The following is a 71,039-nucleotide window of genomic DNA, read 5'->3' as shown; positions in this document are numbered from 1 at the left end:
AGGCTCCTCACAGAACCCCAGGGGCTGGGCTGTGGGGGGCACCACAGAGCTCAGGCGTACAGGACAACATTTTTGCTCTCTCTGATTTGGGGCAAATGGGAAACTCATGTGAAACTGCTGTACTCCAAGATAAGCAAACACAAGAAACCCAGCATCTTAACCTATGAAAAAATATAAAATCAAAATATAGCAAGTAAGAAACCAGATGAAGAGAACACTTCAAAACACTTCCTGCCTCATATGCTCAGGCAAATGAAAGGAAACATGCAAAAATATATACATCTGAAAAAAAAAAGGTATATCTAGTGCCTTTTCTTGAGTTCCTATATATACATTTATATAGTCACTGGGCTAAGTAAATACTATACTTATCTTACTTAATCCTTAAGTATTATTTCCATTTTATAGATAAGGAAACTGAGGCCCCAAGAAGCTAACTGATAATTACAAAAACAATGAACTTAAATGGGATAAGTTTACTGTTCCTGTTTCTATTTGCTGTATAACAAATCACCTCAAAGCTTAGTCGTGTAAAAGCCATTTTATTATGCTCACAATTCTGTAGGTCAGGAATCAGGGCAGGCACCATGAGGAAAGCTCGTCTCTGCTCAACAACGTCTGCAGCCTCAGGCACTGTGGCTCAGATAGCAAGAGAGGCAGTGACAGCCCAACCAGTACCTTGTGTCTGGGCCTCAATTAGTCTAACTGTGGCCCCAGAAGGGGCTAGACTACCAAGATGACTTGGTTACCTATCTAGTACCTAGAATGAAATGGCTGAAACTGCTGGAAGCTAATTATGGACTATGTCCCATCCCAAAACTCATATGTTGAAATCCTAACCCCCAGTGTGGCTGTATTTGGAGATGGGGCATCTAAGGAAGTAATAAAAGGTTAAATGTGGTCATATGATGAGGCTCTGATACAATAGGATTAGTATCCTTAAAAAATGAGGTACCAGAGAGCTTGCTCAATCTCTCTCTCTCTCTCTCTCTCTCTCTCTCTCTCTCTCTCTCCCCCTCTCTTCCATGTGAGGACAGGGCAACTGTCTGCAAGTCAGGAAGAGAGTTGTCACCAGAAACTGACCATGTTGACACCATGACCTTAGACTTCCAGTCTCTAGAACAGTGAGAAAATACATCTCTGTCGTTTGGGCCATCCAGTCTATGGTATTTTGTTATGGCAGCCCACCCTGACTGATACAGGGCTGATCAGCACCTCTCTATTCAAGTGGCTTCTCCACATGGCTAGCTTGGACTTCCTTATAGTATGGTGGTCTCAGAGGAGTTGGACTGTTTACATAGTACCTATCAGATGGACCCCCACCCCCAAGCAAGCATTCCAAAATACCAAAGCAAAAGCAGAAGTTTCTTCCAATCTAACTTTAGACATAATGTAGCACCAATTCTCCCGTACTCTGTTAGCCAAAACAGTCACAGAGCCCATCCAGATGGAACAGAAGGGGAGGGAATTATAAGCCTCATCTCATGATATGAATGTCAAAGAATTTGTGGCTATCTTTAATCCACCGTGTTAACCTTTTAAAGCAAAAAAATAACTCAAAAATCAGGAAAGACTGCATGCTTTTGTTCAGCTAAAGAAAATAAACACATTCCCAAATTACCAATGTGTCCAAGAAGAAATCACAGGGAAATTAGTAAATACTTTGAGATGAATTAAAATGAGAACACAACATGCCAAAACTTACAGGATGCAGCTAAAGCAGCAGTTAGAGGGAAATTTATAGTTGTAAATGCCTAAATTAAGAAGAAAGAGCTTGGGTGGTGGTCATAGGTGGGGAGTGGGGGGTGGCTAAAATGGGTGAAGGTGGTCAAATGATATGAACTTCTAGTTATAAGATATGTAAGTCCTGGGGATGTAATGTACAGCATGAGGACTAGAGGTAATAATTCTGTAGCATTTCAGAAGTTGCTAAGAGAGTAGATCTTAAAAGTTCTCATCACAAGAAAAAATGTTTGTAAACATATGTGGTGAAAGATGTTAATTAAACTTGTGATCATTTTGCAAAATATATTAATTACATTGTACACCTAAAACTAATACAATGTTATATTTCAATTATATCTCAATTTAAATTAAAAAATCAATAAACTAACCTTCTACCTTAAGACACTGGAAAAACAAGAGCAAACTAAAACTGAAGCAAACAGAAGGAAAGAAATAATAAGATTAGAGCAGAAAATAGATTGAAAAGAGAAAAACAGAAATCAATGAAACAAAAGCTGATTCTTTGAAAAGAACAAGTTTGACAAACCTTTAGCTAAATTAATCAAAAAAAGAATATTCAAATTACTAGAATAACAAATGAAAAAGGAGACATTACTACTGACCCTACAGAAATAAAAAGTATTGTAAAGGAACTATTGTATGCCATGAATTAGGCATACAATATACACATATTATATAATATATAATGAATAACCACATACCAATAAACCATGTAACTTAGATGAATTAGACAAATTCCTAGAAAGACACAAACTACCAAAATTAACTCAAAAAGAAATATACAATCTGAATAGACCTCTAGCAAGTGAAGAGACTGAAAAAGTAATCAGAAAACGACCTACAAAGAAAAGCTCAGGCCCAGAGACTTCACCACTGAATTCTACTAACTATTTATAGATAAACACTAATTCTTCACATACTCTTCCAAAAAAATAAAAGAGAAGGGAAAATACTTCCCAACTTCCCAGGAATCAGATATTATCCTGATACTAACACTGTAAAATATCACAAAAAAAGAGAACTATAGACCAATATTTTATATGACTATGGACACAAAAATCATCAATAAAATACTAACAAGTCAAATCTAGCAACATATAAAAGAATTATACAACATAACCAAGTCAGATTTGTTGCAGGAATTCAAGGTTGTTAAAACATTTGAAAACCAATTGATATAATACATCAGTTCCATAGAATAAAAAAACAAAAATCACATTATCATCTGAATAGATGCAGAGAAAGCATTTGACAAATTCCAACACCTTTTTTGTGGTTTAAAAAAAAAAAGCACCCCAACAAACTAGAAACAAAAAGGAACTTCCACCATCTAATAAAATGAACCTACAAAAACCTCACAGCTAAATTCATATGTGATGATGAAAGACTGGATGTTTTCTCTGTAGAATTGGGAATCAGACAAGGGTTATTTGCTCTCACCATTTTTTTCAAGATTTTATTTATTTATTAGAGAGAGAGAATGCACAAGGGAGCAGAGGAAGGGTCAGAGGAAGAGGGAGAAGCAGGCTCTCTGCTGAGCAGGGAGCCCGACATGGGGCTCAATCCCAGGACCCTGGGATCACGACCCAAGCCAAAGGCAGAAGCTTAACCAACTGAGCCACTGTTCTTTTTCACCACCATTTCATTTCTCCACTGTACTAGAGGTTCTAGCCAGTACCACCTTGGCAGATTAAAGAGGGCCACAAATTCTTTGATATTCATTCTATCAAGTCATCTATAAACAGAGAGTTTTACCTCTTCCTCTCCAATCTGGATGCCTTTTATTTCTTGATCTCCTGGCTGGCTATCAGCCAGGGGCCTGCATTCCTCTTTACACTTCCTTTTGGTCCCCTCCAGCAATGGTGGGCCTAGTCCTTACAGTCCTCTGACTTCTTCTTGGAAGAACACAAGATCTACCAAGAAACAAAGACCTCAGTCCTATAACCACAGACACTGAAGTAGGACACCAACATGAATGGGAAGCAGATTGTTCCCAGCAGGCCAACATCTTAATTTTGGATGCTGAGCAGAGAACCCAATTACGCCAAGTCAGATCTCCAACGTAGAGAACTGTGAGCTCACAGCAGCCATGTGCCGTTAAGCTGAGGTGGTGATGATTTGTTATGACAGCAACAGAAAACTAACACACACTCTCCCCTTGTGACTACTGACAATCTCCTCCAAGACCCTGCCTAGTGCATCAATGTAGGAGAGAAGAAAAGTTCACGCGGGCCTCAGGTGTAAAATTCCTGCTTCTTTAGGAAACGCCTTTAATGAGCCTGTGTGTTCCCAGGACAAAGCGTGGAAGAGAAAAGTGAAGACAAAAGAGCAAGATGTTCATCTGCATGGTAAAGTAACAGAGCAGGGGGGGAGCTGGACCCCAGAGCATTCACTGGAGGGCATTTCCTCCCTATGCTTCTGTTGCTCTGTTCTGCCCAAACCTGGAACTTTGGGACACCCCTCTGTAAAGTGTTTTGAGGAGAGAAAGTAGAGGAATGGTGTCCATTAAAGGAAATAATAAACCAGTGAGCAAGCTACCCAAAGCCAACTGAGACAGGTGAAGACTCCCAGGCAGACTACCAGGGGAGTCAGAACCTCAAGCCAGTTTATTTGGGCTCCAAAGGAAAGAATGACCCCAGAAACTGAAGGATTTTGGAATATCCAGGAGGCAGATTATTCGGGTCATTTTTTCAACCCGTTCTTGCTTTAAATTTTTAACAACTTCCCATTCTACAGATGTAATGCCTTTTTCATTCTCTCTGAGAACACTAATATAATTCTTTTAATTTTAATTTTTAAATGTGATTTAACTTAATCTGAATTCTAACATCTAATTATAATTTAATTTATTTTTTTAAAGATTTTATTTATTTATTCATTGACACAGAGAGAGAGAGGCAGAGACACAGGCAGAGGGAGAAGCAGGCTCCATGCAGGGAGCCCGACGTGGGACTCAATCCCGGGTCTCCAGGATCATACCCCAGGCTGCAGGCGGCGCCAAACTGCTGCGCCACCAGGGCTGCCCTATAATTTAATGTAAACATTTTGACTTTCCCTGGGCTGTGTCTACCTTTCTCGGAGCCAGTTGTTCTGTCCGTGATCTTCACACTGGGCGCCCATGCTGTCGTCGGTCTCCCTCAATGTCAGCTGTCCTTGGTTTGGCCCTGGATGTACACACAGGGGACGAGGGCAGGGAAAGCCAAGTGGTTGGGGAGGCAGCCGCAGGCTTCAGCACCACGGAGAGCACCCCCAGGCCTCGCCGCGGGCTCCTGGGCACGGGCCAGGCCGACCGGGCACAGCTGCCTTCCTTCCTTCTGTCCCTTTGGTGTCCGGTGGGTGACTTGAGCCCCTCAAGCTGTGCTGTTTCTCCCTTGGTCCCAATTCCCACATGACGGCCCCCTCCTCAAAGACGGAATATGGGATCCCCGTGTCAGGCATTATCTCCTCTCCAGATCTGCCCACAATCAAGGTCCCTGCATCTGTGGCCCTGACGTAACGCCAACAGGAACCGGCACACAAATCGCACAGAATGGAAGAATCCTAAGCCTCTCTGCCAGGCCTCAGATGAAACAAGGCTGCATAGGATCCCGTGTGACCTCCTCTGGGATCCCATGGCCATGAGTCTTGGCCGAGGACTCCAGAGGTTCAGGGAGTGGTGGGGGAGGACGCCTGGCTCAGCAGCATGGCTGTAGGAAGCCCAGGTGGGCTGCGAGCTGTGGCCCATTGCCTGCTGCCGGACATCTCATCTGCAGCCACAGCCACGCCTTTTGAAACCAACACCACTGCAGAGGCACCAACCTGCCTGTAAATCGCTCAGATGCCCTGGAACCGGAATCCCCACTCCCTGCAGGTGCACACGCACACTCTTGCACGTATAGACACATGTGTGTGTGCAATTGCACACATATACATGCACACATACATTTACGCACATGCATACACAGTCCCACCACCACCAGCACAGCCACCATGTGGCCTCCACATAGCATCACTCTAGATTCCTCTCTTGCCTTTTGCATTAGTGTCCTGGGGCTGCCGTAACAAAGTACCATAAACTGGTGGCTTAAAACAATGGAAATGTATTCTCTCACGACTCTGGAAACCGGAAGTCTGAAATCAGGGTGTCAGCCGGGTCCCCCTAGAAGCCTTAGAGAAGGGTCCTTCCTGGTCTCTCCCCGCTCCTGGCAGTTGTTGGCATTCCTGGGCTGTGGCAGCGAATCTTCAATCTCTGGGACTGTCTTCGCATCACCATCTCCTCTGTGTGTTCGTGTCTCTTCTGCCCCTTATCAGGACATTTATCACTGAATTTAGGGCCACCCAGATGATCCCAGATGGAATCCAACATGATCCCATCTGAAGATCCTTAACTTAATTACATGTGCAGAGAGGCTCTTTCCAAACTGAGTCATGTTCTCATGTTCTGAGTATTAGGATGCCTGCGTGTGGGGCCACGATGCACAGCACGGCAGCACCTGCACAGCAGCTGGGCTTAGAGCAAAGGGTGGGGCATGGTCCCACAGTCCACTGCTCACCCACAACTACCCAAAGCAGCTGCCCACCCACTGCCTAGCGGAGGTGGGTGCCTGGGGCCCAACACCCAGATAGGGTGGTCACCGACCCGGACAATGGGACCCTCTCCAAGATGTAGTCATTAGGACACCCTGCCAGAGCTCTTGAGCCCAGCCTGCCCCTCCCTTGTTTCCCTGGACTGATGTTGCCAGAAATGCAATTGAAGCTGACTCCAGAGCCAGCCTAGGCTTCCTCCAAGCCCAAAGTGCCCAGGGATCAGGACTCACTCAGCTCCAATGGAGTATCACCCCCGAGCCACAGAGGAGGGTGCCCTTCACCCAGCCAAGCCCTCCAACTCCAGATGGAGGTGCATGCCTTGCACCCATAACCATCCATGCCACTGTCTGGGGTCTTGCTTCAGATTCAAAAGAGCTCAGAATCCACCCATGCCCCCAAATGACCACTTGACCCGCTCCCCAGGGTCTCCTGCTGTTGAAACAACAGCCACACTGGGTCGGCTCTCACCACTGCCCTGGACACCAGGACTGGGGGTCCTGGCCACTTCCCAAGAGGACCAGCCTGATACAGCAGTCCCTGATGGTGACCCACCCCCAGATCCCTGAGGGCCTGGCTCAGGTCAGAGAGAAGCCTTATGATGAGTGTGGAACTGACACACACACACACACACCCCACCGTGGGTATCCCACCCGCAGGGACGAGCAGTGGCTTGGCCCTCCTTCCAGCACTGCCCCTTCTAAACACCACACGGGGGTGGCTGGTCTTCCCACACTCTGAGCCTCAGCTTGGCCCCGGGCTGCCCGGATGCTTCCAGCAGAGCAAAGACCAGAAAAGAAACAGCGCTGAGTCCCACCTCACTCTTCAAGTGGCTTAGGCAAAAACTTGTAGGCTTGGGAAGGTGAGACCTGTCCGGATGGATCCGTGAGGTCCGGGAGTGATTGCCTCCCCCTGGAATTCAGGGGTCCTATTCTGTTCCCTGCTGTGCATGGCTGGACTTTAATATAACCTCCTTCCACACACCAGAGCATCCGTTCCCAACGCCTCAGGCTCAACGAGCCCTGGAGAAAATGCCTTAATAAACTATGAGTGTTAATACCCAGTGCAATAAATAAGACGCAGTTAAATTTTCCCCAGGGGAAAAGAAGTAGGTACCTCAGAATCGTAAAAACGTAGCTTTTCCACAAAACCGTCAGTATTAGACATAAATAGAGAACAAAAGGGCACTCGGGTTTGTTCAGACTGTTCCGTTTGTTTATACTAAGTGCACACAACATAAAAATCACCTACTCAATCTTTAAAATCAGTCTTGTCCATCGTGTACATGAAAGCTATGGTCGAGAGAGGGTTTTTTTTTTTTTTTAATAGCTCCAACCCATTTGGTGGTACCCAAACAGTGAGAAGATACAAATCTTATTAAAAAAAAAAAAAAAAAAGCATCTAGACTTCCCCTTAAAAATTCAATAAAGAGACACACAAAGGCAGGCAGGCAAGTGGGGGCAGCTTTCGGGATGCTCTGAGCTGGCCCCCGCAGGAGCGAGTGGCCAGGAGGGGCCTCAGGCCAGAGACCCCTGCCTAACTGGTCGAGGGGGTGCTCCCAGTCCACCCCGTCCCCCCAGAGCACACACCGAGCTCTGGCAGCTGGAGTTACTAAGAGGAAAGAATCCCAGCGCTCCAAACAGAGGCACCATGTCAGAGGCCAGGGTGTGGACTGGCCTCTGCCCACTTGCTGTGGGACCCAGGCTGCGACTGAAGCCACTAGCTCGCGGAGGCCACTCTTCTTAGCTAAAAACTAGAGACCCAGGCGCATCGCCCAGAGCGGCTGCGTGAAGCAAAGCCATCTGGAGCATGTGCCAATGCCCAGGACGGAGCCTGGCACCAAACGGCAGTTTTTATATGATGAGTGGCCACCGTTACTACTGTTTGGTGGAGACCCGCACTCGTCGGAAGGGGCAGATCACCTTAGAAATGAAATTGGGGTGCACTCCTGTCAGACGACAGAACAGAGCCCAGCACGGATGGCAGCAGATAATGGCCGAGGTCCCCACAGACAGAGAGAACCAGAAGAGGCCACAACAAGGACGAGGGACGGGCAAGTGAACTGACGTTACAGACCCAGGAAAGCCCAATGCGCGGCCAGGCCACCCGGGAAGGCCCAGAGGCTGCCACGAGCAGGTGCACGCCGCTCCAGAGGTGGGGAAGGGACCGCAGACGCCAGGAGTGGATGCTAGTCCTGAGAGAAGCACTGAGCTCTCCGTGTGCCCTCCTCCGCCCTCCTCCGCCCTCCTCCGCCCTAGCTGAGCAGATGTTTTATTCCTTGGAGAGGGCAAAACCGAGGGTCTCAGGCTCCAGGACAGAGGGCGCGGGCGGCAAGGAGCACCAGGGAGTGAACAAGCTCTCCATGGGGAGGGCTGCAGCCTTCCTCCCGGAGGGGTCGCCAGCGCTGGTGCCACACTTACCTCCAGGCTGCAGCCTGCAAAAGCCTGAAAGCAAAGACCTGCATCCGCCCACACAGCGCCACGGCCCAAACAGTGAGGAAGCACCTCCGGCCTCGGGCGGCAGATGAAACACAGGAGCCCAGTGAAACGTGGATTTCAGAAAGACAACGAAAAAATTTTTGGTTTCACCTGAAATCCACGTTTAACTGGGCTTTCTTGTATTTTTATTTGTTAAATCTGGCAACTTCACCCACCCTCCAAAATGCAAGCACATGTGTGCACACATGCACACACATGCACTCACACGCGCATGCATGCACACTCACATATGTGCATAAACGCATGTACATGTGCGCACACAGTTCATAAACATGTTTTCACTATCTCATCTTAGATCTGAGCTGTCAAAGATCACCACTTTTGGGGAAGCCCTATTCCCCAAAGTGGGGGGGGGGGTGCAGGGGCAGGGGGCAGGGGAGGGCAAAGCGATTAAGAAAGAGGAAGCAGGACAAGGGAGCTGAGGAAATCTGAGACTTGGGCATAAGCGTCTCCAGGAACGTGCGGCCCTGGCGTGAGAGGAGAACCATAAAGAGACACACCGTGTGACAGTTGAGAAGTTTCGGGGAGAGCACAGGAAGGTCTCCCAGGCAGGACCAAGTGTCACAATGGCACAGAGGCTCCCAGCGACAGTCCCAGAAGCTGGGGGAGCCCCAGCAGTGCCATGGGAACCCTGAGCACGATTTCCAACCCGGGACTCTAAGCCCAAACTGTGTCAAACAACGATGGTTTCAGAACTGCAAGCCCCTCCCACTTGGCCACCTCGGCCCCTTTCTCAAGAATTCCTCGAGCACGTGCTCCACCGAAGGCCCAGGAGCCAATTCAGCCAGAAGAGACCGAGGAGCGGGACAGAGGCCACCGGGCAAGGCCAGGCGGGGGGAGGTCAGCGGGTGTGGGGAGTCTCCGTGGCCGCCACCAGCACCCACCCCACACCGGACAGCGACCACGGTTCCAGGGGAGCCTGCGCCCAGAAAACTGACTTAGAAGTGGTGTGTGCACAGCGCGGGGAGAGTGTGGGCTTGCAGTCGTGCAAATGCACGGAAGCCAAAACAAATGATCAAACTGAGTCATCCTGGACCCCAGGCAACGCGAGGAGAACACAGCCTATTCCCCTCAGGGACATGATGACCACCGAGTGGAAGGGCGAGGGACAGGAAGTGCAGTGCATGTGTGCGTGGGTGCACGGGGTGGAGTGCACCTTCCTTCGTGGCAGGAAGGCGCAGACCTGAATACTGGGAAGAAGCCGTATCACCGTGCAGCTCCCCGACCTGTGTGGACGCCCAGGGGGCTGGCTGGTGGAGAGATCGGGGTTGCCGGCACAGGGGAGGCCCCGGGAGGGCTGCCGCGCTGCGCCGTGGCTCTCGATGGCCGCGGGTACAGCCAGTGGAAAGGACAACTGAACATTTTTAAAATAGAGTCGAGTTGAGTTTTGTTCTCTATGTAGGCAAGGGGCGAGCCAGAGCGGCGTCCCTGGCTGCGCAGTGACCGCCCGGCGAGCGGACGTGCAGGCCTGAGGCCGGGTCCTCGTGTCGCGCGCGCCCTGGGCTTGGAACTGCCGCCCGTCCTAAGACAAAGCAGGAGCGTTCAGCCCGGGCCGCTAGGGGCCGAGTCCCCTCGCCGCTCACCCTTTTTGCTAAGCTACCTCCCCTGAATTCTGGGGCCGCCCGTTGCTTTCCTACTTCTGCCCTAACAAATTAGCGCCACTTTAGGGCTTACAATAACACACGTAGGTTATCTTACAGTGTGGAGCTCGGAACGCCAAACTCAGTGTCTCTGCACTAAGATCGAGGGGTGGGCAGGGCCGTGCTCCTCCTGGAGGCCCCCGCGTTCAGGACGCTCACCCCAGCGTCATCTGCCAAGGCCCCCTCGCCGTAGGAGCCGACGAGCACGGGCTCTGGGGTCAAGGATGCAGACACTTGGAGGCCATTACTCAGCCCACCTCGGCCTGGTAAGATGGACACGACAGCAGAGGCGTCCGGGGGGATGCAAGCTGTCTCCAGAAGCTGGAAACATCAAAGAAACCCGTTCCCCCTTGGATGGAGCCCAAGAACGGCCTCGAGACCCGCGGGAGAACGACCTGCACCCTTGCTGCGAGCTGCCGGATTTGTGGCAGCTCGTGCACTGTGCCGGGTCTGCATTTATAAGGGAGGCTGAGTGATGACACGAAAAGGCTCAGGCCCTGGAAAGCAGGTTCAACCTCCCCAGCCCCCGGGAGACAGAACTGACCAGACATGAGGGGAGGGAAGCAGACGGAAGCACGGGGCTGCGGCTCTGTGGTCGCGGAGGCAGGAAGAGGCCCAGGAGGCATCCCCTGGGGGTCAGAGCTCAGCGGCCAGGACAACCACAGGCCCGCGACAGCTAGTCTGCCGCGAGGCCACCCGGTTGGGGTCTGCAGTCTGGCCCTGTGATTCAGCAGACGAATGGGGAGGTGGAGAGCCAATACGGGACGCGCAGCGGTGAGCACCTCCCCGGGCCTCTGTCGCAGCCGCCCTCGGAAACGGACGTGCCACTCCCGGGGAGCAGCCCTCCAACAGGTGCCACGGCCCCTGAGCAGAGGACTGGGAACAAAGACGTCAGGAGAGGGGCTGGGGGAAGCAGTAGCGCCCGCGGGTGGCTGTCTCCTGGGTCCAGGGAGACTGGAAGGCAGCCCAGTGGCCACTGGGTCCTGAGCCCACCAGGGGCCGTGCAGGCGTGTCGGGCACCTGACCCCATGCTCGAGGCTGGCTGCTCAGGAGCCACAGCCCCCTCAGTGTGGACGGGGCACCTTGCAGGAGGGCGGCAGCGAGGAGGAGCCTACGTGAGGGGGAAGGGGGTTGGCGAGCCACACCTCAGATGTGACACGGACTTCGGGCTCTTGGGGCCGGAGGAGAACCCCAGACAAGCAAACACCCAAACCGGGCTGCCCTGGAAAGTCTGCCCGAGGCTCGACCCCTCTGCGGAAAGCAGGGCCAATGGAGATGCAGGAGGTCGGGGGCCCCAGAACGTTCTGGAGGATTTCACACGTCTCAGCGGTGCTCGCGGAACTCGGCTGCAACGGGGAGAAAGAATTACGGCTTGTGGATCAGGAAAGCGAGAAGCAGCCGGGGCTCCCCCCGCCTCCCCGCGTGAGACGCCGGGGTGGGAAGTTCAGGATGAATTTCAACTGTGAAGACCAAGGTGATTTAGAAGGTAAAACATTTGCGTTTGTGTCAGATTTCCACACCTTCCCCCTCCAGGTCCCCGCGCCCCAGCTCCCCACACCGCATCGCTCAGCCCGCGCCCCCCTGATGACAGCAGGCTTCAGGGGCTCGCGTCTGCAGGTTAGAGCCCTCCGCGGCCCTCCCGCTCCCCCGGGGCCCACCCCGAGCCTTCCACGGCCCCGATCCCTCGGCCGGGCCACCCGGGGAGGAAACTCGCCCTCCTGCCTGTGGTCTCGCCGTGCGGGGCCAGAGCACACACTGCCCCCATTGTGCGCCAGCCCGGGCTGGCCGGGGGCCAGACTCACCCCCCGTTATTACATAGTTTTTAAATCCTACCATTTATGCATTTGGTTTGGTAGCTTTGGGTTGCTGATGTACTTAATTTCTCCATGATATTGAGTTTGAATGAACTGAAAGGAAAACACACAAATATAAAACAATGCCTGGCCAGTCTCAACACCAAGGGAACAGGTGTTTCCTATCTGTATCTCCCTCGCTCGCATTTGCCCTGCTGGCCATTTCCTCCCTAGGAGCTAGGTGTGCCCTGAGGCCGTTTCTTTAAAACAGCTTTGTGATAAACAGGCAGGTCCCGGGGCCCAGCTGGACCTCCCCTTGGGACAGCTCTCTCCTGGGTCTTTTAAATACAGCGGATTTGGCAGGAAGGCTCATCTGTCACGTCGGTGGACTGAGCCGGGGGTTAACTATTTGCAACCATCAGGTGTTTCTAACTCCCACTGCGGACGACAGGCAAGAAAAACATGACTATCCGTGGACAAAGTGAGAGATTTATACTGAACTTCACCGTCCCTTCCAGAATTGTAGGCTACAGTTTTGCAAAAGTGATTTAAAAAAACAATAACCAAAGGGCAGAGCAGCAGAATGAAAGGATCGGCAGGGAACCTCGCGTGTCTTGCTGTGGAGCGATGGCTTCTTCTCGGGGCCTCGCCTCAGGCCAGGGGCACAAGCTCGACTTGAGGGGCCTCAGTGATCCTCCCTTCAGGTCAGAGGCCTGATCCCAAACAGGGGTCAGCCTGATGGCCCGCGTTCCCCGGGGCGGAGGCCCTCCCGGCGAAGTCACACGGCACCCCGTGCTCAGGGGGGTCCTGCACCTGGTGGCGCTGCCTTGAGAGTCTTCACAGGTGTCTTTGTGTTTGCAAAATGAGGTCCCACGGGACAACGGAGCGTGCCACCTCCCAACCCAGTGACCGGTGCCCGAGGCTGGAGGCGGGCGCCGCGTGTCGGGGTGCCCGGGCTCCGTGAGAGCCTGCGCTTGCACAACAGCAAGCGGCAAATGAAAAACACTATGACAGGTCAAAAGAGAAACCACAGGAAAAGCTTTGTTCCTGCGTTTTGAACAAGGGGCCCTGTGTTTTCGTTTGACCCTGAAGCCTGCAAAGTATCCAGCCGCCCGAGAGTGAGTGCCCGGGGGCCCCCCCAGACAACAGGAAACGTGCCACTGTTGGGGTGCTGACATCGGGGGCCAGGAAAGGGGCCTGCTGCCTGCCGACACGCTGAGAAAGCTGAGAGAGCGAGGTGACAGGGGAGGGCTTCCCTAATATTAAAGATAAGGGAATGAGGCCAGAGAGGAGAGTAAGGTCCTCACAGTGATGCCCCCCACCCCACCCCTGGAGGGCCTGAGTCACAGAAGAGGGAGAGTATATGGGGTGACCCAGGGTCAGGACCCCTGCCCAGCGACATAGCAGTGAGGGTGGGGCCTGGCACTGGCCACAGGCAGCAGCTCCGGGGGCGGGGGAGCACCCCCATCCCACCCCGGGCGGCTCTGTGCGCCTCGATTGTATCTGAGCTCCACACAAGCAGAAGAGGTGACCTGATTTTTGTTAGGCCTCGGCCTGCCCGCCAGCCAGCGTGGAGTTGGGTTTACCGGGGAGAAAATGATCAATAACTTCCAATAGCCTCAACCTACTTGGGCGGCCGACACAGCACTCTTCAGAGTATTTTCAGTTCTCTTGGCCCCCTAAAAAGTCACTTATTACAAAACTATAAATGAGATCGATATAAAGATATTTTTAAAGCTCATTTGCTCTGACTGAGACCCCGGTGAATACATCTATCTGTTAAATACATAACAGCCCCAGCATGTTTCATTAAGCATCAGAGTCCTCTAAATTCCTCGTCAGGCCCAGCCCTGTGAAAAGAACAGAATTTAAGAGCCGCGAGAACGTCCACTTGGCGGGGCCGGCCCCACCGCCTGTCACAGGGCCCTTTGTAGGACTGAATATATTTTGGCTTGGGGCAGAGAAAATGCATTTGCCAAAAGGGTTATTATTACCTTAGCAGTGATTCATTTAAGTGGTTTCCCGGGAGTGGTGTTTTATTATGACTTCTCAGCTCTCAGCTCGGTTCTTTCCCCTGCCGGGGGGACCAGGCCGGTCAGAGCACAGACGGCCCATTCAGCGGACCCTCGGGGCCTCCACCGCAGCCTCTACCCGGCCGCCCGCCCCAGGTGGGCTGCCCCCCGAGGTCCCTGTGGGCCTGGGGGTGGGAGCGGCCCACATCCAGGAAGTGAGGCCACCCCTGTTTCTGGTGCCCCTGTGTCCCGGCTGTGCTGGCTGCCCCTTCGGGCAATGACCCTCTGTCCTTGTTCTGACCCTGACGATGCCAAAGGAAGACAGAGACGAAGCACCAAGAAAAGAGAGTGAACTTGCCAGTAAGGTTTGCAGGGGAGCCAGGCTTTGGAGTGCTGGCTCACCAACGCAAATGCAACCGGAATTCAGACAAAATGGGATGTTACCAAAGCCACCAAGTGTGCAGTGAGTCTATTCCTGGGTTTGCTTGGAAAGCAGCAACTTGTGACACAATTAGCATATATGAACGATCAAAGCAGATTCTAGGAAACGCACCCCCATGGCAGGAGGTGGTGGAGATGGGAGTCAGGGACTCCTGGGAAGTGTCCAGGTGTCCTCACTGCGGGGAGTAGACTCCCTGAGATGGGACATCCGCCCAATCCCACATTCCTAACCAACCTCTAACCAGCCTTCCTCTACTCCCTGCAGGAGAGAAGGGGCAGCCATTCTCTTCCCATGACCTGCTGCCCAGGACCCTCATTCAGGAGCCCCGGCCTGATGGGGAAGGGCTCCCCAGGTAGCCAGGGGCTCTGGGATCACTGAGGCGGATCCCTCGTGTTCTGCCCACCTCCCCAGAGAACGAGGGCATGCCTGGGGAAATGTGATTCTGTCCCTAAACAGCCCAGTGGGAGGTGGCTCCCAATCACACGCAGCTCCCCCAGCCCCACACTCATCTTCCTGCCCACAGACTCCTCTTTGACAGAGAAGACAATCTGCCCAAGGGAGACCCTCCCTCCCTTCATGGGGACCTGACCCTCCCACGGAGGCAGCCAAGCACCAAGCTCCCTGCTCATCCGCCTTTCACCTCCCAGACCTGTGCCACCCATGTGAGGTGGCCACTGGACATGTGAGGCCATGGAGATGTGCAGTTTAGTGTCAAATGTACACTGGTTTCCAAGACTCGGTACAAAACGAGGACACGCAGTATCTCAATGATAATGTTTATATGTTTATACAGGTTGAAATACTATTTTTAAAAAAGTACGTTCAAAAATATATTAAAATGACTGTCACCTGTGTCTTCTTCCTATTTTAATATGGCAGAGATATGATAATAAATTTAGCAGCCACATTTTAAAAAGGAAAAAGAAACAAGTCTTTCCATATCTCATGATCAGGAATTGACTATATCAGGAAGACTTGTCTCATTTGGGGGTCCTCCGTGGTAAGCTCTGACCGCCCCAGGAATGAGATATGAAAGGGGAGGCGGGTGTTTCCTGCAAGTAACCAACCAGTAAGAATACGCCTGAGCCATAGACTCTGACATCCCCCACCTTCCATGCAGAAGACAGTTCTGGCTCTGCGAATGCCCACTGCCTCCCTTTGGAGCAGTAGAAGGCAATTATTAAAACCTGTTTGAGGTGAACCTAAGTGATCCAAAGATACTCTATGCACAAAGAAAGGGTTCTCCTCACCTTTCCATCTGAGTTGTGATGAAAAGAACAAGATCTGGGCCGATGCCCAAAGCGAGCACCTTTGTGAGGGGTTGCCATAGGATCCAACCCTTCAGTTAACCACAATCTGGGAACTAAAGTTCAAGAAAGGTGGCTAGCTTTCCCCAAGTGGCATGGCTGGCTCATGGCAGAGTAGCAATTACAGCAGAGGCACGGGGTGACTCACCTTTTTCCATTAGTTTATTCGGTTTTTAAGTTCTGTAGGTGCAAAGAAGGGAGAAAGTGAGATGTAATAGCAATCTGCTTTTGTTCCTCTTGGAGAAGGAGACAGAGGGGAAGGGGAAGGAAGAGGACATCTTTCAATGCAAAATACAATCAAGCTCTTCGATGTATACAGATGTGGGGGGCGGGGGTGTACATCCGGGCACATAGCGTGCTGATTTTGAAAGAAGTGATATGGGAGATGAACTGGGTAAACTGGGAGATGAACACTCTGCACAGAGCCCCAGTGAAACCAGTGTTTGCCGGGATCACCCAGTCTGAGCAGGTGCTTGCCTGGCCTGTTTACATCAATGCATCTAGTCTCTACCTTCCTTTGGCCACCAAGCTAGAAAAAGCCCCACTGTGTGCACATCAAGTGGGAAATTATGTTTCCCCACCAAGATATCACCAGAGGATGCAATAAGACACAGAGTTTGTCTGAGAGTCAGCGCTCTGAGCACATTTGAGGAAGGAGGGAAAGAAGGAAGGAAGGAAGGAAGGAAGGAAGGAAGGAAGGAAGGAAGGAAGGAAGGAAGGGAGGGAGGGAGGGAGGGAGGGAGGGAGGGAGGGAGGGAGGAGGGGGAGGGAAGGAGGAGGGGGAGGGAGGGACAATATCCAAGGACCCAGACTCGATCATTGACTGCTAAGACCAAAATGGCACCAACTGTCCTTGTGACCACAGTAATGACAAGAAGAAAACAGAAATCCTTCTCTTCACCTGGGTCCATAAGGCACAGATGAGGTCTGAGGGACCGGGGGTGATGTCGCTAGAGCACAGAGGGTGGGGGCTTGGGTGGGGTAGGGGGGCACAGCAGGAGCTTGTTGCCTTCCCCTTCCATCCTCAGACCCACGGACACTTTCCCTCACTCATGTGCTGCCCAGAAAAGGACGTGCCAGAGAAAGGGCTACAGTCGTTCTCAGCCTCCTTTTGAATCTGGAAACCCCATCCCTGCTCTTTCTGAAGGAGGAAACGGTTTGGGTTAGTGGAGACCGCCCGCATGCTCCCCCTCTGTTGCTTTCCTGATCTGCTGGAATACTTAAGTAGACCTTTTGGGAAGGACTTCTGGTATAAAAAGTAATCACTGGTTCAGCTAAAAGCCAGAGAGAAATAACAGGGAAGCAAAAGTCCAATGTCTCAGTTATTAATTTTATGAACTACACAGGGTTGCCGTCTCTCCTTGCAGCAAACTTCCTTTGTCATGGATGAATGTAAACATACAAAATTTCATTGGCAATTCTGGTCAAAATATTTAAATAGAAAAATTTATGAGCAAAAGAGTGATTTTATTATTCAGTTCTGTTACAAGCAGCCCCCTGAGTGTTTGCTCAGATTTATTTCAGCTTGAAGGCAGTCTTCTGTTCATTCTCTAATCCCATCAACTGAATTAACATGTAACAGTTGATCAAACACTCTTGCATTTTATTTTTTCTGATTATAAAAAGAATTCATGTTCCTTCTGCTTCTGGGAAGATGAAGTGGACTTACTTTTTCCCTCTTTTCCCCACTAAGTATAGCTGAAAACTCTCCACATTATATGTAAAACAAATACAAAACACCCTGAAAGGTGGCAGACCGCTAAGGACCCAAGTGAGGGATGACACATTGCTGGGACAGGGGTTGGGCAGGGTGGTTCCTGGCTTTGCTGTTGCCTAGTGTATTCCAGACCTGGAGATGGATGAGGCTACAACCCAGAGAGGTCAATGGGCAAAGACCCAAAAGAGCCCCAACAAAGCTTGCTCCCTCTAGCCAGAGGATCAGAAAAGGCGGCCGCCTAGCTGGGCAGAAAACACTTAGACAATAACTTTCTACTCCAGCCAAACACCACAGAGAAAGCTGTGGCCCACCCCCCTCACGCATAAGAGCAAGGGCGAGTGGGGAGCCTTCCCCACTCCCACCCCTCCCCTGCCAGTGGAGTGTTGCAGGCTTCAGGCCAAAATCACTCATCACACCAAGAACCAGGCAGATCTCAAACTGGGTGAACAAAGACAACCAAGAGATGTTGACAGCGAGGTGGCAGGGGCGTTAGAATTTTCTGGCAGAGATTCTAAAGCAGCCGTAACAAAAACGCTTCAGCAAGCAATTACAAATATGACTACAACAAATGAAGAAATTGAAAGCCTCAGCAAAGAAACAGAATATATTCTTAATGGAAATATAAGGACTCTGAAGTCCAGGAGAAAGCTCGGTGGGTAAGCTCAACAGCAGAATGGACAGGACAGAGGAAAGACATGGTAAACTGGGAGACAAAACAGCAGGCATTGTCCAAAGTGAACATGGAGAGAAAATGTTCTGGGGAAAGACACTCACTACAGAGTCTCAGGGATCTGTTGGGCTGTAACAAAAGATCAAATGTTCATGTCATCAGAGTCCTTGAAGGAGAGGAGAAAGAAGAAGGGGCCAAAAAACAATCAAAGTATAGTGGCTGGAAACTTCACCAAGTTGACAAAAGACACGAACCTACAGATTCAAGAAGCCTAGAAAGCTCTGAACAGGACAAACCCTAAGAAATCTGCGCCAAGACACAGCATGGTTAATGTCTAAGAGCTCAGGACAAGGAAGAGATCTTGAAAGCAGCCAAAAAAGCAACATTGTACTATAGAGAAGAGAACAATTGGAATGGCCATGGATTTCTCATGAGAAACCAGAGTCCTGAAGGAAGCAGCTCAAGTGCTGAAGAAAGAACCGTCTGCCCAGAATGAAGGGGAATCTGCCCAGAATGAAGTGGTTCTAAATATTTTTAGAGTAAATATTAAAAACAATGCTCTCCTAAATGGGGAACAGTAAAGGGACATACAGAGAGGTAAGATATCCATGCTTCATTCCATTTAGCAGTGAGGGACTGGGCCAGCACTGTCTAAAACACTGCATCTAGGGTGCCGGTGCCCCATGCACATGTACTCGAGGGGCTCATTGGCCCCCGTCCAACGGCGGGACCGACTGCATTGCTGGGCCCACTCCCCGGTCCTGGCACAGGGCTATCCTTTCCACCACTTCTTGCAACCAGATGGGAAGCCATATGCCTCTTGCTGAAAGTCCCCTGACAAGCATAAGATTGGAGTGACTTGAAACTGCCTGCTGCTCTGAAGGGCCGGACCTATCTGGGGAACAACTGGGGAACCAGGCGAAGGAGGCGTGGGCTCCAATCATCATCCCTACCTGAGTGAGCGTCTATTAACCCATCCCTACTAGCAGCTGCTGTGTGGCCTCATCGGAGCAGCCCTGGCACTGTGTGTTCGTGCGCCCCTCTGCCAAGGCCCAGCTAGGGGGCCAGGGGGGCGGGAGTGTCAGACCGAGCCCTCCCCGTGCAGGCACTGCCACCGTGGACCCGCAATCTAAAGGAAGATCAAGAATGGGAGAATGAACAGGAGTCTGTCCCATCATCAGGAGGATGACAAACGGTATGGGGGGCACGGATGTCTTAAAGGGAGTCCAGAGTAATCACGAGGAAAGGGGGTCCTGGAGCATGGGTAGCTAGACAGTGCGCGGCTCCCTGCCATGGGAAAGAGAAAAGGTATAGGGTCCCCCAACCACCAGCCGGTTTGCGTCCAACAAGACCACGGCCTTGCCATCGGAGTGGTGATTTCCACACCCCCACTCTTCCCTGTGGGACCCGTTTTGAAAACTTTGGGATCCAGACAGCAAAGGGGGACAGGGAGATAAACTGAATCTGAACTTTCAGAGACAGGGGGAGAGAGGGCTAAACCTGGAAGCATCTAGACTAGATTGATGACAGACTCTGAAGACACAATTTCAGGGACAGGGAGATGAAAGGGGGTGCGGAGAGGAGAGACTCAGAGCTTGCGCCAGGGTGACCAGATCGTCTATGCCGAGGGTGTGATTAATGGTGAATGCACGTCTTTGCCCTGGGAGCTGGAGCCAGTCACACAGACACTGAGTCTATGTGACTAACCCCAGTAAAAGCCTTGGCGAGCTTCCTCTGCTGGTGACACTCCACACGTGTTGTCACCCGTGCTTGCTGAGAAGACTGTGTCTGTGTGACTCCCCTGGAAAGCCATGGGAGGCCCGTGGCTGGTTTCCTCCGGACTTCACCCCGGGTGCCTATTGCACTAGTCCCACCGTGGCCATCGGAAGAAGCGTGCCCCGGGCACCCGCGCTCACCCCTGCACCTCCAAAGGTGCTGCATCCTGGAGAGGAGCGCTCGGGCTGCAGGACGCTGGGCTCCTCACCCTACCTGAGCATGTCTGTGGAGGGCTGGCAGGGGCCGGGGACAGGATGGGGGGGCCCGACGCGGATGCCCTTCCGACCAGTGAGATCTCCGGCAGCTGCCACCTGCTCTCCACAGAGAAACGGAGAGAAGGCGGCAAGCGGCCTCCACCAGCCCCGACTGCCCACTTCCCGCGCACCTTGCCGCCCGCCAGGCTCTGCGCACAGCGACGCTGGTGACACTTGCAGGCTGCGGAGCAGCGCCTCCGCTCCTGCGCCCTGGCTGCAAGCCCCTCGGCCTGGAAGCTACGATGCATCCAGCCTCGGCCCTTTGTCCACTGAGGCCAGAGCCACTGCTCTGGAAGCACTTGAGTAATGTTCAATATTCGGTATTCAGCTGCTTTCTTCAAAACCACGTTTGTTGCCTTTACAAAACACGCACACACACGTGCGCGCACACACCCCCCACAGAAAGCCGGCTTCCCAGAGGTCCCAATGAACTGTCATCTCAGAACGGCCGCCACCCGAGTCGGGAGGCCCGAGCGGGGCCGGGTGGCCGGGGGGGCTGGGGCCGGGCTGGGAGGACAGGGCCCGAGACGCACGCCTGCAGGCCCAGCGGACCAGCCCTGCTCCAGGGGGCTGCGGGGCCCGGGTGGCCTCCGCGGGGCACGGGCCATCGCTCGGGGGCCACGGGCCAGCAGGTCCTGCACCCCGGGGGCGGCGGCCCGAGGGGCCGGTAGGTGGCCCGTCCCTGGAGCCTTCCGGACGCGCCGCCGCCCCTCCCGAGCCATCGCCAAGCCCGGGTCGGAGCCCTTGAAGACAGCGCTGGCTCCTTCGTGATTCACGGCCCTCCTGGCCCCCAGAGAGCAGAGCAGGGAAACAAAAACCAGTCAAGGGAGTGAGAACATTCCAGGGCCCCGGCCCGGCTCCCTCACTGGACCAGCCCGGGAAGGGGGCCACGCGGCCCGGAGGGGCGGCCACCCCGGGACACAGGAATTCCTTACTTCAAGGTCCGCCTATGAAGCGCTGCTGGCAACTGGCGCGGGTGCTTCCCTTTGAGAGGAACCAGAACAGCCCGAACACGGCCCCGGGGGACGGCCTGCGAGGCCAGGCGGTGTAAGTGGAAATTAGAACTCTCCAGCAAACGGTTAGGAGCGCGCACGGGCGCCGGGCGGGTGAGGCCGAGGGCCGCGAGGCTGCGGCAGGGGCTGAGGTCACCCGCCTGGGGGGGGCGGCGGGGGAGAGTGAGCTTGTCAAGGCTGACGATCACCAGAACACACGGCGAGGCGAGGCGCTCAAACCCTGATCAAAGGGCGGCCTCTCCTGCTTTTGAATAATTCCAACCCGGCCTACGATCGTGGAGTCCACTCGGGCCTCGGCCAGGGAGGCCAAAGGTGAGGCTAATTAAAGCAAGCTCTGGAATGTGCGGCGGGGCGCAGAGGAGCCCCACCTCCGGAGCAGCACCTGGGGAGCCCGCGCCATTTGAAAGCTGATTCAGAGGAGAGAGTCCACGATGCTCTCTTTTACCTTGAACCTTAAGCCATGCCCTTTCGCCCCCGGGACCTTTGCACAGGCCGCCATTTATCTGCCCTCCCCCATCCCTAATCTACAAGGTTGTTCTGGAAAAATCCCTTCCTCACGAGATCCCCAAACCCCAGGACACATCACCAAGGAGGCTGGAATCCCTCCCTTAGGGCTCACATGACAGCCAGTGAGACACTTTTCCCAGTTTTTGTCTTGGGTCCCTGGGCTGAAGGTCCCAGGAAGGCAGAACCAGGTCATCCTATTCGCCTGGCACCACGACCAGTGGCTACCACTTAACTGGGGCTCGAGAAATGCTCGTGGAATTGAGTCTGTTTCCAGGGGGGCTTAACACAACAGCGATGTATTCTCATAGCTCAGGAGGCCCAAGCCCAAGATCAAGGCATGGGGCTGAATCCCTTGCAGGCCTCCCTCCAGCCTGTGGGGGCTCTGGCAGCCCTCGGCAACCTCCGCCTCCCTCTTCACGGAGCCACCTTCTCTCTGGGTCTCCTCCAGGTCTCCGAGTCCAAACCTCCCTCTCCTTCCTCTTTTAAGGATACCGGTCACTGGATTTAGGGCCACTCGGACTCCAGTATGATCTCATCTTAACCTGCTTACATCTGCAAAGACCCTACGTCCAATTAAGACCAACATCCACAGGTAGAAGGGTTAGGACAGGACACAGCTCACCCCACTGGAGCAGCCTGAAGAAGGTCAGTCCCAGCCCCAAAAGCAGTATCCTAGAGCATCCCATCTCCCTCAATTTTCCAAAGCCTACAGTATTGAGCACTTCCTGTCCTTGGAAAAGCAAGAGCTTGAGACCAGGCGGCTCAGTGCTGCCCCATGAGGGAGCAGTCCAGTCCGCAAACCTGCAATTCCAAACATGGAAGCAAGTCCCCAGTCACTAATCATAACCATATCCCAAACACATACACCACACCACAGCTGTGGGAATACATGTGTGGGATAGATGCGTGCGTGTGGTGTGGTGTGTATGTGTGTGATGTGAGGTACATATGTGAGGCTGCGTGTGTGTGTGTGTGTGTGTGTGTGTGCATGTGTGTGAGAGAGATTGAAATATGTATGTGAGGTGGGTGTGAGGGAGTGTGGACAGCTGAAGGCCTGCTTCATTCTGCTTACCTTGAAAGGTTTCATGGACTGGATGCACTTCACTAGATAAAAAATATTTTGGAGAAACCAGGGAAGTGTCCCCAGTGGGGCAGGGAGGTGGGAGAAATGCCAGTTTTCAGTCTGTGGGCAGTAGTAAGCGGTGGTGGTATTAGTCAGCTCAGGCTGCTCTAACAAAGGACCACAGAGTGGGGGGCTTCATCCACAGAAATGTATTTGCTCATAGTCCTAGCGACCAGAAGTCCAAGGTCCAGGGCCTTTAGGGTTAGTTGGGTCTCCTCCTGGCTTGTCGACAGCCACCTTCTTGCTGTGTGCTCACAGGGCCTTTCTACTGCGCCTCTTCCTCTTACAAGGACATCAGTGCTACTAGATCAGGGCGCCACCTGATGACCTCCTTTAGCCTCAGTGACCTCCTTAGAAGCACTAACTCCAACTGCAGTCACATTGGGGTTTAGGGCTTCAACATATGGATTTTGAGAAACACGACTCAGTCCATAAGGAGATGTAATTTGAGGAAATAGATATTAGTGCCAACGCTTCTCTTTGGAAGGACATCAAGCACCAAGGAGAAAGGACACTTGAATGGTGCTGCAAGAATGTCGAACACGGCACATCCTCACCCGGGAACCCGAGGCATGAGGCAGGAAGTGTGAATGGCTTGAGGGGGCTCCAGGAACAGTCAGTGAGGCCACAGAAGTGTGGCCCCTGGATCTGCACCTGCCATAAACACTTGGAGCTTCCTGGCTCCCTGTAGGGGACCAGAGTGCTCATGTGAGAGATGTGGAGAGTGAGTGTCTGAGAGGAAAGTGGCACCCCAGTCAACCCTCACGGGATTCCCGGTGACCTTGATACCATGTGCTGAGGGGGCTGAGGGAGGGGTTCCCAGGAGACCACACACAGGCTCACAGAGGCCCAGAGCAAAGGGGACTCCAGGTGACGTGTGGTGACTAGGGGACCTAACACCACCTGTCCTGAGATGATGACCTCATATTCGGCAAAGGCACCAGTGCAGCAAATGTGCGAGATGATCAGACGAGCATGGCTTCTATCACATCTCTTACCAGATATGAGCTGTCTACCCATTCTCTTGTGCTTCCTTCAAACACTCCCTGGAGGCCAGGTCCCTATCAGCCTCCCCCAGATCCTCCAGACTGTTCTTCATGCCACCATGGAATATGCAGAACTCAGAAGACTCCCAGGAAGCCACCTGAGGGGGCTTACTTTCCCTCACAGATGTACAAAAACAATAAAGGGGGTCCTTCCCCTTTGCTGCCTTTCCCGAGAGGATAATCACTGTGGCTCAGACCAGGCTCTGTGCTTCAGGGGTGCCACACCCTTGAAGAGCCTCTACTTCCTCACCTGTGGGTTGGTATTTCTCTCAGGAAAGATGGATCAATGGTACTCTGCCCATGAAATCACTGTGCCAACCACCAACACCAGTCGAGAAAAGCTTATGATCCGCCCTTCAATGCCACCCTTCACATTTGAAGAGGCGATCATGAAGCAGCCAACCAGCAGAGGGCACCCCACAGTCCCCGAACCTCAGTTCCACCAGGGCTGGTGTCTCCAGCTCCGCTTCTCAGCACCTCTGCTCAAAGGAGGTGGTGATGGCCGCATTCACTGCACATGGAGCAGGTTTATTTGCTGCTGGGACTTCCCAGTCGCTTAGAGTGAAAATAATTGCATCCACATGGCATTTGTTTATAGAGAATTTCACTCATGTTTCACTGAGTACCTTCCTTTTAACTCAGTGACTGAACCACCACCCACCAGGTTCCCCTTCTTCGATTACTGCTGTTTCCTGTTCCCTGCACATAGTTTGGGTTCTCTTAAATGGTGTCAGGTACAGTGCAAGTGGGCCTCAGTGTTGAGTAAGGGTTTCAGATGACCCCACCACATATCAACGATAGAAACCCCTCAACCACTTTAGTCCTATGAGCCTCAGCATCCCCCACATGTAAAGTAGGGACAATAACTAGCTAACTATTTCATTGGACAATTAGGAAAATCAAATTTAAGAATCATCTGATAGAATGCAAACTGCTGCTGAAACAAGGTGCCTGGAATTATTCCACCAATCTGCTCTAGCATGACAGAGTAGCTTGTATCAGACCAAACTCTGTGCCAGAAATAATAAGAAAAGCTGGACGAAACACAACAATCCCAGGGAAAAGAAAACTGACTGATGTGAGTCTGACATTGAGTGCTGCTCCCACCATCCAGGTACTTGGAAATTCCTAAGCAGCATGGATTTGAAAGGATTGGAAGCCAAGCAGAAAGTGGCTGTGAGTGGGAGAAGCAGATTCTCATCAATCTCATAGGTCTGAGAGGAAAAAACAACAACAACCACTGTGGTTCAAGGTACTGATTTAGCCAAAGCATGAGGACCTTGAGAGACAAGAAGAATGCACAGAAGTGACCCCGACACTCTTCATCACTTATCTCTTCAAAGTGATTGCTTATGTGCTGACAGCAGCCCATGGGCTGACAGGCCATGCAGAGAATAAAAGCCAAGAGTCTGAGAAGCCAAGCAGAGCTTCAGGCACTGTCACTAGGCTGTGGAGTAACTGGAGTTCAGGCTGCATCAAGGAGCATACCTGTGAAAAAGATAATCCAGACATTGACTTGGCCTTACAAGACTTTAAACCACCTCAAATCAGTTCACTACCTGATTAAATTAAATCAGTCTGCCCCTAATCTAACTGCCTAGCATAAGCAAAAGTGAAACCTCTCTAGAGGAAGATAACATCATTCAGAACTGCATCAATTTATGATACAATGCCCAACATTCAATCAAAAATTACCAGACACAATGGACACAAGATCAAGAGAAAAAGTCACAAGAGAATAATGGCGTAGAAATAAATCAAATGTCCAGTAACAGTACAATAAACCAGGTTACCTGGGTGGCTCAGTGTTTGAGCATCTGCCCTTGGCTCAGGTCCTGATCCTAGGGTCCTGGGATCAAGTCCCGCATCGAGCTCCCCACAAGGAGCCTACTTCTCCCTCTGTCTCTGCCTCTCTCTCCGTGTGTGTGTGTGTGTGTGTGTGTGTGTGTGTGTGTGTTTCTCATGAATAAATAGATAAAAATCTTTTTAAAAAATTTCTCCCAGGGATCCCTGGGTGGCGCAGTGGTTTGGCGCTTGCCTTTGGCCCAGGGCACGATCCTGGAGACCCGGGATCGAGTCCCACGTCAGGCTCCCAGTGCATGGAGCCTGCTTCTCCCTCTGCCTATGTCTCTGCCTCTCTCTCTCTCTGCGTGTGACTATCATAAAAAAAAAAATTTCTCCCACCTTAAAAAAAATGAGAATAAATAAATAAAATGTAGCATATTTGTATAGTGGATTTCTACATAACAATAAAAACTACTGCTACACAAAACATGGATGAATTAAGACATAATGTTGAGTAAACAACACAGATATAACAGAATATATACTAAAGAATTCATTTATAGACAATTCAAAAACAGACAAAACTGATCCATGGTGATAGAGGTTAAAAAAAAAAAGGTTATCTCTGAGGAAATATCATATGTGACGGACATAAGGGAGACTCTGGGATGCTAGGAACATAAAATATCCTGATACAGTTGATTATTTGATATGAATATAAGCAAAGATGATATAGAGATTGAGATAGACAAAGATGTGCATGTGTGTGCATGTGTATGTAACAATTTATCAGGCTAAACACAGGATTTGTGCACTTTATCATATATAAGTAATACCTCATTGAAGATTTTATTTATTTGACAGAGAGAGAGTGCACAAGCAGGGGGAGCAGTGGCAGGCAGAGGGAGAGAGCTGAGCAGAGAGCCCAACGAGGGGCTTGTTCCCAGGGCCCCGGGATCATGACCTGAGCCAAAGACAGCTACCTAACCAACTGAGCCACCCAGGTGCCCCTGAATTATACCTCATTGATAAAAGAGGGAAATAATATTTTAAAAATAGTACTCCATATATTACTTTAAAAGCAGATTATACACCAGTGGAGAGAGAAATAAAGAAATGGAAGATAAGTCAGTAGAAAATGAAATACAGAAAGAAAACTACAGATGAAAATACAGAAAATCATTTTAAGAGAAATTTGGGACAAGGAACATTTGACATGTGAACAAAGAAAAAAATTACAAGGTGGTAGGTAGATTTGAGCCCAAATATATCGCAATTATAATAAATGTAATTTTGTTAAATACAGCAATTAAAAGATCAACTCAGATTGGATAAAAATACAAAGTTCAATTAAATGAAGCTTGACACTTACAAGATATACATCTTAAATATAAGGATACAGAGAATGGGAAAGTAAAAGGAGCATTCAAAAAGATCTACTATGCAAACACTAACCAAAGGAAAGCCGGTGAAGTTTACTAATATCAAATTAAACTCAAAAGCAAGAAGCATAAAGAGGAATCTTTCATAAAAAGGTCAAGAAGTATTGACAATTCCAAATTTGTATGCACCTAATAATATATGCTTAAAATATATAAAGCAAATTGGGGTCCCTGGGTGGCTCAGTCAGTTAAGCATCTGACTCTTGGTTTCAGCTCAAGTCATGATCTCAGGGTTATGAGATCCAGTCCCAAGTTGGGCCCCATGCTCAGCAGGGAGTTTGCTTCTTTCTCTCTCCCTTGGCCCCTCTCTCTTTCTAAAAATAAATAAATAAATCTTTAAATATATATAGCAAATAATTATAAAAATAGAAGGAAAATAGATGAATCCACAATCAAAATGAAATACTTTAACAAACATCTATCCAAAATGCATAAAATAAGCAGACAATTATATCAGTAAATATATAGAAGACTTGAGCAACATATTGAAATCTCGACAATTTTAAATAAACACACTGCATTCTCTGTTTTCTGATTATTGGAATTAACCTACAATTGTGAAGAAAATTTAAAATTGCTTTTAAATAACCTGTGAGTTTAAAAAATAATGTAAATCAGTGAATTTGAAGTAAATGAAAATGAAAGTAGAACATACCAAAACTTAAGAGATTAGGGCACGTGGGTGGCTCAGTCAGTTAAGTGTCTGCCTTCAGCTAGGTCATGATCTCCGGGTTCTGGGATCAAGCCCTGTGTCTGGCCCCTATTCAGCAGGGAGTCTGCTTCTTTCCTCTCTCTCTCCCTCTACCCCTTCTCCCTGCTTGTGTTCTCTCTGTCTCTGTCTCTGTCTGTCTGTCTGTCTCTCTCTCTCATATAAATAAATAAAATCTTCAAAAAGAAGAACTTTAACAGATTAAAGTCAAAGGGATGCTTAGAGGGAAACTGTATCGGTTTAAGTGCACATAAATGAGGGGGAAAAAAGGTTAAAAATCAATCATCAAAGTCTCCATTTCAAGAAATTAAAAAATAACAACAAATTCAACTCAAAGAAGGAAGAAACAAAGTGAAAAGGCTTATCTAGAAGAGACTTGTGAATGTAGGTGTCTAATGAAGGGAACCCCCAGTGAGATTGACATGTGAGCCGCAACACTGTAGTTGGAATCACATCAGCAAAGACAGTGCCAGCTTAGACTGAAAGGGGTAGAAGCAGAACCAAATTAAAGGAACCAATTTGGGGCAGCCCGGGTGGCTCAGCGGTTTAGTGCACCCTTCAGCCCCAGGGCCTGATCCTGGAGACCTGGGATCAAGTCCTGTACTGGGCTCCCTGTACGGAGCCTGCTTCTCTCTCTCTCTCTCTCTCTCTCTCTCTCTCTCTCTCTCTCTTTCTCTTTTTTAATTTTTTTTTAATTTTTATTTATTTATGATAGTCACAGAGAGAGAGAGAGGCGCAGAGACACAGGCAGAGGGAGAAGCAGGCTCCATGCACCGGGAGCCCGATGCGGGATTCGATCCCGGGTCTCCAGGATCGCGCCCTGGGCCAAAGGCAGGCGCCAAACCGCTGCGCCACCCAGGGATCCCTCTCTTTCTCTCTCTTATAAATAAATAAATAAAATCTTTTAAAAAAAAAAAAAAAAGGAACTGATTTGATCCCCAAATTCCACTGACAGAAATAAGGCTCTGAAAACTGCCCCAATGCAAAAATGCACCATCTTTCACAGAAAAAGGAAGGAAGACTCAGAGGATAGAGCCAAGAAGCCAAAGGACAGAGCCAAGCGCTCTGAAGAATCATCTCTGGGCCCTGAGACCTAATCAAGGAGCCTCCACCATTTGCCCGGTACGATGACAGAATTGCTCTGGATCAGTGACTCCTTTGGGCCTCCCAGGTCCCCCTCATTAGAGCGGAATATCGAAGTGGCTATGCGGTGCCTGTACCCCCCGCTGTGCATTAGGTGTAGGGAGCCGATAGCTTAGATCTGAAGATGGAGAGGGACAACACTTGACAATCGTACTTACAGACCTTTGAAGAGCCTCCTTGTGAGGGCAGCACACTTGGAGGAGTCTGAACCACGCACAGGAAGGAAAGGATCTGGTGGACACAGCTAGGAGGAAATGAGGGGTTGAGAAGAGTTGGGTGAAGTTTTGTGGAAGAGAATGGAGCCTCCAGTCAAGGGTCTGGGACGTTTACTCTCACTCTCAATGAAAAGCCACATGGTGGTCAGTGTAGACACAGGCAAAGGTAAAAAAATGGGGCCAGATCTCAACCCTGAACTCAAAATTATACATCCAATGATGCCTGTTCCACATTTTTCACTAAGGTGTCTCAAAGATACCTCAAACTGAACATTTCCAAGTCCAAACCTGATCCAGTAGCTTCCACACCAGTGAATGAAAATATTCCATCCAGTTGCATGAGGTAGAAATCGAGGCACAGTCCTCCATACCTCCCTCCTCCTTACCACATCGGGTGATCAGTCACCAAGACCAGAAGACCTGACTCCCTAAGCAATTATCTAATTATCTAACATCAGCCCACTCTTCTCCAGTCCCCTCCCGCCGTGCCAACCACCGCCACAATCCAAGCTGCAGAATCCACACGGGCCTCAGGAAATAGCCAAGTCGTTGCCTCCCCTCCGCCTTGACGTCAAGGCTGGCTCTTGTGGCCAGTACAACTCTTGTCAAAATTCAAGTCCCGTTGTGACTTTCCCTAAAACCATTAGGTGACTTCCAGAGGCTCATGGGATGAGGATCAGGGTGCTCACCTGGTCCAGTGGACACTCCATAGTCTCCACCTGCTGGTCTCCGCAGTTCCCTTGCTCCTCTCTCCCTCCTGCCTCCTCTCAGCCCCTGGGGTAGTGGGCACCCTCCACCATGGGGCTCTGCACAAGATCCCCCCCTCTTCCCCCACCCTCAAACCTGCCCCTTCTCCTAGCAAACTCTCCGATTTTGGCTAGGTGTGGCTTCCCCTTGGGAGTCCTCCCCACCCACCTCCCACTTTAATACGTGCCCCATTAAACAGTACTTCCTTCCTCAGCATCCCCTGCTTGGGTTCATCTGACCCTTGAAATAACCCTAAGCAGTGCAGGACGTTCTCGGTCTCCCCTTAAACATGAAGAGACACGGGCCCAGCAGAGTGAAGAGACATGGCCAAGGTCACAGAGCTGGGGACACTGAAGGAATGGGAGGCTCAGTTCGCATCTGATTAACGGAAAGGAGGGGGGAAAAACTATCGGGAAAGTACATCTCGCTTAGAAAATTATGATACTCAGAACAAGCAGAGAAGTAAAATGCTGTGACCAGGGGTTCCGTACTTGCAAACCCCTCTCCTCCCGCACTTTCTTTCTCTCTTCTCCCTCATTTTTTTCCTCTCTCCCTGCATTCAGTAGCTAACCTGTCTCTCTTTAAATAGTTCCCAAGGAAGCAGCCTGAACAGTCTTTCCCACATATTTGAAAATTCCCTGCAATAAAAATGTCAAGGGTGAAATAAGACAATGCATTTTCTCAGCCCTACATCAGGCCAAGTTACACAATAAAGGACCAACACATGAACAATAAAACTCAGGATGAGGGCCACCTTTCACTCGCTGGAGCCCCGGCTGAGGTCTGTACTGAATGGAGTGGGCGGTGCGGCTAAAGTTGCCATTCTCCGAGGCTCTTGCACATGGGGGGCAATCCGCTCAGCCCCTCCCCTGCAGGGCGGATAGGAACCCCCCCTCCCCCCCGGGGAGGCTCCGATCCACTCCCACAAGGGGGATTGCTGACAAACTGCCCTTTCTCGCTAGAAGTAAGTTTGCATCGTGCTGCTCAGAGCGCCTCCACCCTGAAAGCCCTGAGGGCCCAAGTCCCTGGGGCTCTGGCAGCTGTCCCTTCCTTAGCGCTGCACGGGGCCCAAGCATCTGCTGAACTGAATGCAGGATTGTGAGCACGCGTGCCCCAACTGGACCAGTTCCGCCAGGCTGACAGCACAGGCGCACTGGAAGCTCGGGGGTGCTGAGCCAATTCTTGCTCCAATGGAGACGATGCGTCCAGACGTGTCACACCCAGGACAGGGAAGTGACCAGGGCCTTTCTCATCACTGTCTCTTTCATTAGACAGCCAGTTCATGCTGCCCACTGATGGCCTTTTTTTTTTTTAAACTTTTTCAAACTTTCTTAATTAGGTGAAAGGACTCGAAGACTCCTCTCCCCAAAGCACCTGAAAATCCTTCTCTGTCCAAATACCAATTTGCACCTTGTTGTTCTATTAGTTACCAGCACATTCTGTCCTGGACTTGTATGATATTAGAAGACAGTGCAGGGTCCCTGAGTGGCCTGGAACACCTGGCACCAGCCCTGGGTGTGGAAATGCCTCAGGAACACAGTCCCTTCCCTGGGCCTGTCCAGGACAAGGTCAGGACCCAGCCCAGAGAATGAGCTGTGAGCCCTCCCCAGGGTCCCTGTCCCAAAATCACCCACGAAAGGCCAGTGTCAGAACTGGATGACTTATAAAGTTGATTTAGATTTTAAGGGTTTGGGGATGAGGGGGGAAATGTTTATTATTTCTAGAGTCAAGACCAGGCATTGATGATGACATTATGATGTGCTGATGGCCAAGGTGTCATTCTGTTCCCCTGTTCATTACACTGGATTCAAACTCCCACATAAATTCCCTGTGCTTAATCACCAGGTAAATCCAATTTCTGCACTTTTCTGAGGCTTCCTTAATTTTGTTTTTGCCACTACAGACAAGGATGGGGAATGCCAAAGATGCTTACTCACCAGAGACTGTCAGTTCCTCCTCTTGATTTAATAAGGAAATGGGACCCAGGCATAGATATCTTGCCCAAGGCTAGAGACCCAGGTGACATTGGACCCAGAGCCTCCAAACCCTCCTAGTAGTCCTCTGTCCACAGGAAGACTCACATTAGAGCAGGTACACTTGTCTCCTTCAGCAGGAAGACCCTATAGGACTCAAACAGCCCCCAGGGGCCTTCTGCTTGCCCATCCTGGCTCTGTGAACCTATTGCTTTTAGTTTTCATCCTGTTTTCTATAAAGATTAAGATAATGCTTGAAATCTAAGGTCCTTCTAAGTATCAATGACAAGGTAGGCCTGGGTTTAGGGCCTCCCCTGAGATGGCTGATATGCTAAGATATAAACTTAGTCCAAAGGAGATCAGCACACGTGCACACACACACACACACACACACACACACACACCATGGTGGTGTCAGAGGAAGCCTGGTAGGGAGTCAGGACTTTACCCCAGTGTTAATGAGGTGACCACCCTGCCACCCCATACCCCTAAGGCTTCTGAGAAGGTATCCTCTCCATCCTCTAGAGTGTCACCAGAGGCCAAGAAGGGGACCTAGACTTCCATCCACCTGACAGTAACAAGGCCACACCCCATTCCCTCAGTGACGAGGGAACCTCAGAAGTTGCCTGCGAAGACAGATTTAAATAAAATCCCAAATACCCAAAATGTTCAAGATACAACCAAAAATCACTTATCATACCAAGAAACAGAAAAACCTCAACTTATAGGAGAAAAAAACAGTCAAGCAAGATGACATATGTGCTGGAATTATCAGACAAGGGTTTTGAAGCAGCCATCATACTTTATGCTTCAGTAAGGAACTATGAACTCACTTGAAATAAATGAAAAAAAAAAACAGAAGCCTCAACAAAGAAACAGAAGATATGAACAAAGTAATAGATATTTAATAACTGAAAAATACCATAACCAAAGCATTTTAAAAACTCACCGGGTGGCTCCACAGCAGAACAGGAAAGGGGAGAACTGGTGAACTGGAAGAGAGAACAGTAGAAATCTCCAACCTGAACATCAGAGGAAAAATAGACTAGCAACAAAAATTAACAGTCTCAGGGACATGTGGGATGATAATGAAAGATGCAACATTCATGTCATCCAAGTCCTGGGAAGAGGGAGGGACACACACACACACACACACACACGCCTACAGATTCAAGAAGCTAAGCAAACACCACAAAGGATGAACCCAAAAATCTGCATCAAGACACATCATGAGACTTCTCAAAGCTAAGGACAAAGAAAACACCTTGAAAGCAGCAAGACAGAAACACCTTGTTTTTTTAGTTTATTTATTTAAGCAATCTCTACACTCAACATGGGTGCAAACTCATGACACCAAGATCAAGAGTTGCACACCCTAGCAAGTGAGCCAGCCAGGCGCCCCCAGAAACATCTTACCTATAGATGAAAAACAATTGAAATGACATGATTTGTCACCAAAAAACCATGGAGATAAGAATGAAGTGGCTCCATATATGGCAAGCACTGAAAGAAAAGAACCATCTTCAAATCTTTCAATATCTTCAAAACTTAATGGGGGGGGGGCTACCCAGACATCCTCACATGAAGGACAACTCAGAGAGTCTGTCACCAGCAGACCAGGTGTGAAGAATGGCTAAAGGAAGCTCTTGAAGTAAAAAGGAAATGAGAAACAAAGGCTCTTAGAACATCAGGAAGGAAAACATAATGACAGAAAAAGTAAAAAAAAAGAAAAAATACACACACACACACACACACGGGTAAATACAATAAACTGGGCTTTATGGAAATGTTTTGCTAAACATTCATATTTTTCAGACATTTATAACAGCATCACCAGATGCATAGATGGTAGGCACCTAGGAAGTCACTGATGCTTTTCAGATGTATTTTAAAGCTAATTTGGAAGAGTTTCATTCAGATTTCACAAATACAAAACAAGGTCTGATTACTTTGTTTGCTCTTCAAAATATTCACCATCCTTATGCATAAGACAGATTTCCCACTGGCAGAATTACATATTCATAAAATCTTTATTTTTATTCCCAAGCTTATTCCAAATAGAAATGCCCAATTTAGCAGATAAAAATCCAGGCTGTCCAGTTAAATGTTAATATTATATGCGAAATAGTGATACTAAAAAAATTATTTGGGGTTTACCTGAAATTCAAATTTAACTGGGCTTCCTGTACTCAGTCTGGCAACCCTACAGGATTTCAACCATCGGAGTCTACGGAATGGGTGCTCTCCTGAGTAGAAACCCTTCTAGAACCTTACCCTCTCTCACAGCAAGAAGCAAGGGACTGTCATCTCAGCACCATCAGTCTTGGACGATAAGAAAGGTTCTTGTTCAGAAATGTCCCATTTCCATACATCAGGAAGTCCTGGTTTCTTTAAAGCTTTAATTAATCAGGGTAAGGATTATCTGGTCCTAGGGACCTTCGAGAAGAAATGAAAGTCTTTAAGTTACTGTCAGGCAAACACTGCGGGGGGGGGTGGGGTTGTCTATAAGGCGGTCCCCCTGAGCACATCCCCCCAAGCAGCTCCATCTACAAGCATTCACCGTGGGGTCCAACCCCCCACGGTGTGAGGACCACAAACCTGCCCTCACAGCCCTACAACAAATGCTTGGGGTGGGGAGAGCACAGGCCTCGGGGAGCACCGTGGACGACACTTAGCAGGGAGGGAAGGGAAGGCTTCCCGGCAGAAGGGGGTGGGAGTAGCTCCGAGGGGATTCCCAGCACAGCTTGTGGGGAGGAGCAGGGCATGGAGGGGAGGGGAAGTGGCTCCCCCAGAAGTGGGGGGAGGGCTGGTGGGCCACTGAGGAGCTGGAGGTGTCTACAGGGCAGGAGGGGGTGGAGCTGCCCTCGGGGGAGCTCCTCCTCGCTGGGCGCAGAGGGTGGCAGGCCGAAGAGCAGACAGGAGGCAGGACAGGAGCTAGGACGCTGTGCCCGCCCTGCAGGAGCACCCAGACGTGGACTCGGGGAGGCCGGGGAGGGCGAGGGGCTGCAGAGGGTGATGTAAGGGACCCAGAGCCCGCCCACCTGCCCCGAGGCCTGCAGGGCAGCCGCTTCCCTGCCTGATGCCCTCTGAGCCCCCGCACGTGCCGGGCATAAGGCGGTGGTCGCCTTGTCTCCCGACGGCCGTGAGCCGGGGGGCAGGACTGAGCTGGGCCTGGCAGGGCTCAAGGTCTGTCCCCGAGTCGCCCAACCCCGCCGCTCCTGAGCCGTAATGTAGTTGTAGCACACACACCTGCATCAGGTAGGGCTTGCCAGTCTCAGAACTCCCGCTGCGCCAGGCCCTGGAACCCCCGCGGCACAGGGGGCTCGTGGCCTTCTGCAGCAGCAGGCGAGCCCCTGCGGGGTCTCATAGCCACACGTCCTCCAAGCCCCTTCCCGGGCCCCAGACACGCCGACTCACACCTGGGGAGAGGAGCCTGGGGGAGCCTCTGGTCCTCAGCAAGGCATCCTCTGCAGGCCAATTCAGGCCATACAATGAGCTCGTTTTCGTCAGACCACACCTTTCATTCGTTCATCCATTCATTCATTCCTTCCCTCAGCAGCTTTAGGAAGCACCTCCCATCAGCCAGGCCTGGGATCTCCACAAAGGAAACAGGAAGCTCCTTCCAGTCGAAGGACACCGGTTTCCCTAGGAAGTACCAGCCCCCACTCTAACCTACTCCCCCAGAAAACAGCCTCATCTGGGGCCTGACAGTCACTGTGAAGCTGGAGCAGGGGCGTGGGGTGCAGCTCCGGCTGGGGGCCCCGGGCCCACCCTGTGGGTGGAGTGACTGCGGCCGGCCGCCCCACCTCACCTCCCCGAGCCTCAGCATCCGTGCTGAGAGTCAGCCTGAACGGGACCCCACTGGCCACCCAAGTCTTCCTCTGGAACCAGGAGGGTCAGAGCCGGTGTCCGTCCCCACATCCACGGCCACGCACTGAACCCTTTCACTGAAGCCCGTTGCATCATCAGTCAGGCACAAACAGACCCACAGATCTATTTCTCGGCTCTGTGTGCTGGCCTACTGGTCTTACTGGTCCACGCGTCTGTCCCTGTACATAACACCACTCTCCACCTGTACCACGGCCATAAGCTAAGTCCTCAAGTCAGGTGGAGCAAGACTCCCAGCATCTGTTTCTCCAGAGCCAGTTGGCTAGCTTCATCCCTTTACATTACTTATAATTACTAGGATTGCCTTCCAAATTCAAAAAGGAAACCAGTAAACATTTTAATTGGAATTTCATTAAGTCTCGAGGTAGAGAAATTTGACATTTTTATATAGTCTCTTTGGATCTTGATGTTTCTCAAAGATATCCTGCCCGCCTTCTGCCGTGCACAGTCCTGGGTACTTGCTTTTCATGCCACTGTAAGCTACACCTTTTTAAATCTTTAATTTCTAATTTCCTGGCTTTGATGTAGAGGATGAGAAGACTTGATTTTTGGGGGGGCGGGGTAGAAAGGGTAGAGGGAGAGAGACAATCTCAAGCAGGCTCCACACTAACCATGGAGCCCAATGTGGGGCTCGATCTCATGACCCTGAGATCACGACCTGAACCAAAATCAAGCGTCAAACACAACTGACTAAGCCACCAGGTGTCCCACACTGATTTTTATCAGCGACTTTGTAGACTTTCTTGCTTATTCTAATAATCTATCTGTATATACTTTAGGATTTTATATATATATAGATTATATATAATCTATATATATAGTCAAATAACAAGTTTTGTTTTCACCGTTCTGATTCTTACACCACCTATTTATTTTTGTTAATTGCCAAGTGCCCCCAACTCAAAACCAAAGCTTTAAATGTCTCACCGTTAGCATGCTTGCTGTAGGTTTTTTTTTTTTTTTACAAGTAACCTGTGTCAGAACAAAGATACCTGCTTCCATTCCCAGTTATCAAGGGTTTTTTTTTTTTAAACATCTTTTTCTGCATCCACTAAGATGATCATATAACTTTTATCCCTTAATCTGGAAATACAGTAAAATATATAATTTGCTCTATAACATAAACATTATTAAGGAAAAGCCAAAACACACACTCCCCTCAGAATGTGTACTAGCTCAAAAAAGTTAGAAGTTTGCCACCTAACAGCCCAAGACAGAGGTTTTTCTTTTCTTTTTTTTTTTCTTAAGATGTTATTTATTTATCTATCTGAGAATGAGCAAGTGAGAGGAGCACAAGAGCAGGGGGCTCGATCCCAGGACCCCGGGGTCATGAGCTGAGCGGAAGGCAGATGCTTAGCCCACTGAGCCAGCCAGGCGCCCCGAGATGGAGGTTTCTGAGCGGCAAGAAGCTCTTCTTCACGCGCCAGCTCTGCCGCCTTGTACTCCGCTGGCCCCACGGCAGAGCCTGTGGTCACCCACATCCAGGGAGCAAGCCCAAGGGGTCCGGAACCTCGAGGAACGGCAGCCGGGGATGGCGCTCCCCCAGGAAAGGGCAGGCCTGGGCTTGGCCGTGGGTCCCTGTAACAGCCCCATCCCATGAAAGGGGAGCACGGCCCGGTGTGCAGCCCCCTGCTGCTGCGATGAGCCCCACGGTCTTAACGCGCCGTATTTTATGTATCGCTAAAGCAAGTTTTCTGGGTTTTCTTCAGGATTTCCCATCTATGCCTAAGTGCGATGGGCCATTGTTTCTTTTCTCCATCCACATAGGTTGGCCTTTGTCCATCAAGGTACCCTAACTTGCCACTCAGCAGTACCCATGCTTTCCACGGCCCGGCCAGGGGATGCGGCCCTGGCTCTGTCGGGAGAGGGAGGAGGAGGGTCGGGGAGCAGCAGGTTTGCCTCCCTGGTTCCCGCCTGCTTTCCCTCCTCCCTGTTCCCCAGGCCCTCGGTGGGCTGCTGCACACCCAGTGACGCGGGGGCTTCCCGGTGGGGGGGAGGGCTCCCCAGCAGCTCCCCAGCAGCTCCCCAGCAAGGGCAGCCGTGCCCCAGCAGGCTTCTCAGCAAGTCTGACAGCACCTCCATTCCAGGAGAATTGTGCGGACACCCCACACTGTGGGGGGGTTGGGACCTGGGGGTGGGCAGTGGCAGGGTTCTCCCTTCTGCTGGCTCATAGTTCTTGCCCCAACAAACACGGCCTGCCTCCAGTCCGGATCAGCCCATCAAATTCCTCTGCCATCTGCTGAGCTGAAACGGCACCATCTCCAACAAGGTCTCAATCTCCACACCCTTAGGGAGGGATTGCTTCCTCCCAGATTTGTTCCTTCCTTGGTACTGTCCCTCGGAGCATTCCTTAGAATCTTCTTTCATCTCCACATAGTAGTTAAATCCCTGGAAATAGCTAATATTCTTTATATCCAACCTGCTTTGTTCGGATTCTGGATGGTTCCTCTCTGCCGGCCTGGCCCCTGACTGGTACCACACGGTACCAGGAGTAATCACAAGGGATAGGCTTGCACAGGTGGGATTTGGGAAGTGACTCGTACTCCTCACCTGACACCTGTCGTACTCAACAGCCTCCTGATGAGCCCGTTACCAGTGGGAAATGGGAAGCCAGTAATCCATGCCGTGCACTGGCCTAAGAATTAATGGAGCTATCACCTCGGGCTGATTGTGATCCTGACCGCAGCAAGTGCCTTGGAGCCCCGGCAGCTGCTGAGCTCGTCTTCTTATGGTGCTAATGATGCCACAGAAACCCCGATGTGGGACGGAGCCTCTCCAGTGCACCAGAGTGCTTACAGAAAATGAGTAGTCATGGCGAGAACCGGAGATCTTCAGGGACCGCTCTCACGGAAGCCTGCTTGTCGTAGTCACTGGGCTATTGCTAAAAGCCACATGGAAACATTAACTGCATTTGTTGAGAACAACAGTTGGATTCACAGCCTCACCTTTCTCAAGGGAAAGCCAGGGCACTGACCGGAAAGGATCGTGAAACTCAGGGTGGAGACATGCGGTCGGACTCAGATATAACTGACCATCTTAAACCTTGAGTCACTCTGTGCCCATGAGGTTGGCCCGTGGTGCCTTAGAAGATTAGTCTTCCTTTGCTTGAAAGTCCTGGGATGACCGTGCCAAGGGTAGGTGGGTGCCTTGATAGGGGAACACTCGTTCACAACACCCTCTGTTGCCACCAGACCCATACCTAGGGTCACACTGCAGGGTGCGTCAGAGGGACGGGTATACACTGTGCCCTCGACAGAACAGCTTGCACACCTAGGAAACCAGGAGGGCTTTGCTAATACCTATCTGTAGAAATATGGAGAACATATGTGGATTCTAAGGGTGTTAGAGCAAAGTGGATGGAATATAACACCAGGTCAGACCAAATTTACTGATGATGATAAAGTTACTAGAGAATCCAGGTTTCAGGTACCCACTTGGGCAGCGGGAGGTGGCTCTAACAGCATATGGGATTGCTTGATGGAAACCTAAACTCAAAAATGGCCTCCATTTAACAAGGTAAGAGGAACGTCGGGCTCGATTTATCATGTGCGACCTGCACCTTTATCTCCTAACTGCACATTTTCACTAAGGCACGAAGAAATACATTAGTGAGAGGAGCACGCTCATCCTTGGAAGACTCTGGTTACTCCCCATGGCAGGTAGCTGTAGTGGTGGGGATGAGATGGGCAGATGGGCTGCCCTCACTGGGGATGATGGATCTGGAGGAGCAGAGGACCCGACCAGGTGGCAGGACCCAACCGCCACAGGCAGGGACACGAAGGACAGCACGTAGGTACCGGTAATCAAAATACCATGGCCCAGGGGATCCCTGGGTGGCTCAGCGGTTTAGCGCCTGCCTTTGGCCCAGGGCGTGATCCTGGAGACCCGGGATCAAGTCCCACGTCGGGCTCCCTGCGTGGAGCCTGCTTCTTCCTCTGCCTGTGTCTCTGCCTCTCTGTCTATCATGAATAAACAAATAAAATCTTTAAAAAAAATACCATGGTCCACAGGGGCCTGCGACAGTGGTCAATGGAACACGGTGCCCCTAGAAATACGCGAATACTGATGATGAAACTGGGTGGAAAAACTTTAGATCTTGTAGCCCCAAACCGGCCTTGGGTCACAACCGCGGTGGTGCCTGCCTCTCAGCCAGTCCCTAGAAGGTAGCTCAATTACAGTCCCAGACCCCTTGACCGGAGGGGCGCCTGGGTCCCAGGCAGAAGAACGCTGCAGCACTCGCTGAACCCTCCTTTAAGCCCTCCCGAACGCATTCTCCGTTGCTCGGCTGTGATGCTGGAACCTTTCTTCCTTGCCAGCTGGCGAGCTAGGCTTGTCAGTAGAGGGCACGAGAGGGGGCACTGGGTGGAGGAAAGTACTTGCTTCTTACCCCCCTGGCCTTTGGCTGGGATGTGGGACAGCAGGGGAGCTCCCACCTCCAGCAAGTTGCAGCAGCACCCAGCAGGCAGCTCCGCCTCGGTCGCAGGGAGTCCAGCCCGCTCCAGCTAGCTTCCCAGCAAGTTCAACCTCACCCCTCCCTGCAAGCATCTGCCCAGCAGATTTCCTTGGCACTCCGGCAGGTGGGCAACTCAGTGGACTTCTCTGCCCTAGAGAAGGGCCCAACCACTACAGAACCAGTACAGGTTTCCCCTGCTTTCCAAAAGTAGTGCATTCCCAGGGCAGCAGGGTGGCTCAGGGGGTTAAGTGTCTATCTTCGGCTCGGGTCTTGATCCAGGAGTCCTGGGATCCTGGGATGGAGTCCCCCATCCGGTCCGCTGCTCAGCAGGGAGTCTGCGTCTCCCTTTCCCTCTGCCCCTCCCCCCCCGTTGTGCTCTCTTGCATAAATAAATAAAACCTTTAAACACGCACGCACAAAAGTAGAGTGCTCCCATGGAACCTTTGGTAAACCGAAATGGCATAAAGCGAAGAAGCAATTACCAGTAATTTATATGGAAAACTTTTGAGGGTTCCCAGACCCAAAAAATCACCTTTCTTAGGCTTTTCTGATTACCTTAGGACACATCTTGCTAACAGATGCATGAAATAAATTGAGACAAAACACAGACGTCCACAGACACGGTTCAGAGCTCTGGTGGCTTGACGCTGAGATGCCGAGTACAGTTCTTGGGGAAGGAGCACGCAGGGCCACTCTCTGCTGAGGGTACGCACCCCTCCGTAACGGCTCACTGCAAAATGAACGCTGAACACTGTATTTTCACTGTTCACCCTTTACATAAAAGTGAAAATCCGCTTCAGATTTCTCTGTTAGCAATAATGGGTACTAATGCAGGTCTCTAGTAACAGCAAAGAGGTGTGATGCAAACTTTCAAAAAGTGGAGGACACCTGTGTTTACCGACTGTGAGCATAGCTAGCGGGAAGATACAGGTCTGAAGATCCGGAGAATTTCTGCGCACCATCATCTCGCAAAGCTACAGTTACAAGGACATTTGTGAATACAAGGGGCACATCCCCCCTAACTTTGCCACAGTCTCCCTCACCCCCTACTACTACACCAGGGTTTCTGCACGAATCATGGCTCCTCCAGAGCCCCTGCAGGTCTTATAGGTCATGGTACCTGCCTACAAGGTTCTAGACTTCCGGGGGCGCGGCTCCTAGGGAGGTCCCGGGAAGAAAGCTCGCAAGTGTGGGACACCCCTGGACACAACAGACCCGACTTGCACAGCCCGGAGATGCGCTGGCGGGGGCTGGAGGAGGCAGTCAGGCTCGAAGCCTTCAATTACTCCCTGAAGGTCTTGGACAGCAAATCCCACCAAGCCAAAAGCGGACTGCGAGTTCTTCCCCTCATCACTCTCCCACCACCACCCATCGCCTCAATTCCGCTCTCATTTCTGACCCCAATTCCGCTCATTTCTGACCCCAATTCCGCTCTCATCTCTGATCCCAATTCTGCTCTCAACCCACCCCGCACAGTAAGCAGAAACCACCAGATAAAGGTGGCTTGAACAAAAAGGCATCTATTTCCAGACCTAGCAGGATAAGGGGGGGGGGGAGGCAGTTCCTCTGAAGCCAGACTTGGCAGCTGGACAAGTCCAACAAGAGTCATGGGAGGCCAACAATACCTCGGAGAAAAGGTCAACCGGCCCCACTGAGCCCCCGGACACCCCCGGCTGAGGTCCTCCTAGCCAAGAGCTGCGTCACCCACAGGTGACCCGTCAAGAGAACGAAGGCCTCCAGCGGGCTCAGGGCTGGCCGTTGGGCGAGAGGGCCCCACACGCGCGGACAGGTAACTGCAGGGCGCTGGGCGGGGCAGGGACTGCAGCGGAGCTCCTGGGCGCGTCCACACACCTGGCACTCGGACCATGCCCCGGTGCGTGTTGGCTCCGGCTAACCACGTCCTCGCAGGGGCTGTTCTCAGCGTCTCCGGTGCGTGTCCTGTGGGGCTGAACAAGGAGCACGCGCTCCCTGCACACTCCCTGCACACTCCCTGCACACTCGAGGCCTTTCTCCAGGGTGATGCCGGACCGGGTGAGGCCCTGGCCTGGAGGTTTTCTCACCGTGACTGTGCTGGGAAGGCCCGTCTGGGCGAGGTGGCCGGTGCGGGCGCGGAAGCCTCGGGCGCCACCAGGTCTTCCCGCGCGTGGCTGTGCTCGGGGCTGGGAGGCAGGTGCGCCTGCTCGTCCGCACGCCGCACCCCTGGAGGGCCTGGAGCGCTCTCGGCGCTCTCGGCAGCACAGATCCGAGGCTCGGGCAGGGCTTCCCACACCTGCTGCACTCCTAACACCCTTCTAGACCCAACAAGGCTCCCACAGGACTCGCGTCCAGCAGCCCCGAGCCCCGGCCCCTCCTCCCGCGACCCCCGTGGCAGGGACCGCGCTCCGGCTCCTCCCCCAAAGCGTCCTTCCCACCCTGGCCCCTCTCCTCCGTTCTCCCTTCTCCCGTGTGAACTGCCTGGGCGAACACGGCCAGACCTGGGGCCCCAGGACCTCCCAGGGCGGGGCGGGGGGCGGGGCGGGGGGGCTGCACAGGGACCTGCTGGGCGGGGGTGTACTCAGCGGGGGGGGGGGGGGGCAGGGAGTGAGGGAGGGGGTGTCAGCTGGACGGGGAGGGCGCGCTCAGCCCGGGAGGGGGGTGCTCGGATGGGGACGGTGTCAGCTGGACGGGGGGTGCTCAGCCCGGGAGGGGGTGCTCGGCGGGGGAGGGTGTCAGCCGGACCGGGGGTGCTCAGCCCGGGGAGGCCTCCCAGCCGGACGGCCTCTCAGCGCACGGCGGTGCCCGGGGGCCCTGACCCGACCCGGGACACTCTCACGAGAAGACGCGGGCTGCGAGCCCGGCCGAGTCCCCCCTCCCCGCCCCCCGCCCCGGGAACGCCGCCGCCCGCGCCCCGGCCAGGACCGCGAGACGCCGCGCCGCGCCCGAGAGTTCGGCTCCAGGAGCCCCGCCCCCAGCTGGTCCGCGCGCGCAGACACCCTCCTCCTGGGCTCCCATTGGCCCGGCACCGCGTGACGTCATCAAAACGGGCCCCGGGAAACGACAGCTCCACAGGAGGCGGGGCTTCGCTCCCTCTTAAAGGAGACGCGCCGACATTTACGCAGCAGGTGCTCCAGGGCCACTTGGTGCCCAGCAGTGGGTGTGGTTACTGGCCGAGCACTTTCTGAGAATTGCCTAGAAATTTGATTTTCACATTTCCTATTACAAACTTGTTGATCATCATGGTCTCTAACACTGGCCTTCTTCATAGTGATTTGTGTGCCTCTTCGGAAGGGTAGAGACTAACTTAGGAAGCAGCAACCCGTGGCTTGTTGCTGCCCTCTTGCTTTTGTTTCCTAATGGATTTCTCCCTGCGTTCCCCCTTCCACTCTCTGGGTTCATTCTGTTCCTTCCTGACGTCATGCCTTCAGGCCGGCTTCCTTTCAGGCTCTACTGAACTCTCCACCTCTCCCTAGGGTAAGGACCACGTGGCTGTCACCCACACGCCTCCCCACCCTGTCCCCTTGACAGTTCCTGGCGGAAGGGTTTCAGCCCGTGTTACTGTGACAACCTTGTTTCTTGCCCATCATTTTCTTCTCCCTGCTTTCCTAGGAACCTGTCAATAGTGGAATCCCAGCCCTCGACAAATCAGTCCAGAGGCAGGAGGCATTCTAATCACTGAGGCCTCCCTGGGGCTTCCCCACGTCCCTAGACCAGGTGCCTTGTGGGCCTGGTGCTGCCCTCCTGCGCAAGCCGCCGCCTGGCCTCCTGGTGTGGGCTGCCCTCTTGCTGGACACCGTGTTGTCCTCTTTCTTGGGGAGGAGTACATCCTCCAAGGGTACATGGAACATAAATTTTTAAAGACACTACAAGTCTTTAGCTTGACTTTTAGCCTAGCTGAAAATACTCCCTTCAGAATTATGCAGGTGAAGGCCCGCACTCCTCTGTGGCCCAGTGTGGCATCTGACGACTCCAGAGCTGTTCTGACCCCTGACACTTTGTACATGTCCTGTTATAGTCTCTCCAGAAGTTAGACGATCTCCTCTCCAGTTCTGAAATTTCAGTGATGTGTGTTGGCAAGTCTTCTTCCATTGGGTTAGTGCTACGCTGTCCTCTGGAAACGTTGCCCTTTGTCCTCAGAATTTTCATCTGTTGGAATCCACTGTAAGACATGTGACCATTTGTTTGGCCACCTTCAGTATTGGTATGTTAGGTCTTTCCTTTGTCAAAATCCAAACTGCATACTAAACTAAGACAGAGTCTATTGCAGGGCTGTCGGCCTGCGAACCAGGTAGCCCACAGCTACAAAAGCAATGAGTTCCTGGCTGTTTACAGGCTAAGAGGCCTTAATGGAACAAATATGAAAGGCACTTTGTTTTCTCAGCTGATTGGTTGTCTAGTGGTGTCCTTTCTTATGTGGACGGGGTAGCTGGGCTAGGGAACAAGAAGTCCAACGGCAGAGTGACAGACCCAGCATTTGGGGGCTGGCTGGTGTCGTCCTCTGCTGACTTCTGGGAAGAGCCTTCAATTCCTGTAAGGTTGTTTCCTTGACAGGCCTGCAGGGATGGCCTCCACTCCATCCCTGACCTAAGGGACTCCATTTTAATCTGGTTCTATACATTAGGCTGGTGGGATTCCCTGAGAAGCTTCTTTCCCTGATACCCGGCTGAAGAGTTGATGTACGGAAGGCTGAATGTGACACACTTCCTTTCACTCTTGCACTGGGTTGGGGCAAGTACCACTGCCCAACTGTGTGCAGCAGGGTCAGGACTACGTCTCAACCTGGCTCTTGGCCAGTCCTCCCACTTTCACCCACAGCCACTTCAAAGGTACCTGAGCTGCTGATTCCAGGGCCTTTGGGAGCTCTGCAGTGAAATCAGATTCTCAGATACTCTCACTTCTTACAAGGTGGTTACCTCAGATGTTTCTGTACCAGTTACCATCCTCCGTTTTCTTGAGAGGTTGATCCCTAAATGTTGTTGCTATTCAGTCATCTTAGTGGATTTGTACATTTTTTAAAAAGTAAAACTCCCCTGTCACTTTAATGGGATTTCAGAAAGGAATTATGGCAAATGGCCACTGTATAAAGGCTAATCTGGGAATTTAAGTGTCCAGCTGAAACTGTGGGCTTTGTTACAACACATGAAAACCGGACAGTGCAGGAAAACCACTCATCTCTGCCACACATATTGAGCTGGTTTGGGACAGAAAGTGAAAACACCCTTCCGTCCGAGCAGGAGTGGTGTGTGTGCAGCTGGGGGTGGGGAGTGGCCAGGATGCGAGGAATGAAGAAGGTATCCGAGACAGCAGGCACAGAGAGCATCCTAGTGGTCTCTGAGATATGCATACATGTTTTTATTTAGTTCCTTCCCTGCTGGGTTCATCCCAAAGCTTCATACCTCACCCTCCCGCTGTCAAAGTAAGCCACATGTAACAGAGGCCCAGAAACAATGGTGCCCACAGCTCTCCACCGCCTCCCCCTGCAGAGCCCCACAGGGACAGTTCGCTCTGCTTGAAAGCCGTGGGTTTCAAACACTTTAAGGGCACGTTCTCTTCAAACTGGAAACCCCACTAAGTAAAACTGGCTTGGCCGGAAGTTTAAATCTGTGCCACATTCTGGGTGCCTCCCTAGAATACCAAGATCCCTCAGAGCAGTTCAAAAAAGTTCCTCTCTCCGTATCATTACAAACTTTCCAAGGAGCCCATCACGTGGCTGAAATGTGTATTCAAAGATTTCACAAGACCAATTTCTACCCGTTGAGATAAACAGTCCGAAAAAGTAAGGCATTGGGGATGGGAGTTGAGTTAAAGGGTAATAAAGCGTTTATTAAAGTTACAATAACATATCAAAGATGTCCGTCATACTTGTGAAAACTCTTCACCAGGCACAAGTGCAAGAACAGTCGCCGTCCCAGCAGCAGAGGGCAAACACACATTCGTTACCAGAGCGGAAGGGACACGCAGGGACTATGGCGAACACTCCCTGCAGCATGTCTCCACGCACACAGGCCCCTGCGGGTCACACTCTCATGCCCACCACCAACCAAGCACTGTGCCAACACTGCAGAGCTGAGCGGGCACGCTGGGGCTAGAGCACAGCAGGAAGCTGTGACTTCAGAGGTACAAGAAGCTGTGTTCACAAACACCACACTCAAGCTGCATTTACACACATTCGTACATTACTTGGTGGAGATCTGAAATCAAAACAACAACAACAAAAAAGGCTGCCCATGTATTCCAGACACTGGGTGATTACATGTTAAGGCAACAGAAGTGACCCCTGCTCCCCGCCTCACTGCTCCGTCGGCTTGTCTGCCTAGGATTATAAAGTGTATTTCTGTACATCACTACACTCCAAGGTCTGCGTGGCCCTCCCGTGGAACTCTCCTGAGACAAGCCCACTAACCACTAAGAGTGCACACCAGTTATTTTATTCCACACCGAGGGGTCAGGCTGTAGGGGGGTGGGAAGGAGATAAAAGTAAGTCAGGGAGAAAGGTCACATGGCCACATGAGGCACTTTCAGCAAGTAGATAGGAGTTGGTGGGGAGCCCAGACCACTGAGGACTGGTCACCATGCGCCTAGGCAGGCGGCCAAAGGGGCAGGGCGGAAGCCTGAAGCCTCAGCCCCAGAAGGCCTGCTATTAGCGCCATCACCAACATGCAACGTGCCCCAGGCGCTCAGGGGTGCCACAGGCCCCGAGGCCCGAGGTAAGGGCGGGCCCCACTGAGAAGGCCACGCAGTACTCCCAGACAGTGTTTCTCATGGACGCAGGAATGGCTTGATGCCTACCCCAGAGGGCGGTTCTGCCACCGCCAGGACATAAGCATGACCCTCCAACTCCACATGTGGTGACCTCAGAGCTTACTCTTAGACTACCAGGCAGCAGAAATGCTGTGAGAGCCTTCAACAACATAAACAGGCTGTTTTAAGAATCCAAGAGGAATTTCTCATCATCATGTAAACATACACCATAGCTGGACTGTGGTTCCCTGGCTCTGGGACTTCAGAGACTGGCAAACTTAAGAAGAAACTCTGGGGCTTGACAAAGAGCAGCTAGTATTTTATCTTCATCTTACAGCCAAGAGCATTAAAAAAAAAAAAAAAAAAAATTATGTGTGTGTATATATATATATATTATCACCTTTGTTACATAAAAGTACATTTTATCACCCAAGTTAGGAAGGACATTATCTCAAAATAAAATACAAACCTCTAGGTTGAATAAACTTGACCTCATAAGTTATTTAACATGTGCCCTTGTACTTACTGACATGCACAGAGCCCTCTGTGCCAAAGGCCTATGCTATGGGCCCCCATGAGCATCGCTGCCTGCCGGGGGTGGGGGGGAGCACAAGGTCAAGCCCGATCCCCAAGGTCACAGGCCCTTCCAGCACCTCCATCCCCTCAAATGCATATCCACTGAGAAAGGGACAAGAGTCACGAGGGCAGTTTACAGTCACAGGGAATGCTCAGTACAAAGTGCTCTCACACACGTTCTCCCGTGTGTCCTCCCAAAAGTCCTGTGGGCATGTACAGGTGTGAGAGTGCAGCCTCCACACTGCCTGGGGCCTGCCTGGGCCGTGCAGCAGCATGCAGACAACCATGGGCAAAGCATTTCCCTCTAAGGCTGATTTTCCTTTGCTCACACCTATGCTTGCTGCATGTTCCTCTCCTCCTACTTCTACATGAACCCTTTATTCAAAAAAATCAATGCAAGAAAGAAGGTAAAAAGAAAAAAGGATGGCACTTAAGCCTGAGAACAGAAATATAGTCAACATTAGAAAACTGCTAATTGTCCTCTTTTTAAAATCACCTAATGGGTGCATGTGGAAACTTCCCAAATGTCAAAACAGAACATCAAAAACCAAGCATCAAAAAACAAAAAAACAAAAAACAAAAAAAAACAAGCATCACTGCCTTCAACCCTTTTCTAGAACAAGGCAGGACATAAATAAATAAATACATAAATAACATAAGTAATAGGAAAAGGCACAGCTATGTGTGACATTGATGGCTTTGGGAAATACACTCAAAATCCACACCCAAGATGCCAGAGCAGAATTCTCAGAGGTATCCCTGCCCACCTGTCCACAGCAGCCAAGGCCTACAGCAGGACTCTGTTTGAGGGGAGAGACGGGACACTCCTGGGACCAGGCTGAGGGGGACACTCTGGCTCGTTCCCACGGGTCTGTCGTGCCCCTCCTTGCGGGGCTCTGGGGCCTGCCAGGCAGCAGCCTCATCACACCACCACCACCACGTTTCCTTGCTACGTGGGACCTGGGTGCCCCACACCTCAGAAACATGATTACCCTATCCTTGCCAACAGAAAGAAAGGGAGCTTTAGGAAAGTTACTCACAACAAGTAGGAATGGCCTTAAGCAACGATGTACACTGTTTCCAGATTCATGTTTGGCGGCTATGAAGTTTCAGACTAGAGGGTGAGCCTCAAAGCTGTCCAGATTCCGAAAGAATCAGCAGAGTCTGGTTGAACAAAGCAGCAGACCTGTCCTCTGCAAAGGAAGAGCGGATGCCCTGGCGTCCTGCTGCTGGCCTAGAGCAGAGCACACTCCAGGGGCAGAGCAGGAGAGGCCCCACCTCCTGACCCTGCGCTCCTGACTCACACCGCCTCCCGGGCCAGGTCTGGGGGAGACACAGCAGTGAGGGTCAGCTCAGTCCATTCCTTTAAGAGACCCTGGAAAAATCGTTCAAGACCCCAGAAATCAGCCCCGCGCTTACTTCCCTGGGCTACGGACCCTAAGACCACGCTGCTGGGCCCTTGCCTCGGCACAGCCGGGTGGTCGTGCCTACAGGTACGAGGCTTCTGCCCTGGCAGCATCCCCAAGCACTGCTTTCCAGAAGGTCCAGGACAGAGCCACTGTCTACCCCGGGCAGTGCTGGAGAGGCCCGGTCCATAACGGGCCTCTGCAGAAAGCACCCAGGGGGGCAGACGCAGAGTGTGCCTGGGGAGAACCTGAGCCAAGAGGGCAGAGGAAAGGGGACCCAGAGTTGGAAGAGCTGAAAGTAAGGTGAACTACCACCCACACTCTCTCAGCCCTACCAAGAAGATGACCAGCCACTGCTTTCACACCACTGGTGACAGGAGTTCCCTGCCAGTGGCTCAGTCCACCCATGGGTGGCTCGAACTTCTCCATGTGGAGACAGAGCCCCACCTCCCCAAAGCTCCCGCCACAGCCTCACTGCGGTCCTGGGCCCACCCCGAGTGCCACAAGGAACACCCCTGATCCCTTCTCAGCCACGGCACCTGGCTCTGGCTCTAACGGCCCTCACCAGCTACCCACAACCCGCAGCTCACAATGTCACTCTGACAGGCCCCAAGCTCTGCATAAGCCCAGCCAACCAGGGCCCCCAGGCCTTTGGCAGCAGCGCACACGCCGAATCGCAGGCTCCGACAGCCATCCCACAGTTACACTATGGCCACAGCTTGTGATAGGGTCACTGTAGCCACGTGGAGCCTCCAGTGATTGTCTTCCCCCCGAATCATAAGGGACTCTTCTCCCCTCTGTCCCCACGCATACACCTACAGGTCACAGCCCAGCTTTCTGGCAGAGCCGTCCATGACACAAGGAGGCGTTTAGAATTCTATCCTCGAGCCAACTAAGACAATGACAGGCACTGCGTGTCTCCTCGGCTAAAATATACAGTGCTGTCAGTCATGAAGTAAACCTGCATCATTAATTCAATGATTACAAATTAGATCTCTCTTACTATAGAAAACCTAAACTCAGATTTGGAATTTACCCATTTCTAAACACTTCTGAAGGTGAGAATCACCACGATTCCACACAATGGTCATCAGAGGCTTCAAACTACCAGATGTGGTTTCCCAAGAAACGGCGTCACCTGGAGAGCTCTGAGGAGGCAGCCAATGGCCCACCTCTACAGACACAGCCAGTCCCGAGCTGCACAGCCGGGATGTGAGTGACCCCTGCCCACAGCCAAACACCTGGGGATGATCACTTAGCTCATCTCACCTACCAGCAGCCCCAAGGAGGCAAGGGAAGACCCCTGACCTCACTGCCCCATCCTTAGGTTCAAGGAGCAACTACAAAGACATCAGGTCCAAAGAGGCAAAGAGCAATCAACCAAATGCCAGATGTGTTGTCCACTGGACACTAAGCAACTGGAAGCTTGGAACCATCCAGAGGGCAAGTGAATCCCCCCGTCCTGGAGTGTGCAAGGACTAGAAGGCAGCGCCACAGGTGTTTCCTCCGGTTAGAACTGGCAGTGAATGCTGTTTGGAGCAGTCCTTGGTCCAAATGGAGGCAGTCATTTTCCTGGCTAGATCTTCAGTGTGGGCCTCCTAAGATCAATCAGTGTCTGGAAGCTCCCCAAAGTGAAGGGGCAGAGAATTCATGAGACCTGCTGGCGTGACACTAGGCACAGTTAGGAATCAGAACAGGTGCAGTGCTGCCAAAGGGTATCCCGTGAGACTCTGAAAGGATGCAGGTACTGACTGAGCTAACACAGCCAATCCATGCAGCCAAGAAACCCTCTTAGAGACAATTAACAGAGGACACTGCTGCCACAAGAAGAGAGCACTGAAGTGGCAAGGAAGGGCTGTGTGTAGACAAATGCCACATGTCACCCCCAGGAGCAGGGAAAACAAACTAGCAAATTCATGAACTGCATTTCCGTACTCTACTTTTTTTTTTTTTTTTTTTTTTTTTTTTTTAACCAAAGCTCTCTTTTCATTTAGGTGTCAGAAGGTTTTAATCAAACAATGAAATTGAGAAGTAAAAATATAAACAGAAGCACAGTTCTGGAAAGTGCTAGGCGTCTTCCCCACTGGAGCCATTAGCAGGCCTCCAACCTTGGCCCGTACTCACACACACCGCAAGGCCCACTTGGTTAACATGCTACCGTGAGAATCCACAACAGAGATACTGAGGAAGAACGAAATGGAATTTTGTATGAACTTTTCAGCTGACAATGACCCCAGGACTGTCCGATGCCCCAAGCACCTGAGATGGAATTACAGTCCATGAGAACAAGGCGGTTTCTGCTTTACCAGGAGCCAAGTGGGATTCCATCAGCAGCACAGGATGTGGTTCACGGGGGCAAGAATCGGCGTCAACTTTCACGGCAGATCACCTTCTTCTCACTGCAATCAACTGCTGCACCGGAATTCTACTCATAAAGCAGAAACTTTTTTATGGGGTCTGGCAGAGGCAGCGAGGGAATCAGATGAAGCCGGTATTTGCCAAGAACTCTTCTCACGGCCACACGGCACAGACTCAGCAAGGTCCTGGGGACACCTGGATCGCCGTGGGAAGAAAGGGAGACAGAGGGAGCGAGGTTAACTCCAACGACCGCAGGCAGGACTGCACTGACGCTCACTGCCAGCTCCCAGCTCTACAGTGGACAGCGGGCGGGGGGGGTCCCTGGTGAGGAAGGTCTTGTCATCTGCTCCGCCCGGCTGTGGAAAGGCTGGGATCTCCCCCTGGGCCACCTGCTCACCGTGACAGCACCTCCTTGACTGTGGTTAATTTCCTAGACAGAAATCAGAGCTGACCACTGAAGGTGCTGGCAGGTGTGAACTGACCCTCACCCTCTGTCAGCCTCGGCTCCTGGGGGATCCCAGGAAGTCCAGGGGGACCCAGGAGACACAGGCTGAGTGCTCTATGAGGCCTGCAGGCTGACAATTTTGCTCTGGGTCAAAACGCCCTAGCCACGTGTCTGCCTTGTGAAGCAGGCACAACCCAGGCAGCTTCGCTCCACCAGGATGACTCCAGTGACCACTTCTCCAACCCTTTCGGGGAAGGCTCCATGGGAGCACGTTTTAATGACTGGCTGAGGAGACCCCAACAACAAAAACACAATCAACTGAAGTTCTGTAAGAGGTAAGGGTCAGAGAAAAGGTTTTCAACTCAGATGCCCTCAAGACCCAGGCAAGGAGGCCGGGCACGGGTGGGTCACGGAGGGCCACAGCAGCCCACAGGAGGTGCACAAGGCCAATTTCTGAGTCCCGGATAGAGTCTCAGAGAAGAAGTCCAAGCCCCAGATCAACTGCACACAACCTGGCTATCGATTTATTAATTCACTAGCAAAATCTTTCTTCATAAATAAGCAACTATGGGAGTTTATCCTAACAAAAACCAGACATTATCACATAATAAAAATAACGGTATTTGAGTGGGAACTGAAGAAAGGGAAGGAGGACCCCTAGAGGAGGAAGGGCTTGCAATTTGTCGTCAGGCAAACATGGAGAAACTATGTGTAAGTGAAGGAATGTGGGGTCACAAAGCAGAGCAGAGGGGTAGAGAGACTATAATTCCAGGAACTTCGAACATGTACTTTTATATATTCCTTTGTATCAACTCTTGGGTGTCTAGGAATTTGAAAAGGCCAATCTGGAAGTAGTCTGGAAAATTCCTGGTCCTGACTAAAGATTCTGACTAAGAGCTTCACTGGAAGGGTTTTTTGTTTTTTGTTTTTTTGTTTTTTTTTTAATCACTATAGCCCGATTCATTCGGTTGAGCCAAACAGACTGCAAATCAGAATGGAACTCAGGCCACTTACTTCTGGCCTCTTTAAAGACTTGCAAGGCCTCGGGGTCCACCTTCCTTCTGCCTCTTGACTCAGGGCCCAAGGATTCCCACTTCACCAGGTTCAGGTTGGCTCCAAACTCTACGAGCAGGCTCACGAAGGCTGCCTCACAGCCGTGACGCAGGACGGCATCCATGACACACCCGGGGGAGCCCCTGTAGAAGCCCTGCGTGTTGACAGGACCATTGCAGTTGAAGTCGGGGTTCGCCCCAGCCTGGAGAAGCAGCTGGAAGCACTGGAGGTTGTGGTAGGCTGCGCTGATATACAAGGGGCAGACCACCAAGGAGGTGAGGCGCCGGGAGAAGGGGGGCCGGATGTCAGGAGTCAGGTGGTGGTTGACATCGACGTCAGCCCCATACCTACAGGGGAGACACAGGGACAATGAGACCTTGTGGGAGACCAGCCAAAGTCAACAGATACCCACCACACCCTGAGGAGACAGGCCTGACCTCCGTGAGCACCGGGGAGCCGCTGAGGAGACCCCACAGACCACGATGGTCTCACGACTTCCAGCAACGTAAGACACTAGTTAACAACTTGGAGTCCACTCACACAAAAATTCATAAGGGAACTCTGTAAGGCCTGTGAGGAGCTGACAATCTTATGGCTATTTAAACTACTTCAAAACCAAGGGGAAAAAAGGAAAAATTCCAAATTCATTTTACGAAATTAGCAAAACAATCCCCAAACCTGACGAAAGCCACACCATAAAAAAAAAAAAAAACCTACCAACTAATTTCACTTATGAATATCAATTTAACAACCTCCAATGAAATATTAGCAAAGAGAATCCAAAGTATATTAAGAAAGCAATAACCATGACCTCAGGAGGGTTATTCCAAGAATGCAAGGGTGGTTCCAATAGGAGAAATTCTAAGAACACAGTTCATCACATTCACAGAACTAAGAGGAAAATCATGGTTACCTCTACAGATGATAAAAAGAAGGCATGGGCCAAAACTCAACACTAATGCAGGTTTATAAATACTCAAAAAAAAAAAAAAGTGATAGACATTTTCTTCATAAGATAAAACCCAGATGTTGGTACCTCACCTTATGGGATAGGGGCAGCTCTCCTATGGAAGCCGGGGCAAGCCGCCTACACCTAGCCCACTATTATTAAGGCATTTTAAAGATTTATTTACTTAAGAGAGAAAGCGTGGGCACGTGCACACACACGCACACACGCACGCGCAGTGGGGGTGACTGGGGGAGGTGGCTGAGGGAGGCGGGGGAGAGGGAGAGCGGAAAAAGCAGCAGACTCCCTGACATAGAACTTGACCTTAAGACCCTAACGCATCACGACCTGAGCCAAAATCAAAAGTCAGACAATCAACCGAGCCACCCGGGGCGCCCCTATTCAGGCCTTTTAAATAAAGTTATTAGTGCAATCAGATAAAAGAAAGCAATTAGTCAATTAAGATTATAAAGGAAGAGGAAATTTTTTCCCTATTTTCAGAGGATATGACTATGTCTGAAAAGCCCTAAATAATTAATGAAAATACAATAAGCAATAAGAGAATTTACTAACTAATAAAGTTATAAAAGCAATAGACTTCATACATACAAAAATAAGTTCAAAAACAAAAGGAAAAAAGACCTCATTTATGACATCAAAATAATTTTAAAATGAGATATCTAAGCATAAACTTCACAGTTTGTGTCCAAAATTTGCAGGAGGTAAGTTAAAAAACACTACTAAAGTCACACAAGTAGACGTCAGAAATGGAAAGATTCACCACTGCCTTAAAGATGAGGGCTCAACATTATTAAGCGGTCAATTTCCCCTAGGTTTATTATATAAATGAAAATCCCATTCTTAGAACTATATAACTTGATTATAAATATAAATAAACAAAAGTAACATCTCTGGAGTTACAAAGTTGATTATAAAGTTCCTTTGGAAAATCAAACAAGAAAAGATGTAAAAAGCAAAGCTTTTCTTTTTTTTTTTAAAAAAAGATTTTATTTATTTATTCATGAGAGACACAGAGAGAGGCAGACACAGGCAGAGGGAGAAGCAGGCTCCCTGTGGAGAGCCCAATGTGGGACTCAATCCTGGGACCCCGGGATCATGATCTGAGCTGAAGGCAGACACTCAACCACTGAGCAACCCAGGAGCTCCAAAACAAAGCTTTTTACCATAAAAATTAAAGAAAAACTTTTGCATGGCAAAAAAACAGCATAAGCAAAGTAAAACAGTAAGTGGAAAAGTTGGGGGAATATTACAAAAGATTAATATCGTTAATACATAAAGAACTAATAAAAGGAAAAGATCAGGGCACCTGGGTGGCTCAGTCAGTTAAGTGTCCGACTCCTGGGTTTCAGCTCAGGTTGTGATCGCAAGGTCCTGGGATCAAGCCCCAAGTTGGGATCCACATTGAGCACGGAGTCTGCTTGGGACTCCCCTCTCCCTCTGCCTTTCCCCCATGCTCACTCTTGCTCTCTCTCAAATAAATAAATCTTTTGTTTGTTTGTTTGTTTTAAAGGAAAACATCAACTGTTTTACAGGAAAATGAGCAAGAGATATTGACAGTGGTAGGCATCTCTCAGCCATTTGAAAGGATGCTCAGCCTCACTCATAGCACAAATGCAAATTAAAACTACTTTTACACCTGAAACATAAAATTATATGTCAATTATACTTAACAAAACAAACGAACAAACCCTACCCTGAGATACAACTTCTCACTTATCACACTGGGGAAAAGCAAAATTTTATTGACCAAACTTTAGGAAACAACAAATCTCATTCAGATCTGGGGGCAATGCAAAATGGAACAGTCCCACTAGGAAAACATTTGGCAAGAGCTGGCAAAATTACATAAGCATTTACCCTCTGACCCATCAATCACACTCTTGGAATCTATTCCCAAGATACATTTACAAAATTCTGAAAAGATGCATGCACACAATTCATTAAAACCTTATCCATAGCTGAAGGCAGGAAACAACCCACAGGTCCCTCAAAAGGAGACTGGTTCAACAAACTGTGGTCCATCCACATAAAGCAGCACCGAACCACTATGAAAAGGTGTGAGGAGTATCACTAAATACTGCTCTGGAATGACCTCAACACATTTAACAAGTGAGAAAGGCAGGGCAGTGAAAGTGTGTAGCATGCTACTGTTTATCTGAGGGAAAGTGGTTACAATACATACCTGTCTATGACACAGACCTAGACACATAGACACTATGCTTATTTTTTAACAATGGAGCAATAAACCATATAAGTTTTAAAAAGTCATCTATAGGGGGTTGACGGAGACCAGCACAGAAGTTAGACTTCTTTTATTTATTTTTTTTTAAATATTTTTTATTTATTTATTTATGATAGTCACACAGAGAGAGAGAGAGAGAGAGAGAGAGAGAGGCAGAGGGAGAAGCAGGCTCCATGCACCGGGAGCCTGACGTGGGATTCGATCCCGGGTCTCCAGGATCGCGCCCTGGGCCAAAGGCAGGCGCCAAACCGCTGCGCCACCCAGGGATCCCTAGACTTCTTTTAATATACTTTGTTTTACAGATTTGACTTGGGAACCATGTAAATATATGTCATAAACAAATTAAAAACAATCCACAAAAGTTAAAAGGAAAAAAACAAAACACTTTAACCCAACTGTGTTTCCAGATGGTGCCATCATGTCCTGCCTGCAGGTTGGCTCCTCTTTTCAACTATACCAAACAACCAGACAGCCAGGCTACTCTCAACATCAGATGACCTAGAAGGACCTAAGACAGGAAGCAAAGCTTGCCAACAGGGAAGCTTCATGCAACATCCCCGTTGCCGCCGCCTGCCCCCCCAACCCCCATGAGCTCACAGCAGTCCCTGAGATAATCCTTATGGCCATCCAAGAGCTCTCCTCTTCTGAGGCCCACTGACAGCCCAGATGTAAGGAAATGCATCTTTCACGGGACAGATGCATGAACAGTCTGACCTGGAAGCCTCATTCTTCAGCAGAGCCGATCTCTAAATGACTGTAAAAAGGCAGAGGCTTCTGGGTCCCCACAAGAGACCTGCCCTTATCTTCTGGGAAGTCCAAAAATGTGACTTACTTCAAGAATTTGGAGTTCTCTCAGCCCAAGTGCAAACTACCAATCTAGGTCTCTTTAATCTAAGCAGAGGCCACTGACTCAAGCATGGACGGCAGCCTAGCTCAGTGAATCAGTCCTGGCAAAGCTAAGAGGATGCCTCCTAAAAGTGCTGCCTGGCATGGAGTATTGTTAGCCCACATGAGATGAGGAGTCATGTGTGAGAGGGAGCAGCAACATTAGACTGGTTACAGATGGGGGATTGGCAAAATAAATATATATGTTAAGGATAAGGGGAACCAGGTCTCTGTCAGAAAAGCAAATAAATTTGGAAAAGGGAAAAGTAGGAAGGCCTCTGTGGTACCAGACTGGATTAGAAGCATCCGGGTGAACTCAACTGCCAATGTATGTAGATATAGAAATGTGTTTATATATAACTTAGGGTCTGTCCGATAGGAGGGCTGAGAACAGAATGGCCCATATGTAATAAACACTATCAGTATCCAGATCTTGGCTTCTAAATACCATTCTCCATTAAAAGAAACCAGGACTCCTTGGAGAAATGACTAATTCCAGGGCTAAGACAGGCATGACGCTAGATGAGCCTAGAATATGCTGTTATAAGACAAAATAAGAAACTGTTCAAAGGATGCAGGGGACGTGTCATGACAAAGTTGGGCTCCCTGCAGCCAAATCCGAGACCATCTGAGCGTCAAAGTAAGTAACAATAATGAGGGATTATAACTCCCGAGATAAGGGAGGAACCATAAGTCTAACACAAATAAACAAATAAATTAAAAATTTGATGAGAAATATGATATATATGTGTTGCATGGTACCTCTCCACAAAATACGGATTAAATAATTACAGAGGGGAAAAAGAATAGCTTTACAGTGAAGAAACCTGACAGATACCACCTTAATCAAAAGATCAAAGTGAACACCAGCAGTAACAGGCCCAAGTGCAATCCTGTGCAACCGGATAGGATCTGGCTCCTGTGAGATCACTGCCCCGTAGGCTTTACCTGACTCTCATCTGAGTCAACACCAGACAGCCAGCACCTGCTTCCTTGGGCTTCCAGCACCCCAGACAGCCCTCAATGCCACACAGGTTTTGTCGGCACATGTTTCACTGCAATTAGGAAATGACAGTATGAGAAGCAGAGATGACAAGTGGACAGGCAGGGGTCTAGAACACAGGAAAGAGCATCATCTTCCAGGCCCTGATATAAATGTCTGGCCAGCAATCATATTCTACCACCGATCTCATGAGCACTATTCTGAATGTCCAAAGGAACTTCTCTCTGAAACCCACACTTCTGCTTTCAGGCAGCACAGGCCTAAGAAGAGAAAGGAGAGGCACACAGACCAATGTGCTCACAGGCCAGTCCGCTTCCCCACTGATGCCACGTAGCATCATCAGACACCACTAACACAAACATCACCCAGCCTCCTAGACACTCCAGCACGGACAGGAGTGTCCTAAAACATAGACCAAACCACACAGAAACTGCCATTTCACTTCACATACTCAATCAATTAAGAAAAAGAGAACTAGATTTTAAGCAGTGATATTTTTTTTTTCCTCCTTTTGTCAGGGACAGGTCTTCCAAAATGTTTGTACTTTTGGGCAATATGACAATCTGGTATTACTGAACTATGGGAAAGACAGCCCTTCATCCACTCATAAAAATATGCTGGATAGAATCCAGTTAATTTTAATCCTGAATATTTTCCAAAATTCCCCTCCTGCTTTTAATATCTCTGGCAAGGAACCACTGGGACAACTCAGTGAATCAATATAAGTTTTGCACATACAGAAACACCACTCCTTACCTTCTTTAAAAAAGTCAGCAACATATATCAAGGGAATTTACAAATAACAAAGTAGAATTTACTTGCAGAGAAACAGCAAATTACGGCGTGACAGCAAAGAGCCCTGCATTATCAGGGCCAAGGACCTAGGAAGGCAACAGCTGACATTCTATTTAGATTATATTATTTGTTCAGTAAATCAACCATATCACTCCCATTTTCCAAAAGTCAGTAAGTCAGTTACCTGGTAATTTAGAAAATAGAAAACTTTTAAATATGTGTTCTTGGTACCTCGTTGTAATAGTAACGTCCTATGCTCCAGTAAGAGAATAAGATGTCTTAATAACAGCCACACTTTCTCAAACAGGGCGTCTGTATATGTACTTCTGGAAGTCAAGCCTGCAGTTAATTCAAAGCAGTTGTGCATCATGAACTGACTGAAATGCCTGAAGGGATTTCTGGAACCAAAAGGAAATTTCATTGATTGATCCTATTCAAAAATATTTCCAAATTAATGACTTACATTCTCTAAGATGCAAAGACATGGGACCGGGGTGGCTTAGATTATCAGGCTAAAAATCCTTAAAGAGAAGGGAAAAAAGCATCACAGCTTTATCATCTTCTAATATAACAACCATAATACCCTTGTCTGTCTTTCCAAGAGCCAGTTCCATAGTTATTTTAAAAAAAAAAAAAGTTTCACGTAATAAATATACTCTCAGTACACCCTGCGCTGGGCGAGGAGACACCAGGTCTCTTGCTCCTCAGAACTACCCCCACTGCGGCCTGTAACAATAGGACCCTTACCCGATCCTTTCCACACTGAAAACTGGCTACCTAAATAAACTGTACTCTGTCCAACCACAGGAAATGCCTCCGGAACAAGACATGGGAAAAAAAAAAAGCATCTTTGGTAGAAAGAAGTCACTGGAGACACAGAAAATGAAAATGTAATCTGGTTCAAATTCTTTAAAAATGTAACCATAACTATAATTGAAATAACACCATAAACTATCTAAAATAATAGAAAGTGAAAGCAAAGAAAACAGAGATCATGGAGCAAAGATACAAAACATGGAGCAGCTGAGAAACCGAGAGAGACACAGACCTAACATCAGCTATGGTCATAGTGTTAAATGTATGAGAAAACAGAATCCTTCCCAGTCCACTAAGAAAGGTGAACACCCACAGCGCTGCTTAAACCCACAAAGGTTAAAACTAAATGCGACAAAAGGCCTTCAATAAAACCTACAGTTCCCTTCCGATTTGATAATGAGCATAACCCACACGCAACAACTTTTAGCATCAAACAGGAAACAAAAAGATACTAGAAATAAAAAGGGAAACTGACAAATCACAACAGCAATTAAAGACGAACAGACTTCTCTGAACGTGGGGCAGATCTGATGGTTAAACATGTAAAACAAGAGGGACCACGAGGAACACCACCGAGGCTACCATACTGCACTATGCAAATAAAACACCCGTGGTTGGTACGGCATTACGAGTAACCATAGCAACCTAACCTTTTAATGTGTGACATTAAAAAAAATTAGAAAAAAACTCAAAAGAATCCCCCAAATGCAAATTATACACTGCACATTATCTGAGCCCAATACAGTAAAAGTAGTTCATAAAAACGTGCATCCAACTTTTCTCTTCCATGACCATAAGAGCAAAGAAGAAATCGACTTTGATAATATCTGGTTGAAAAATGGGGGGAAAGTTCAGCAGATATGACCAAAGCTACACAGAAAGGTGAATTAATAACCTTGAAAGTTGACACTTCAGGGGAAAAAAATGAATAATCATTCAACTGAAAAAGGAGAGAAATAAAATTAAAATAAGGAAAATGGGAAAAATATAAAAATAGACGATCAGCAGAAAAATGAGAACTGGCAGGCAGCACTAAGAAGCAGCTCTTTAAAAAGACTAACAGACAAATCTTCCAACATGTCTGACTTTACAGAGAGAGAGAAGTAAATTCAGGCAACAGGGGATGAGAGTGTGACCCCAGGAAGGCCAGCCATGGGGCCACGTCCCCCCAAGGGCCCGTGCAGGGCAACGGTGGCCAGGCCTCGGCGGGACTGACCTGATGAGCGCCTTCAGGATGTCGGCCCTGCCCACACGCGAGGCATGGTAGACGGGGGTGCTGCGGTGGTGCCGGCTTCCATTGGGGTCAGCGCCAGCTTCCAGCAGGATCTGGGCGCTCTCCAGGTGCCCGTTCACCACAGCCACGTACAAGGCAGTCTGTCCTTTCACATCCACGAGATCCACCTCGGCCCCTTTCCGGATGAGGAAGTCCACACAGTTCCCGTGGCCCGCAGTGGCCGCGATTCTCAGCGGTGTGCAGGGGAGCCAGCCGCAGCACCAGACGGACTTCTCGTTAATGCGGCTAAGAAAGAACACAGGGGGGCCGGGCTGGGAGGGCAGCTGGGAACCCCACAAGCTGCTCTGCTCCCTCTCATGCTGGCACATACAAGAAACAGAGACCCAGGGGGCAACCTCTTCAGACACTCCTAGGCTTCAAGAATGCCTCCACGTGCGTTCTGTTTTATGAAATGCTGGATCTGTGCATGGGGCAGCACGGATCTGAAAAGCCCACTGCAAAGCAGAGGAAACTGAGGCACAGGCAGACCAATGAACACTAAGCCAAGATCCCAGATTTCCTGACTCTTGGTCCAAAGTTCTTTGTTCCACAAAGAGTGGAAGGGTCTGCCCAGGGAGACACTGCAGGATGAAGAGCAGCACAACTGTTGGCAATCTGTGTCAGGATCCCAAGGCCTCTTCCCACCAGCTACTAGCTGTGAAGGCCTTGAGGTGGGGCCTTGGCATCCTCACTGGGTCCAGGTGACCACTGTGGTCCCTCTGCCTGTGACACAGCACAAATGACAGCCTGCAGGAATCACTAAGGCCAACACAGAGGGAAACTGGCTATACTAAGCTCTCATCAGAAGTGACAATCAGACCATGACTCCCTGGTGAAGGAACGCCACGGCCGTGTAGTCCACCGACCCACCACGTCAGCAGCCAACTCCCTATGCAACTCTGAACACCAAGCCTGGCCATCCACATCACTGAAGCAGTGACACAGAAACACGGAGTGGGTCAGGGGTTCCTCCTTCAGTTGTGCACTGGCTTCCACTAGCCGGAAAGGCCAAGGAACACTCCAAGGACTCATTGTCAAAGAAGCACACAGCAACAGGAAAATGTCATCTAGAAACAGATCTACTAAACCCAAATATAAGAAGGAAAAAAGCATTTGGAAAAGCAATACGTAAATACCCAGTTGAACTCTATCCTATTTCTTTTATTCTACTATTACATCTGCAAATTTAAGATTTCCTTTGGCCTTGAGTCACTCGCATCAAATATTCATGCAGAATCCATTTGATGTCTTCGTAGGACGATCCTTTCTGGATCCTTAGAGCTTTTTTTTTTTTTTAAATACTGTTATCTATTCTGAGGAAATAATGCTAAGACATTAGAAGTTAAAAAAAAAAAAAGAAACCCATTCTCATACTGTTAGAAGTCCTTCTCTTGGGAGCTATTCATAAAAAGCAGCATTAATTTCAATATTGACAGGCAAGCATTTTTTTCTATCAACTCCCTGCCATCCTAACTCTGACGGGGAAACAGAAACACCAAGCATGAAGGACTTTCTGGCTGCAGGTCAGTTTCTAAGCTAGCTGGGACTCCAATCTTCGACCCACAAAACAATCCAAGAACGCCAGGAGGGAAGACTCTGTGCTCTCCCAGGGGTCCCTGGTGGGGAAAAAAGTAGTATCAACACTCCGCTGCTGCTACCAAGGAAGAGCCTGAGCCGGTTTGGAGGAAGTGGCAGGATCGAGTGGGCAACAGGCAGGGTACTACAGACAAGGAAATAAGGTGAGCGCACAGCGCATCCCCAGGTGATGGGATGATGGCCTGGGCCTGAGCCCCAGGCCCCGGAGGCAGATAAGTGGACACCAGATGCTGGAGGAGGGTACGTCAGGAAGTCTGCACCCACAGAGGGGTAAGCACGGGAATATAACAAAGTTAGGTGAACTCACGTACACAGCTTAGGGTAAAGAGCCCCAGGAGACTTGGAAGGGGGCAGGACGACTCTTCAAGAGAATAACAGTGCTGCCCTCAAGACTAACATCAAGAAAGCTGACACCAGAGAGAGCCAGAAGTTTCCAGAAAATATAAAGGCCAAGGACAGAGCTGGATTTGAACTCAGGTCTCCTCACGCTCACTGCCTGGCCATCTCCTGCAAGTCCGACCATGCCTCCTCCATCTCCTTTGCGGCCCTGTCCTCTGACACTAGGAGCATCAGGTTCTTCACCTGCACACCAGGGAGTCCACACCACAGCCTCGTGCAGTACTGGCCCGGCCCCAGCAGTGGTGCTCACCTCCGGTAGCTCTCCTCTTGCAGCAGGCTCCGGAGGGTCTGGAGGTCCCCCACGTAGGCTGCATCATGGAGCCTCGTGTCTTCACAGTGCTCCAGCGGATGGTCACAAAACTGCTCCCTGAGCCATTCCTTCAGATTAGGACCTGCACTGAAGAGAGGGGCTCCTGTCAGCTAGGGGAAACCTTGCCAATACCAGGCAATAGGGGGCACCCTCTGCCGCGGGCCCCTTTGTCATCTGGACACCGGGGCGAGCTCAGGCGCTCAAGAATAAACCACTCCCGTGCTCCAGAAACTCCCAGTGCTTAGAAAAATATAGAAAGCTTCCCTTAATGAAACAAGCACATTCTTGACACCAACCTGACAAGGGTAGTAATTTTTAAGTGGGGCCGGAGGTAATGAGTCAACCCTGCTGAAGAATACAGAAGATCCTCAATAAAATATTAGCCAGGGGCAATTTAAAATAGGTATCAAAAAATCCACCATAGCATTACTCTATCTATCCCAAGAATGTAGAGGTGTCTTAATCGTGGGGCACACCATATAATCATCTCCTATGTTACAAAAAGATACTTGCATCTGGCAAAATTCAACAGCCAAACAAATGCTGCTGTCTGCAACATGGGTGACTGCAGCAAGCTGACCTGGGCACTGACCTCACAGAAGTCTCCAGGAGAATCTCATCAGATGGTAACCTAAGAGGGGTACACTGCTGAATATAGATTACACCTCAGGAAGAAGGAACATTTAAAAACATATGCATATAAATAGAAAGCCAGCTTCACATAATGAAGACTGGAAAACTGGAAAACAAAAAAGACAACTAGAGATAAGTGCTCAACACCATACCATGTGCTTGGACAAGATGAGTCAATGCTAGAAAAATTTTAAATAGCAACAAATAAATTAAGCAGATTAACAAACCTCTTTTGGGGGGGGTATATGAGATGTGACAAAAATATTATAAAAGTCTATCTGAAGAGGGCGCCTGGGTGGCTCAGTGGGTTAAGTGTCTGTCTCTTGGTCTCAGCTCAGGTCTTGATCTCAGGTCCTGAGGTCAAACCGCACACCCCACACACACACAGAGCATGCTAGGCATGGAGCCTACTTTAAAAAGAAAAAAGGTTTATTTGGAAATATGAATGAAAATCACTTAATTTTTAGTACACATGGGAAAAAAATACTACCCTACCAGTTAACAGAATGTATTCTCGGGACGCCTGGGTGGCTCAGCAGTTACGCATCTGCCTTAGGCTCAGGGCATGATCCTGAAGTCCTGGGATCGAGTCCCACATCAGGCTCCCTGCATGGAGCCTGCTTTCCTCTCTGCCTATATCTCTGCCCCTCTCTCTGTGTCTCTTATAAATAAATAAAATATTTTTTAAAAAGAACTTATTCTCATTTGAATAAAAAGATAAACAGAATCAATTGCCCAGAAAAGATCTTAGTATAAAGATAAATGGGTATCGAAATCTGTGAGGAATAAAATAGTTGCCATAAACTGAATGTGTCTCCCCACAAGGTGATGGTATTAAGAGGTAGTGACTTTGGCAGGTGACTGCATGGATCATGAGAGCAGAGCCTTCATGAATGGGACTGGTGTCCTTATAAAATAGACCCCAGAGAGCTCCCACACATCCTCTGCGTGAGGACAAAGCAAAAATACTCCGCCTATGAACGAGGAAGCAGACCCCTGTCGGACAAAGAATCTGCTGGTGCCTTCCTTGGTCCTGGACTTCACAGCCATCACAGCTAAGAAAATTAAGTAGTCAATGAATTTGTAAAATCAAATACCTATTTGCAAGTAATTGGAGGCCAGCTCACACTGGAGCCCAGAAACAATCTCCAGATAATCAAGAGTTTTGCATACATCACGACAGACGGGGGCACAAGGAAAAAGTAGGAGTGCACACTCCCAGCATGTGACCAGGCACAGATGGAAAGCATACCCCTCCACAGGTGGACTCTTTCCAATGGAGTTGCTTTTACATCCAAGTCAATGTCTTTTGATTTGGATGTAATGTCTTTTAAATGTCTTGTAAATGTCTCTTAAATACCAACTATATACAAGGGAGGCCTGACCACCGTAAAATGGGGGCGATGAATAAGCTTCTTTGCCCTTCAGGACTCAACGGTTCACTGGCAGGTGGGCAGGGCAGCAAGAGTTCACACACACACACATGGCTCAGCCAGGCTGATCCCACAACCACGGAGGCAGGCATCAGGGAAACTGCAGGGCTGCCCCCCCACCCCGATCTTCCTCCAGCTGCTCTCCTCTTGTACAGCAGCTACCCTGCAGTTTCAACCCCCAGAGTGAAAAAGCTCAAAGCAGGAGCGAGTACGATTCAGAATGTGTAGAGCAAAGACTGACAGATAAGTGGGAGCCACAGATGTTTGCTAAGCTCTTCTCTGGGCCTCCCTTTGCTGGCTTCTTTTCAACCCACCGCCTGGTCCAGCTCAGTGCAGCCTCCTCTTCCCTAGCTCCAGATCCAAGGATAACTTCAAGTTTGCTTTTCTACCAGCTTCTTCACGGTCAACACAGGGACTCCACAGAGCTCTCAGACCTTAACTGGAAATCTCTGTGGCCCCTCACTCCCAGGCCTGCAACACTGTAAATAACAAAACAGTGCTGCGAAGATGTAAGAGGCCCTGCATACAGGCCAGAGCAGCCTGTCTCCCACACTACCCCCCGTCTATAATGGGAAGGGGCCATCCCAGTCCTCCTCTATTCCATACGTCTCTCTCATGCTCAAATGACATCCAGACATTAAAGTCCTGATCCCTGGGGTCAAAGTCAGTACCCACCAAACCCCAGGATAGAAGAAGGGGCTTCGTTTGACCTGCCCCTGTTCACTGTGGTGTCCCCAGCCAGGGCAAGGTCTGGCCAATAGCACTTTCCTCAATAAATGTCTGTTGAGGGACGCCTGGGTGGCTCAGCGGTTGAGCATCTGTCTGCCTTCAGCTCAGGGCATGATCCCAGGGTCCTGAAATCAAGTCCCGTATTGGACTCCCAGTGTGGAGCCTGCTTCTCCCTCCACCTGTGTCTCTGCCTCTCTCTCTCTCTCTCTCCCTCTCTGTGTCTCTTATGAATAAATAAATAAAATCTTTGGAAAAAAGGTCCCAGGATCGAGTTCCGCATCAGGCCCCCCTGCATGGGGCCTGCTTCTCTCTCTGCCTGTGTCTCTGCCTCTGTATGTGTGTGTGTGTGTGTGTGTGTGTGTGTGTGTGTGTGTCTTATAAATAAATAAATAAAATCTTTGGGGAAAAAAGGTCCCGGGTTCGAGTCCCACGTCGGGCTCCCTGCATGGAGCCTGCTTCTCCCTCTGCCTGTGTCTCTGTTTCTCTCTCTCTCTCTCTGTCTCTCATGAGTAAATACATAAAATCTTGGGGTGGGGGGGAAGTCTGTTGAAAGAATGAACAGAGAGGGATGAAAAGCGCTCCTTGAACCAGTGTCCAAGCCTAATCAGCTCTCGGGGGGGGGGGGGGGGTCTCTCCAAAGACCCAGATGATGATGAACGTGTGTAAGGTCCAGAGCCCATAAAAGCATCTGGTACGTGGGGCGAATCCAGAGACTAACCCAGAGAGAATCCCAGCACAGGTTAGGAGGGAACGCGTCCCCCACGGAGCAGACAGCGCAGCCGCCCGCCCTGCAACTGCGCGCCCGCTTGGCGGGAGGGTCTCAAGGTGGAAGCCCTAGGTCCGACGGCCGCTCGGCTGGGCTGGGCCGCGAGCACGAGCCTCTGTCGCCCCCGGACGTGCTGTGTCACGGCCGCCGCCGTCCTGTCCCCGCCCGTGCAGGTGCCGCGGCGCCCCGGGCAGGCGGCGGGCGGCGGGGCGGAGAAGGCCCCGCGTCCCGGGCAGGCGGCGGGCTCCGGGCGCTTCCCCGAAGATGACCCGAGCCCCGTCCCGACAGCCGGGGGGGGCCTCTCACGTCCCCGGCGGCGGCTGGGCGGCGGCTGGGCGGCGGGCTCCACCGGGCAGCAAGGCCGGGCTGCAGGGGCCCACGACGCGGCCCCGGCCCGGGCACAGCCGCCGGGCTCCCGCGACCCGGGCGCCGCCCCCGCCCCGCGCGGCCCCCCGCCCCCCGCGGCCCGGCGGCTGCGCGCACGTTACCTGCGGGCCCCGGCCCGGCCCGCCCGTGGGGGCCGCCGCCCTCCGCCATGGGCGCCCCGGCCCTGCCCCCGTCCGCGGCCCCGGCCCGCGCGCGCCCCGCTGACCGGAAGTGGGCAGCCGCGGCCACTTCCGGCGCCGCGGGCAGGTGGGCCGCGGCTTCCGGCGGGCGCGCCCCTCCCGACGGGCTCCCGGGGCCCCGCGCAGGGCGCCGCCGCCTCCTCCTCCGGCCTCCCGCGCGGACGTGAGGCCCAACGAGCCGGGGCGCGCGCTGTCCGGGGTGCGGCGTATCGGGCGCGCGGGGCGCGGGGGCCGGCGGCGCCGCGGTTCCTCCGCGGAAGTGGAGGAGTCTGGGAAAACACGCTCACCTGGGGGGGCGGAGCCTATTGCGCGGGAGCTCTGATTGGCCGGGTCCGTCCCCGCCCCCAAAGAGGGGGCGTGGCTTCGCGGGTGTGGGCGGGGCCTAGGTTATGTGGGCGGGGCCTCGTGGGTGTGGGCGGGGCCGAGGGAGGTCCCCGCGCTCCTCCTGGGGCTGCAGCAGCCGCGGGAGAGCGTGGATGCGACGCTGCGGGACGGGCAGCCCTGGTCCCTGCAACAGGCTCTGCATCTACCTGCTAGGAAAGGGGCGCGCCCCCCGCCCCCTGGAATTCCTTCGATGAGGCCGGGGATCCCACCTATTAAATCATAGCCCCGTGCCTCTCGCAAAAGCATTTACTGAGCAAATTGGGGAACAGAGCAGTGACTCTCCCTGCACTCTCGCTTCTTAAACGTTGTCACACGGTGTGTGTTGAGTGTGCATCCTTCACGCGCTTCCCGGGGCTGCAGGCCTGGCCGCCCGGGTGGGGGCAGAGGGCTTCCTGCAGCGCTGGTGGGACCTGATAACAGCAGGCGGCACCCTGGCCCACGCTGGGGTGACGCCCGTGGAGCCGCAGGGTAGGGAGCCAGGGGTGTGCCCAGCCCGAGGGCCGTCCACCGCAGCTGCGGGCGAGGGCGACGACACCCAGGCCTGGAAACCACCCAAGTGTCCACCGTCAGCGGTGGAACAGGTAACGGTGTGGTCTGGCCATCCAGACTCAGCCTTAAAAAGGAAGGGCACTCTGGGGTGCCTGGGTGGCTCCGTGGGGTAGGGGGATCTGACTTCAGCTGGGGTTGTGACCTCAGGGCCCCAGGTCGGGCTCCCTGCTCAGTGGGGAGTCTGCTTCTCCCTCTGCCCCTCCCCCCTGCTCAGGCTCTGGCCACTCTCAAATAAAAAAGTAAAATCTTTCAAAAAGAAAAGGAAGGATATTCTGACACCCTCTACAGCATGGATGAACTTGAGGACATCGTGGTGAGAAGAGCCAGTCACCAAAGGACAAATACTGTATGATTCTACTTATAGGAGGGACCTGGAGGAGTCAGATTCATAAGGACAGCACAGCATGGGTGCCAGGGGCTGCAGGAGGGGAGAATGAGGAGTTGCTTAAGGGGGACACAGAGTTTCCGTCTGGGGAGATGAAAAAGTTCTGGAGATTGACCAATGTATGATGGTGTGAATGTACTTAACCCTACTGAAATGTATGCTGTTAAAATTAAATGAAATAAAAGGGTTAAAAAAAGGAAGGTTTATTATGTATATCTTATCACAATTAAAAAAAAAAAAAAAAAAAAGGAAGCCTGGCCCCACCCTACTCCCACCACAGAGGTCCTGATGCAGTTGGTCTGGCTGGGGTATGGCCTGGGCCTCACAATTTTTGAGGCTCAAGTGACTCTAACGTGCAGCCAGGCCTGGGAGCCCTGTCCCAGTTGGCTTCAGCTGTGCTGCCTTCCCCATCCCCAGTCCTCAGTGCCCTCTCATCAAGGGGTCAGCAGCCTGAGCAGAGCATCGCTTTGTGCCAGGGCCTGGCTCCGATGTTGCCCTTAGAACCCTGTCTCTTCTTGAGAAAGACCTGAGGCCCCACCCCATGCCTGGCCTCCCACCCCTCCTCCTAAATGCCCACCGGTGGGCACCGTGCCCTCAGTACCAGCAGGGGCTGGTGGTGGCACTAACCCCCCTCCCTGAGGCTGAGGTTAACAGCCTTGGTGCTGTGTCCAAAACACACAGTGGCTGAGACAGGACTCAGACCCAGGGCTGACACAGGCCTCACTTCTCTCCAGGGTCCCACTTCTCTGGGTCTGTTAAGCCCCAAACGCCCACCAACAAAAGGGAGCTCAGTGAATGCTACTGATGGAATTAATTCAGCTTGCATGATCTACACCCAACAGCGGTTTTCCAGTGCCGTCACAGCCCTGGGCACACAGGGCACCCCAGCCCACGGACACAGGGCTGGTGCCACCTCAGGCAATCGGGGCTGTCTCTGCCCCCCTCCCATTCCCAGCAGCACCCGTGCGTTTTCCCACATCCATTGCTCCCTCCCACCCTAAAACCCACCCACAGCCTCCCGTTGCCATTTGATAGCTCGGGCCACCCCCATGCTGCCCACTCATCTATGGCCCCTGAATAAAATGCCCAGTGTCCCCAGACGATAACCTCCTTGAAGTCTGGCCCAATCTTTCTGGAAGATGGCTTGGCATTAAAGGTTCCTAATCTTTGATCAGAAATACCTCCCCCAGGCATTTATTCTAAGAGAGTAATCAGTTGTTTTTTTTTAATAATAAATTTATTTTTTATTGGTGTTCAATTTGCCAACATACAGAATAACACCCAGTGCTCATCCCGTCAAGTGCCCCCCCTCAGTGCCCGTCACCCATTCACCCCCACCCCCCGCCCTCCTCCCCTTCCACCACCCCTAGTTCGTTTCCCAGAGTTAAGAGTCTTCATGTTCTGTCAGTCTCATAATCAGTTGTGTGAGAGATTTAGCTACAGTGGTGCTCATTAGGTATAATTTTTATAGCAAAAATGTCCAACAAAGCTCTCTGGCACAGGAGGTCAGAGACAGGGGCCCTCGTCCTGCCCCTGTTCCCTTCTCCTGCTGGGAACACCACTGGTATGCCTGATGGCTAGAAGCCTGAGCCCCACAGCTGCATGTCGTGAGGACCCCACCCTGGGCTTGGGGTGCTGGCAACTCAATCCCAACGCCTAGCACCATGTATGGTCAGCAGATCACCACCCAACAGGGTGAGAAAGGGCAGCTTTCCTGGTTTCGGGGCCCTCTGAGCCTGCATGTGGGGTGTCTCTTCCCAGGAGCCTTGGGCCAGGCCCCCCTTCTCCTCCCAAACCCTATCCCAGGTTGGGGACCCACCTTCCTCCTCTGCCCAGGCTGGGAGAGAAGCAAGGGTCAAAGCCAGAGGCAGCGTCCAAGCAAGCCTCCAGCCGGGGCCGGGACAGGGAAGGACAGGCAGCGAAGCGTGGGGAGCAGTCAGCGTGGCCCACGAAGCCTCCTCGCACACCCACCCTCCCTGGCCAGAGATGGCTGAGGACGGCGTCCAAGTCTGGCCGAGCTGCCGAGCTGCCACAGGAGCCCCATCAAAGCGTGTGTCCCCCCACAGGTGTCGAGGAGACCAGGCATCCCCGAGTCTCTCCTTTCAACATCCATGTAAGGCACCTGCTGTGCCCACCTCACAGGGAGGAGAGAGCCCCAGGCATCCTGGTGTCCTGGTCGCAGGGACAGTGACTCACAGCAGGAGCTGCAGACTCTCAGAGGATGACTCACCGCTCCCGGGAGAGACCAACCTTCCCGCCTGGCTCCAGGCCCCGCAGGTTCCCGAACACAG

The 71,039-nt window shown here is 50.9% G+C and overlaps 1 protein-coding gene and 2 long non-coding RNA genes across 4 annotated transcripts; all 3 read right to left on the bottom strand.

Annotated features, from left to right (window-relative positions):
• Positions 1-29,234: 29,234 nt before the first annotated feature.
• On the bottom strand, positions 29,235-36,720 carry LOC140616303 (uncharacterized). Its single transcript, XR_012016850.1, has 3 exons — positions 34,396-36,720; positions 33,071-33,113; positions 29,235-29,430 (listed from the first exon to the last, which is right to left on the bottom strand). It is a non-coding gene; the product is annotated as an uncharacterized lncRNA (long non-coding RNA).
• A 191-nt stretch (positions 36,721-36,911) lies between these two features.
• On the bottom strand, positions 36,912-42,921 carry LOC140616304 (uncharacterized). Its single transcript, XR_012016851.1, has 2 exons — positions 42,314-42,921; positions 36,912-41,436 (listed from the first exon to the last, which is right to left on the bottom strand). It is a non-coding gene; the product is annotated as an uncharacterized lncRNA (long non-coding RNA).
• Positions 42,922-46,235: 3,314 nt separating this feature from the next.
• Positions 46,236-67,443, bottom strand: ASB1 (ankyrin repeat and SOCS box containing 1). 2 transcript variants are annotated; one of them, XR_012016849.1, is made up of 6 exons: positions 67,353-67,443; positions 63,244-63,385; positions 60,942-61,244; positions 52,979-53,364; positions 51,468-51,714; positions 46,236-48,948 (listed from the first exon to the last, which is right to left on the bottom strand). XR_012016849.1 is itself a non-coding variant. In XM_072796912.1 (5 exons), the coding sequence occupies exons 1-5, from the start codon at positions 67,399-67,401 to the stop codon at positions 51,587-51,589; spliced, it is 1,008 nt and encodes a 335-aa protein (XP_072653013.1). In that variant the 5' UTR covers positions 67,402-67,443; the 3' UTR covers positions 46,236-51,586. The 2 variants fall into 2 exon arrangements, 1 of the variants encoding a protein (XP_072653013.1); XM_072796912.1 differs by having other exon boundaries at positions 46,236-51,714.
• Positions 67,444-71,039: the final 3,596 nt, after the last annotated feature.

This window comes from Canis lupus, chromosome 24 (genome assembly GCF_048164855.1).
Source record: "Canis lupus baileyi chromosome 24, mCanLup2.hap1, whole genome shotgun sequence".
Lineage (NCBI taxonomy): Eukaryota > Metazoa > Chordata > Mammalia > Carnivora > Canidae > Canis > Canis lupus.
The sequence above is the reverse complement of the archived record's forward strand: the minus strand, read 5'-3'. Positions and strand labels throughout refer to the sequence as shown.

What these genes read in the sequence shown, in the direction of transcription:
- ASB1 (XM_072796912.1), bottom strand. Translation starts at nt 67,401, where the DNA reads ATGGCGGAGGGCGGCGGCCCCCACGGGCGGGCCGGGCCGGGGCCCGCA. An exon ending in ATCCTGAAGGCGCTCATCAG is followed by an intron (nt 53,365 to 60,941) that starts GTCAGTCCCGCC and finishes TCTCCCCTGTAG; the next exon opens with GTATGGGGCTGACGTCGATG. An exon ending in AGTCTTTAAAGAGGCCAGAA is followed by an intron (nt 51,715 to 52,978) that starts GTAAGTGGCCTG and finishes ACGGCGATCCAG; the next exon opens with GTGTCCCCAGGACCTTGCTG.